At 42.1% G+C, this 72,089-nt stretch overlaps 2 protein-coding genes and 1 pseudogene across 2 annotated transcripts; 2 read left to right on the top strand and 1 right to left on the bottom strand.

The window, feature by feature from the left end:
* The first annotated feature begins 32,706 nt into the window (after positions 1-32,706).
* LOC143138920 (macrophage-expressed gene 1 protein-like) lies at positions 32,707-37,101 on the top strand. The gene is made up of 2 exons (XM_076299394.1): positions 32,707-33,214; positions 35,201-37,101. The coding sequence occupies exons 1-2, from the start codon at positions 32,771-32,773 to the stop codon at positions 36,830-36,832; spliced, it is 2,076 nt and encodes a 691-aa protein (XP_076155509.1). The 5' UTR covers positions 32,707-32,770; the 3' UTR covers positions 36,833-37,101.
* A 9,311-nt stretch (positions 37,102-46,412) lies between these two features.
* Positions 46,413-65,160, bottom strand: LOC143139182 (uncharacterized). The gene is made up of 3 exons (XM_076299788.1): positions 65,109-65,160; positions 47,785-47,889; positions 46,413-47,458 (listed from the first exon to the last, which is right to left on the bottom strand). Exon 3 carries the CDS (start codon positions 47,295-47,297, stop codon positions 46,413-46,415), a length of 885 nt encoding a protein of 294 aa, XP_076155903.1. The 5' UTR covers positions 47,298-47,458; positions 47,785-47,889; positions 65,109-65,160.
* On the top strand, positions 48,935-55,063 carry LOC143138919 (macrophage-expressed gene 1 protein-like; annotated as a pseudogene).
* Positions 65,161-72,089: the final 6,929 nt, after the last annotated feature.

Raw genomic sequence — 72,089 nt, 5'->3', positions numbered from 1 at the left:
ATCGACAAATTGCGTTCAGTATAATAGCCTATACTTCATGACCATTTTCTTCAAGTCAAAATGTTCACCTTTAGCTATGTCTGTGTTAACATGTATGTCTGTGTTGTTGATGTGACGGATAATAAAAGGCTTATTATGGCCAACGATTTATGTGCCTGCTATAATGTTATATATCATTCCCCCTCTTAAAGACATGTCAATGTATTATCCTACTACTAAATATACACCGACCTAAGTTACGTGTAAAGTAGGCTATTGCATGATTCCATGCACGTTAAAAGGGCCTCGCACCCGTCAAGTTCGCACAGGGCCTCGCCCCCCTCTTGCGACGGGCCTGCTGAGCACGCTTAGATTAGGCTTATGTTTGAAACAAAAATGCTGTGGCTAGAAGGATACATGGCTTTTAAGACCCCATATGGAAAATGCATATTATTTAATGAGGTATTTCTGAAAACTTTGGCTAAAGTTGAGATGTGGGAAAACTCGTGGTTTCACTTTCATCAAGGGAAAACAGTGCTGTTCCATTGCAACATGTTCCCTTGTTCTTTGAAATCTCTGATTGACTACCTGTTCGAGGGATTTGCGACAGCCTTTCCCAACTGTTTAACATGTTTGTAGCATATCAGTGTTCAACAGAATTATTTTTAAAAACGGAGGGGATATAGGCTATCAGTTTTTCCTAATAGCCTACCCTACTACGTATCTCTTAGATTTCGCTAATGAGTGTTGTAGGCTAGGAGTTATTGACGGCACTAACTTTTACAAAAGACCAGAAAACAATGTTAAGGCATTTGTGGAGAAGAAGGATGGTTCATGTGTTTTCTTCCTACACCTCACGGTAAGCTATTTCGTTGCTCCGATTGGTTAGGTCTATCCAATTGAGTGCAGAGGCATTCCCCCCCTGTATCGGTTGAAACACGCCCCATAATTATGTCCCAATGGAGCAGTATCAGACTCATATTCTGACTAGAATTGAGTATGACTACGTCAGGCTAAGTTCTTACATGACTGGTTGAAAAATAACCATTTGACCATCAATGTAAAGAAAACTGAATGTATGTATTTTCACTCACCCAGAAAAAGTTTTTCTTTCACTGATTCTATTACCTTTGCAAACTAAGACCTTGTTGTCACAAAGACTTACAAATATCTTGGTGTGCTACTTGATACACACCTTATATACCGCGAACACATCTCTAAACCAACAAAAAAGCTGAATCAGAAACTTGTGTATAACAAGAAGTGTATAACATTATTATGACCGCCGCTAGCGAAGCGGTCATATAGGGATTGTCAAAGTTTTTTTTTGTTTTTTTTCGTCATCTACTTCCTGAATTTTTGGTCAACGATACCCGGGACACCGAACCACCGGGGCACATGAATGTCTACCTGTAGCTTAGGGAAGCTAACAGCTTTCTATTAGGATCTAGTTTGTTAGTTACATTTTTGTCATAACTCCCTGATGCATTTTTGCATTTAGAATAGCCAGAGCGTGGATATCTCAATCGGAAAATTAAACAATATCGGGTGCCTATGGACTAGGCTGGGTGAACTCAGCCTGATCTGCCCGCTATTTATTATTTTTTGATTTCTTAAAAGATTGAGCTTGGTCTGGTGAAAGCCAGACTAGCCATGGACCTCAGTTACACAATGCAAGGGAACATGAATCAGCCTATATTTGCACGAACAATAACGGACAACAGCTCTTCAACTTGGCCTGTTAAAATGTGTATGAACAGTCTAGCGACGCATTTCATCAAGGCCCATTTGGACATGTCAGTTATTTGCACCACTGGTTAGATGTAAAACAGCATTTCGTTTCAGACTACTGTTACTTAATTTGTGCATTAACAATAACGTTTCAGACTACTGTTACTTAATTTGTGCATTGACAATAAAGTATTACATGAACTAAAGATGACTAAAATCTTATGTAGAAGAAGAAACATTCACAAAAAATCCATCCATCCAAAAAATGACCTTTGTTTTTGATAGCTGTTGAAAACGGCATGGAACTGACAGAGATGTTTTTGTTTATAAATAAATAAATAACATTATGCTGATACCTTTTGCTTTTCCCAAATACAATGTAGCCTACAGGTGTAAGTGACCTTTCATCAATCAAGTTGCAATGGATGAACTGTGATGAACTACTTGTGATTGTTTAGAGATTTTAAAGGTTTTATAACAATGCTACATCTTCTTTGGCTATTCTACAATCTATTCACCTTTTCAGCACCAGTAGGCTACTTTCTGTGCAGCCGCACACACACACTCAGGCATGCCAAACAAGCATACACAAAAGTTTCAAGAGTGGGGGATGGAGTAAAAGATGGAGACAAATTGAAGTGTGATTTATTTTCGCGTAACGGATGTACAGGACTGAGCGGCGGTCATATTTTGTACCGCTATGCGGTACATCTAGTTTAAAAAGGCATACAAACTGTTCCTTCTCAACAGTTTCACTTGCACTTGCATTTTTGTTCTTGTAAAATTCTGAATCTATTCTTATACATAATATACATATTCTGTTTTTATTATTTTTTTATTGGGGGCCAAGCAGCGAAGCTGCGAAGGCACCCATTGTGTTTCTACGTTTTCTTCTTCTTATTTCGCAATAGAAGTCTATGGCAGCCCATAGAACCGTCTCGTAAAAAGTTATAAAATTTGGCACACTAATTAGGCACAGTCCCATGATTAATTTCACAAAGTTTTAAGTCGGCACCTCGAGTACTCTAGCCCCACCAACAGGCCAAAGTTGGACGTGCGTTCATGCATGTAACTTTTGACCCGTTTCTCCGATTTTTAAAAATGAGATATCGTTGGAATCCTTGGACCAAGCCAAGTCCAACACACACGTGACGTCATTTTCTGCCATGATGGATTTTCCGCCATATTGGATTTTATCAAAAGTGAAACTAAAGCTGCACAGGTCACAAATTTTGACCTATTGTCACCAAACTTGACAAACATGATCTTCTGACCATGGCTCATACAGGTGGTGCTTTTTGTCTTTGGAACCAAAACTGTTTGCCCGTAACTGCCAATTGTAATTGACGGCGAAGCCGCCCAACAGGAAGTGAGCTCATATCTCCACAAACATTTCATGTATCACAACCAAACTTAGTAAGTAGACTCATGACCCCATCAGGAGGATGTTCAAAAATGTTGGTGACCTTTGACCTCTAGGGACGCTGCAATTAGGAAAAATGTGTTTTGCCAGTAGCTGCTGTTGTTTGGAATTAAAATGTACTTGGGGTGTCTGGTAATACTGTTGTAGGACCCAGGCCAAATTGAGATGTCATCATAATTGATTCCGCCGCCATATTGGATTTAATCAAAAACACTAAAAAGTTTTCAAAGGTCACAAATTTCATCTCATCTTCACCAAAATTAGCACAGTCCATCTTCTGACCATGCCTAACAAAAGTGCTTTCTGTAGCCGTATCTATAACCGTTCGCCAGTAACAGCCAATCGAAATCGACGGCGAAGCCCCCAAACAGGAAGTGAATTTATATCTCCGCAAGGTTTTCTCATATCAAGACTAAATTTAGTGCATGTGCTCAGGACTAAAGGGTGACAATTTTTCGGGACTCCTGCGGTACGGGAGTCAATTTCACTGTTGGTAACGTGATAGGGACGGGACGGGCAGAAATCAACGGGAGCGGGCGGGAGGGGAACGGAGCCGGAGATGAAATTAAAACATGCGGTGAGTGCACCCAAAGATTGCAAGGCATTGACCTCTCCAGAATAAGTCCCGCCTCCGTAACTTCCGTATCCATCCAACTTCCGGGCGTGGATTGTCTATGAGAAATAACATGGCGTTTCGAAATATCATACCGGTAAAACATCTGTAGGTGTTGAAAAAGCTGGTGGGCAGATTGGCCTACACACTTCTGCCATATAGTTTCCACTGGATTTTTTGATTGTCGGTGCCGTTTAAGTAGTATACTATAGACTATACTACCTAAACGGCACCGAAAATCAAAAAATCCAGTGGAAACTAGATGGCAGAAGTGTGTAGGCCAGCTTTTTCTACTTTGTCACCTACAGAGTGTGACAGGTACGATCTTTCAAAACGCCATGTTATTTCCCATAGACAATCCACGCCCGGAAGTTGGATGGATACGGAAGTTAGGAGGCGGGATATATTCTGGAGAGGTCTATTTCGAGAAAAGAGGAGAGGGAGTTAAGTCATTTTCCGACGAATGACCGTCGCAGGAAGTTGCATCATAACAAAGGGACGCCAGACCCTCTTGTAACAGCTGTACTCGGTGATACTGCAGACTCGTAAAAGTAGTTAGAAAATAAGGCAGAAAAACGGAGAGGGAGTTAAGTCATTTTCCGACGAATGACCGTCACAGGAAGTTGCGTCATAACAAAGGGACGCCAGACCCTCTTGTAACAGCTGTACTCGGTGATACTGCAGACTCGTAAAAGTAGTTAGAAAATAAGGCAGAAAAACGACAAGTTTCCTCATGCTGCTTCCTTATGTTGGAATATGCAAAAATGAACAAACAATCAAGAGGATGCTTTCTTGTATGTGATTTCTGCAACAGTGATACTGCAAACGTGTTGATAGCCTATTGTTGAGCCTATTTTTATGCTGTAGCCTAGTGTAAAGCATGTCACACTAGCCTAGCCTACAGAAAACACTTAATTGATGTGATATAATGATAACTTGTATGCCTACAATGGTTTATTAAACATCGTAGTCATTTATTTAGTCAGTCATCATGTTCATGTTAATGAATAGGAAGGACATCTAAACGATACCAACATTTAAATAATCCAACATTTCGCGCAATATCTGCCGTGAGTCCCTATGCGTGAGTCACAAGCTCCTCCCAGCTGACTGGCAGATCATGTGGACAGTCAGTCGCGATCGATTATTTAATAAATACGTGTGAATTACGAATAATAATAAAAAGATTCTACCTAATGTGACTATTTTTTCCATGAACTGTAAAAGAAAACACGTGTTTTCCCACTGTATTCTCCATAAAGAGTAAAGTAAATTATGTACTTATTTCTGGAATTGACGTCACTTCCTGGACTCGTCTGAGGCTGGTCTAATAGACCTCCCTAGAATATATCCCGCCTCCTAACTTCCGTATCCATCCAACTTCCGGGCGTGGATTGTCTATGGGAAATAACATGGCGTTTTGAAAGATCGTACCTGTCAAACTCTGTAGGTGACAAAGTAGAAAAAGCTGCTGGGCAGATTGGCCTACACACTTCTGCCATCTAGTTTCCACTGGATTTTTTGATTTTCGGTGCCGTTTAAGTAGTATAGTCTATAGTATACTACTTAAACAGCACCGACAATCAAAAAATCCAGTGGAATCTATATGGCAGAAGTGTGTAGGCCAATCTGCCCACCAGCTTTTTCAACTTCGCTACCTACCGATGTTTTACCGGTATAATATTTCGAAACGCCATGTTATTTCTCATAGACAATACACGCCCGGAAGTTGGTTGGATACGGAAGTTACGGAGGCGGGACTTATTCTGGAGAGGTCAATTAGGCTTATTCGATCTACGTAATAATCAGGTAATAACGTTCGCAGCGGCCATTTTGTTGATATAGAAAATGCATAGGTGGTTCTATTTAATGCAGCTGTCAATTGACAAGCGCGACAGCGCCGGTATGATCGCTGTAGGCTATTTATTTATTTGTACAAAATTTAACGTGATGGTAGGCCTATGTTGCAATAGGACTAGGCTACAGGGCAGGCCGTTCTAACAACAGCAATACAGGCCGTTCTAAAAACAGCAAATAGCCCTAGAGTCACCCACTGTCAGAAACATACCTGTCAACTTTTTTCCAGCTGTCTTCCTGTTTTAATATTTTCCCGTAAAATACAGGGCCGTAGTCACCATAGACATTGAGGGGGACGTGTCCCCCCCAATATTCAAATATGACCAAAATGTCCCCCCCAATATTCGGACATAGAAAAATAAAGAAAGAATAAAGCGCTATACTAGGCCTACAGGAAACCAACACGTATCTGAAATGTAATCAAACGTAAATAACGCACAAATTAGTGACCTATGGTTCCAGAGTAGCCTACACCCCTGGGTGGTTTGTCCTGGTGATTTTCCGTTTTTCGTTAGTGGCGTGCGCTATCAAAAGCTTCCATTTACTGCACCCTACTGCGGTGAGGTAGGGCTGTCAACAATATCGCAAAAGCTACCGGTACAATTTTCACAAAACTTCTTGGAAAGGTGTAGCACAGGCTAAGGAAATCCCATACATGTTTGGAGCCGATCAGACTGAAAGGGAACATTTTCCATATTGTAGCCTATTCTCGCAATGATAGCGAAAGTGAAACGTTTTATTTTAAATGATGAATTTGTGCAAGCCTGTGTCATTTCTTTCACATCTTTCAACATAAATAATGCATTCATATGCTAGTAGTAATGCCAGAAATTACCATGTATAGGCCTCTTAGAAATGATTGTTGCATCTTGCATATTATTTAAATGGGCAATCGCGCATCCATGCAGGCAAAACGTGATCAAATGTGGTGACGTTTACAATACGTGATGGCCTACAGTTAATGTGAATCGCGGACAATAACCAAAGAAAGGAATTTGCACCTCCATTCACCAATTAAAGGCTTTTGTAGGCCTAGTGTTTCTACATGTTGGCACAAAACGTCATTCTGTCAGAAGCCAGTCTATAATGCATACAGGGGTAACATGAGGTGAGTCAGACAGAAAAGGGGCCTGTCTTAGTAGCCTATTCCTGAATCCTGTCCCTTTCAAACTACGTTAAAATTGTGTGATTAGCCGCCAGCATAATAAAATCTAAATTAAAAGACAAAATCTTATTAGGCTCCAAACCTATGAGTCTAAGGCTTCAGGTGTAAGTAATAAGTCAAAGAACCACATTCTGTGTAATATAGAGGTTATCATAAGATATTTAAGATGGACCAGTGAAGTTGCTTCTTCTCCACCCTTCTCTTTTCACAAAAAAACTCACGGGGGGGGGGGGGGGGGTGGCATCTGTGTCCGTCAAAAGTTTGGAATAACCTAATTGACTGACCTAACTAACGACTTGTTTGTGATTTTTAATAATATTTTTGCATGGTAGGAAATGTATTGAAATTCTGTTTGGGGGTCCCTCAGACCCCACCACAGATTTGGTCCCCCCCAATGTTGACATCATGACTACGGCCTTGGTAAAATATCCCATATTTTATTACTTTCGTAACATTAGCCCCATCGGACTTGGCCGTCTCTGTACTGTTGTCCTGTACCCCCTGCCCTTCCAACGAAAATATGTTTTTAAAGCATCGTTTTGCTTGCCTGAAGGCGACCTACACAGAACAGTGTGGGAGAGAGCACGATTTGACGCCAATCTCATTAGATCTGGGCCCACTTCCCCGATAACGACGGAGACACGCTCTTAAGAGGGTGTTCTACGATTCATCTTACGATCGTTCGTTTGTTTTTTCCGACTGTTTCCCGAACATGCTCGTAGCGTGAACGCGCGTGCACTTCTCTTAAGACGCTCTTAAGGGGAGCTGTCCACGTTAATAGTTCTGAAATATCCTCTAATTTGACGTGATTTGACGGTGATGTCAGGTGACTGCACGTCACAGCTATAGGCCTACCATTTAAACTTCGGATCTACATTAATTCACATCAATACGAAAATAGAAACACTTTGACATCTGCATGTAAGCATCCCAAGTAGGTTATATACCACACAGGGACATAAATAATTGTAATTATTTTAAGATTAGATTGTTGCACCATGCAATAATTTTCGCGGTGTCACTTAAGAACACGTTTGAAGATAAGAAAGAAGTCGAGTAAGAAAGAGAGGAAATGTGTACAGTAGGCTTAGATTTTGATGCAGTAGGCTATAGCCTACAGACTAAACCACATGTAGCTTTCTCTGCTTTTTACCTCATAGGCCTAATAAAATATTCACTTAGCAAAGATAATGTCAAACTATTCTGGCAACGTCTCGTTTCATAACTTGATTGCATTTTTGTCCGCTTTTCATCACATTATTATGACCATTAAATGTAGGCTATTTTGCACGCTAAAATCTGATTCACAGGTAAACACAATAAAGAATGTAAGTTGGATTATGTATTCTAAATTGTAATTCCTTTGTATGTCCTGTTGGTGACCTCAGTGAGAAGTACTGTTAAGACGCTCTTAGCCGGTAACGAGTACTCTGGAGCACTCGTAGATCTACGAGTGTTTTCACGACGCTCTTAAGCTACGATGGTTTCGGGAAACAGTCGGCAAATCTTAAGACATTCGTAAGAGGGACTTTACGACGCTCTTAGGCTTAAGATGCTTTCGGGGAAGTGGGCCCTGGCTTAGCTTCACACCTCGTTTAATTAGTGCAGCAGTTTTGTAGTAGGCCTACGAATTCTTGCTCTCAGCAGAGGGATAGCAACAGAAAGACGAATGTTGAAATTTAACCCGGAAAATCTCCCTTATTTTCGTTGCTCAATGTTGACATGGTCAGAAAACGAGAAAATAGTGAGACTGAGAAGTAGTCAGCGCAGGAGAGACTTGTGGCATAGGATAAATAGCCTAGGCTAAACTTACAGCCAACTCCTCACATCGCCATTATTATTTGTATTATTAATACTATATTATATTGTCCTCTGTGGGCTTAAGTTAAATACGTTTTAGACAGCGCAGACAGCTGCCCCTATGCAATCCTATGCGACTACATCAGTAGCCTGATGTAGTCGCCTACCGTAGATTACCTTTGGACATATTGCATTTGCATAGATAGCATTGCTAGGTAGGCAACGTTAGCCAACGTTTACAGTAGCCTATAATATATTTATTCATGATGCGCCCTTTTCAGCTTGTCTTAGTGGCACGGCAAGTGGCAAATAGTAGGAACAAACTCAACGGAGAAAGATATCAGTAGATACTTCTGATTTGTATAGTGTTTTGTTCACTTGGATTTTGGAAATGTTACAGAGAAATATGTTAGCCTTTTCTGCCTCCAGACCATGTAGTTGCATCATAGACAGACAAAAACGATCACTGGCTAACCCACTTTAAACTACTTTAGCAAAGTCCTTGGCTGCAGGTTGTGAGCAACAGGCAAACGCAAGATACAATTGCATTCCAATGAGATGCAACTTTATTCTCTGCGATCATGGCAATGTTAGACGATGTCGTTGGTGTAACAAATACGCCGACCTTGACTCAGGCGACTTGTCCCCTTCAGCTGCGACGTGTGCCGATGTATGAACAAGACAGGCTATAAACAAATATCGGGGTAATTTACAGTTGACAATAATGACGGATCTTTACTTAATGCTATTAGATATGGGTCCATACGTTTATTTAGGCTACTTATATTGACGAGATGAAGCCGTTAGGCTATGTGCTCTGCTCAGCTCAAATCTACGCGCTACAGGCGATTGTCACATAGAATAGCCTATAGGGTCCGTGTAACGCTTTGCAGTGCTATGTTCTATTTGCAGAATTCACATGAAAAAATATAAAAATAGGCTTAAAAATCCGTTATCCATTCTTTAGGACGGCACAGTAAATGGGTTATTGTTGCATATTTTGATTTTCAATTAAGCACAGTTAGGGTTTTCTGTTCAGAAGTTAAAAATTGAAATGATGCGTCAATTTTCTAATTTTTCTTTTTTGAGCTTTTGGTTGGACTGAACCACGAGCACCTGGGGGAGAACACCATCTAGCTGGGCCAGGCTAGATGGTGGAAGAGAGCGCCGCCTAAGTTGTGCGTGATTTTGACTCATTACTTTAGTGATTAATAACTAAAACTTCGCCGATTTTTGGGAGATGGCACGTTAAACATAACTTTCAGCCTATGTTGAACATATCTACAGTATATTTGAATACCATGGCCATGCCATACCATAGCAAATAATTCCCCAAAGCAGAATTCTTTGCCATCGACGTCAGTCTAGGCTATAGAGGCTACCCCAAGCACTGTTTGACATGGGACATTTTTGCTATTTAACACTTTACGCTAGACTATGTTTCATTAGGCTAAACGAAGACACAACAGTGAGTATATGCCTAATTTATCAGTTTATCTATTTATTAATTTCAACAGCAAATAGCCTACATTGCTATAGGCTACGGCTCAAGTCCATTGGATCATGTAGGTCTCCAAAGCCTCCCAGAACATGAACATTCTACACACGTACTCATAGGTATCAGGATGCAGCAATGTCTCCCTCTGCATCTGAAGTTCTGATCTCGAACTGACATTATCAATTGCTTGGCACCTTGATGCAAGCTGAACTGTGTTTGATAGGCCTCCATCTCTACATCCGCTGATAAAATGTGATCACCAACACCGCGCGCCAATATGTATCAGGGCAACCCCCTACGCTTGTGGTTCACCCCAACAAAAACGGTAAAAAGGGCAAAAATCCAATATTAACTGAATTTTACTTTTGTTTCCAATCCAGTTTCTGTCTTTTTCTTTATCTTGACTAATGACACATTTAGAAAATAGCAGCAATTATCTATTTGCTGACCAGTTAAAAAAAATTGAGAATTGGATTATTGAACACATTTTTTATTTGGATCAGATGGATGGAGCAAATAGAACAAAGCACTGCAAAGCGTTACACGGACCCTATAGAACTGGAATGTCATATCAACAATATGGCCGCGGCGGTGTTTGCGAATAAGCCCTATAGGTCATTCGTCTCTAAAAGACTTAACTCCTACTGGAGAAGAGAACCACTTACAACTCACAATACGTTTGTTGATTGGCTACTGCTAGCCGCCGAGTAGCCTATCAGAGCAATACAAAGCAGCTGCCCTGTTCACAAGCCAATCAATCGTCAGCGTCAGCGACTACACCGAAAACTGAAGGTGTTTTCTATTGCCATATCAATGTGAGCTAATTACAGTGCATGAAAATGCACTGTACTGTTCTTCCTAGGCTTCTTCTTATTACAGTGCATGAAAATGCACTGTACTGTTATTCCAAGGCATTTTATTACAGTGCATGAAAATGCACTGTACTGTTCTTCCAAGGCATTTTATTATTATTACAGTGCATGAAAATGCACTGTACTGTTCTTCCTAGGCATTTTATTCTTATTACAGTGCATGAAAATGCACTGTACTGTTCTTCCTAGGCTTCTTCTTATTACAGTGCATGAAAATGCACTGTACTGTTCTTCCTAGGCTTCTTATTACAGTGCATGAAAATGCACTGTACTGTTATTCCAAGGCATTTACAGTGCATGAAAATGCACTGTACTGTTATTCCAAGGCATTTTATTATTATTCTTCTTCTAACGCACTTAATGCAGCTTCAACCGTTTAACGTAGAAACTTCATTCAAACTATGTTACGTAGGTCTTACTTAGGACATGGGTGCTATGTATTTTTCATCTTTGTAACTTTTATACTTTTTAAACTATTAATTAAAAACTAATCAAAATTTCCCCATAGACTTAACATGGGCTGATGACATCACAATAGAGCCGTTAAGCAATTAGAATCCTATGGCAGGTGTTCGGGCCACCTGCATCAACTGCCAGTCTCAGGCTTTAAAGCATACAAACTGGCCCTATTAAGACTACACATCCTGTTCAACTGCTTCCTCTGCCAAAAACTGTTTCAAAATAAAAGTCCTCACTACAATATTTCACTGTTAAACAATTTAACCCTTTAAACTACTGAACTTTTTAACTGTTCAGCCATTGTAACTGTTACTTGTCATCAACTATGACTCCTACTCACTGTAGCTAGTTAGCTAAGTTAGCTAAGTAACTTGTTTAGCATAGTTAGCATGCTAGCATGTAAGCATGCTAGTTAGCATGCTAGTTAGCATTTTTAGCAAAACTGCTAAAAATGATTAGCTAAGTTAGCTAAGTCACATGGTTAGCATAGTTAGCATGCTAGCATGTTAGCATGCTAGTTAGCATTTTTAGCAAAACTGCTAAAAATGATTAGCTAAGTTAGCTAAGTCACATGGTTAGCATGCTAGCATGTTAGCATGCTAGTTAGCACTTTTAGCAAAACTGCTAAAAATGATTAGCTAAGTTACCTAAGTCACATGGTTAGCATAGTTAGCATGCTAGCATGTTAGCATGCTAGATACCATGCTAGTTAGCATTTTTAGCAAAACTCCTAAAAATGATTAGCTAAGTTAGCTAAGTCACATGGTTAGCATAGTTAGCATGCTAGCATGCTAGTTAGCATGCTAGTTAGCATGCTAGTTAGCATTTTTAGCAAAACTATTAAAAACGATTAGCTAAGTTAGCTAAGTCACGTGGTTAGCATAGTTAGCATGCTAGCATGCTAGTTAGCATTTTTAGTAAAACTGCAAAAAATGATTAGCTAAGTTAGCTAAGTCACGTGGTTAGCATAGTTAGCATGCTAACATGCTAGTTAGCATTTTTTGCAAAACTGCTAAAAATGATTAGCTAAGTTAGCTAAGTCACATGGTTAGCATAGTTAGCATGCTAGCATGTTAGCATGCTAGTTAGCATTTTTAGTAAAACTGCAAAAAATGATTAGCTAAGTTAGCTAAGTCAGATGGTTAGCATAGTTAGCATGTTAATTAGCATAGTTATCATAACTAATAAAAATGATTAGCTAGGTTAGCTAAGTCATATGGTTAGCATAGTTAACATTTTAACATTGTTAGCATGCTAGTTAGCATAGTAACTTGGTTAACATTATTATCTTTATTAACATAGTTAGCATAACTACTAGCAAACATTGGAGCCATTCCAACTGTTAGTTATCGTCAACTATCTGCCTAAATAATTTAACCATTTCAATTATCAACCTATTTAACTGTTCAGTCATTCTAACTATATTAAACCTTATCTACCAAGCAAATAATTTAACCATATGAACGCATCATATTTTTGCATTTTCATGCACTGTATTTCCTTCAGGAAATGCTTTTCTAGTTATTATTACAGTGCATGAAAATGCACTGTACTGTTCTTCCTAGGCTTCTTATTCTTCTTCTTCTAACGCAATTAATGCAGCTTCAACCGCTTAACGTAGAAACTTCATTCAAACTATGTTACGTAGGTCTTACTTAGGACATGGGTGCTTTGTATTTTTCAGCTTTGTAACTTTTATACTTTTTAAACTATTAATTAAAAACTGTTCAAAATTTCCCCATAGACTTAACATGGGCTGATGACATCACAATAGAGCCGTTAAGCAATTAGAATCCTATGGCAGGTGTTCGGGCCAGCTGCATCAACTGCCAGTCTCAGGCTTTAAGCATACAAACTGGCCCTATTAAGACTACACATCCTGTTCAACTGCTTCCTCTGCCAAAAACTGTTTCAAAATAAAAGTCCTCACTACAATATTTCACTGTTAAACAATTTAACCCTTTAAACTACTGAACTTTTATCTGTTCAGCCATTGTAACTGTTACTTGTCATCAACTATGACTCCTACCCACTGTAGCTAGTTAGCTAAGATAGCTAAGTAACTTGGTTAGCATAGTTAGCATGCTAGCATGTTAGCATGCTAGTTAGCATGCTAGTTAGCATTTTTAGCAAAACTGTTAAAAACGATTAGCTAAGTTAGCTAAGTCACATGGTTAGCATAGTTAGCATGCTAACATGTTAGCATGCTAGTTAGCATTTTTTGCAAAACTGCTAAAAATGATTAGCTAAGTTAGCTAAGTCACATGGTTAGCATAGTTAGCATGCTAGTTAGCATTTTTTGCAAAACTGCTAAAAATGATTAGCTAAGTTAGCTAAGTCATATGGTTAGCATAGTTAGCATGCTAGCATGTTAGCATGCTAGTTAGCATTGTTTAGCATTACTGTTAAAAATGATAAGCGAAGTTAGCTAAGTCACATGGTTAACATAATTAGCATGTTAGCATGTTAATTAGCATAGTTATCATAACTAATAAAAATTATTAGCTAGGTTAGCTAAGTCATATGGTTAGCATAGTTAACATTTTAATATTGTTAGCATGCTAGTTAGCATAGTTACTTGGTTACCATTATTATCTTTAACATAGTTAGCATAACTACTAGCAAACATTGGAGCCATTCCAACTGTTAGTTATCGTCAACTATCTGCCTAAATAATTTAACCATTTCAATTATCAACCTATTTAACTGTTCAGTCATTCCAACTATAGTAAACCTTATCTACCAAGCAAATAATTTAACCATATGAACTCATCATATTTTTGCATTTTCATGCACTGTATTTCCTTCAGGAAATGCTTTTCTAGTTGCTAACGTTATCTGAGATGCTAGTTTTTGTAACGGCAAGAATAAACACACATGGTAACAAAATCAATCGAAACATGTGTAGGTTTACTCAACACATTAACACTATGATTCAGTGTAATTGTCAAGTTGTATGGCTCACTGTGTTCAACGTCGATCTTAATAACCCTTGTCACCTCGACCTCGGTGGTTGTTGTTATGGGAAACTAGCTAGTAAATGCAGCTTTACTGTAGTGAAGTTCGCGAGATTGGACAGAGGAAATAGCGTTTACATGTCGATTTAAATTATAGTCTAATCTAATGCACTTTTGTGCGTTTTCAATCCGACATAAGATGGAATGTGAGGAGACTGCTATTAACTTTAAAGAGGCCTATCTACAATAGATCTGCACAGTCCCGCCCACAGCCAAAATGCAGTTAGGTGCCGGATGTAAGATTCCCATTCATTTGTCCCATTGACGTTTGGAAGCCGTTAGAGCCGTTAAGCAATTAGAATCCTATGGCAGGTGTTCGGGCCACCTGCATCAACTGCCAGTCTCAGGCTTTAAGCATACAAACTGGCCCTATTAAGACTACACATCCTGTTCAACTGCTTCCTCTGCCAGAAACTGTTTCAAAATAAAAGTCCTCACTACAATATTTCACTGTTAAACCATGTAACCCTTTAAACTACTGAACTTTTTAACTGTTCAGCCATTGTAACTGTTACTTGTCATCAACTATGACTCCTACCCACTGTAGCTAGTTAGCTAAGTTAGCTAAGTAACTTGGTTAGCATAGTTAGCATGCTAGCATGTTAGTATGCTAGTTAGCATGCTAGTTAGCATTTTTAGCAAAACTGCTAAAAATGGTTAGCTAAGTCACATGGTTAGCATAGTTAGCATGCTAGCATGTTAGCATGCTAGTTAGCATTTTTAGCAAAACTACTAAAAATGATTAGCTAAGTTAGCTAAGTAACATGGTTAGCATAGTTAGCATGCTAGCGTGTTAGCATGCTAGTTAGCATGTTTAGCAAAACTGCTAAAAATGATTAGCTAAGTTAGCTAAGTAACGTGGTTAGCATAGTTAGCATGCTAATGTGTTAGCATGCTAATTAACATTTTTAGCAAAACTGCTAAAAATGATTAGCTAAGTTAGCTAAGTCACATGGTTAGCATAGTTAGCATGCTAGTTAGCATTTTTTGCAAAACTGCTAAAAATGATTAGCTATGTTAGCAAAGTCACATAGTTAGCATAGTTAGCATGCTAACATGTTAGCATGTTAGCATAACTGCTAAAAATGATTAGTGAAGTTAGCTAAGTCATATGGTTAGCATAGTTAACATTTTAACATTGTTAGCATGCTAGTTAGCATAGTAACTTGGTTAACATTATTATCTTTGTTAACATAGTTAGCATAACTGCTAGCAAAAATTGGAGCCATTCCAACTGTTAGTTATCGTCAACTATCTGCCTAAATAATTTAACCATTTCAATTATCAACCTATTTAACTGTTCAGTCATTCCAACTATAGTAAACCTTATCTACCAAGCAAATAATTTAACCATATGAACTCATCATATTTTTGCATTTTCATGCACTGTATTTCCTTCAGGAAATGCTTTTCTAGTTGCTAACGTTATCTGAGATGCTAGTTTTTGTAACGGCAAGAATAAACACACATGGTAACAAAATCAATCGAAACATGTGTAGGTTTACTCAACACATTAACACTATGATTCAGTGTAATTGTCAAGTTGTATGGCTCACTGTGTTCAACGTCGATCTTAATAACCCTTGTCACCTCGACCTCGGTGGTTGTTGTTATGGGAAACTAGCTAGTAAATGCAGCTTTACTGTAGTGAAGTTCGCGAGATTGGACAGAGGAAATAGCGTTTACATGTCGATTTAAATTATAGTCTAATCTAATGCACTTTTGTGCGTTTTCAATCCGACATAAGATGGAATGTGAGGAGACTGCTATTAACTTTAAAGAGGCCTATCTACAATAGATCTGCACAGTCCCGCCCACAGCCAAAATGCAGTTAGGTGCCGGATGTAAGATTCCCATTCATTTGTCCCATTGACGTTTGGAAAAATCCGTATCTAAAGAGTTTTACAGCATGTCTTAGGCTAACCAGCTACGGCATAACTCATAAGCATACAAAATAGTGTAGCGCCGAGGCTATTTGCCCCGTGTTGGACTTTCCCCTGTGTTCCCCTGTGTCTTGTTTTCCCGGCGTGTGCGCGTGTGTGTGTGTGTGTGCGTGCGAGAGTGTCTGTGTCTCCCTCTCCCTTCTGTGTCATAGAATGTGTCAATAAGTTCTGATGTGTTTTGATTGGGGGGAGGTGTCCGGGAGGGAATATTTAGGGGTTCGGATAGGTTAGCGATTGATAAGGGGAGGGAATAGAATAGGGGGTTCTAAGACGTCTAGTAAGTTTAGTCAGAGGAGAAGTAAATTACGTGCGAGTGGGTTGTGTTGCGTTGTGTTGTCTGCCGTTGAGAGTGAATCACGAGTGAATGAGAGCTATTTTATCAAGATCAGTTTGTTGTTTTGTAGTGGACACCTCCTGCTACCCGTACCTATAGTCTGTACATCCATTGAGAAATAAATAACCGGAGTTTGGAACGATATCCCAGCCTCCCCGTCTCCTAACTACTCTTCGGCATTACACTGGTGTCTGGAAGTGGGATCGTTACCTCTGCCGAAAATGGATGACATCGCTGGGCTGGTAAGGTCGTTCCCTTTACTTGGACAGACTAGGGACCCTGATAAGGATGTGCCCCGACATGGGCAGGACCACCGAGGTCCGGAGGGACAGAGAGCTATTGCTAGATGGTCTCACAATAACCCCTTTCTGCCATTACTACGAACCGAATGTTCATTAAGCCCTGACTCTAACGCTCGTGCCCCTGACAGTGACACTCACGTTCGTTTTCCTGTTGCTACTGGCAACGGCGAAGAGATCAACCGGAAAGTATTCAATAAAAACATCCGGTTCGCTAGTACGCCAATAGTGGCTAGCGGCGCTAGTGGTGGCTGCCCTGCGCTGTCGGAAGCTAACTGGCTAGCGGGAGAAGCTAGTCGCTACTCCGGTAGCAGCAATACTGTTTGCTTAATTGATTCACATCCCAATTGCCTTCTAAATAAAGTCGAGTCCTCTTCTACAGAAGCACTTTTTGCTCCTTCACTTCCCACACCACCCAGTTTTATGTGTCCAATACCAAACGCCTGCAACTCCCATCAGCTCCTTGATATTGAGCCCCTTAGCATGCATGCTAATTTCCCATCCGAACACACTAGCATTGCGGCAAACACTCTGCAAAAAGGCTCCGACGAGGCAACCCGTCTATTTTATACACATAGAGAGAACACCACACAGTTGCCAGACACTCGACCTTCACCCCATCAGTGTGCTCACTCCCCAGTGACTGGGCCTCACTGGGGGGTCAGTCATTCTACCGGCGGGCATGCTACAGCCACAGAGACTGGGCCGTCTGTCCCCCTGACCCCTCTGGTTGCACCTGAACCTGTGCGTAATAGAAGTTTCCTGAAGTTGGGCAGATACGATGGCCGTACCTCTTATGAAGCCTTTCGTGAAAAGTTTGAGCTAATGGCTAACTCTAATGGCTGGAGTGAAGAGGATAGAGTGGGGCAGTTGGCAGCTGCATTGGAGGGGGATGCGCTGCAGGTTTTTCTTGACGTCCGCGGCAGCCAGGTGACCCAGGCAGATGTTCTACACAGGGCATTGTCTCGTCGGTTCGGTGACACCACTCCCACTGTGTCACGCCGTCAGCAGTTCCAGGAACGTGTGCGGCAGGACAAGGAGACACTGGGTGTTTTCATGGCTGACCTACAGCACTTAGCTCAGTGCAGCTATCCATCTTTTAATGTGGAAGTGAGAGATGCCCTCACCTTGGATGCATTTATTCGTGGTCTGACACCCGAGAGGCTTAGGCAACAACTGCGGCTGCAGCAACCCACCACTCTAGAAGAGGCGCTTCAGCAGGCCCATGCCATTGAGGGGATTTTTTGACGAACAGCCAGCAAGAACCGCGAACAGCTGGGGTAGCCGTCCTAGGGCCTTTGCCGTTTATCCAGGTGATGGTAGCCATCCTCCATCTGCTCGTAGGCCTACCTCTTTTGACCATGACTCTGCCGTCTGCTGGCGCTGTGGCAAGAGAGGCCACCTGCGCCGGGACTGCACCACACTGGACTCAGCTGTTGGCTCTTTACAGCAGGGAAACGGGAAGGGACCGGAGTAATGGGAGTGTCTCCTGGTCCTGTGTGCAGTGTAGAGTCTCCCGTCAGTGTTGTTTCATCTGATTGTGGCCTAGTCGAGTGCTGTCATGTATCTGCTGTTGTAAATAGTCATCCAGTTAAAGCTTTAATAGACACTGGTTCCACCGTCACTCTAGTCCACCCCAGCTTGTTAGTGAACCATGCACTACAACCCCCCAGTGTCTCTTTAACTACCGTCACCGGCGAGCATGTGCCTATGGTCGGCCAGTGTGAGGCGGAGATCCAGGTGGCTGGACAATGCTTTTTCATACGCGTCTGGGTTGCTGAACTTCCTGAGCACTGTATCCTTGGCATTGACTTCCTTCATGCTGCAGCGGCTGTCATTGACCTAGGGGCAGCATGCCTCAGACTTGGAGAGTCAAACACTGCGCCCATCTGTTTCAGCCCCTCACCCCTTCGACCACTGTTAAACTGTGTTGGCGTGCTCCATGCGGCTGAGAATTCTGACCCGCCAGCACCTGAGACCATACCCACTACCCCAGATCTTCCTGTGCCGTTTTCAGCAGCCTGCTCTGGGTCCGAGACTCCACTTCCCCTACGCCCCTTTCCTGCTGTAGTGGAACCTGAGCCTCCAGCACTGGTCACTGATCCACCAACACAGAGACACACCATCCATCAGTTGTGGGAGGACAACAGCGTAGGCCTTGATGAGTCACAAAAACAGATGCTATGGGCTGTGCTGGACCATCATCGTGCTGTTTTTGCTGCAACCCCCGGTGATGTTGGTAGGACCCCGTTGATTCAGCACAGCATTGACACTGGTGATGCAACCCCTATCCGTCAACGTGCACGTCGCTTGCCCCATTCTCGACAGCTGGCTGCAGAACAGTGTCTGGAGGAAATGAAGGCTGCTGGAGTCATCGAGCCCTCTGACAGCCCCTGGGCTTCTCCGGTTGTATTGGTCCCAAAAAAGGATGGCAGCTGGCGGTTTTGTATCGACTTTCGGCGGCTCAACGAGGTGACTGTTAAGGACTCATATCCACTACCCCGGATTGACGAGTCCCTGGATCAGGTGGGTGGGTCGAAGTGGTTCTCGTCGTTGGACCTCCGGTCTGGTTACTGGCAGGTGCCCCTCGCTGCTGATGCCAGACCAAAGACAGCGTTCACTACGGGGACAGGGTTGTGGCAGTTTAACACCATGCCATTTGGGCTTTGTAATGCGCCCGCAACATTCGAGCGGCTGATGGAGCGTGTGCTGCAGGGAATTCCCAAAGAAAGGTGTCTTGTGTATCTTGATGACCTGCTCGTACATGGCAAAGACTTTGAGTCTGCATTGCGTCATCTAGATGCAGTCATCACAAGAATAGCCCAAGCCGGCCTGAAGCTACACCCAGAGAAATGCAGTCTGATGCAACGCGCTGTCACCTTCCTTGGACACCACGTGACTGGAGAGGGGGTTGCTACGGAACACCGGAAGACCGAAGCTGTTCGTGACTGGCCAGCCCCCTGCAACCTACGACAGTTAAGGTCTTTCTTGGGTCTGGCTTCATACTACCGCCGCTTCGTTCCAAGCTTTGCCACTGTGGCTGCCCCACTCCACCAGTTGTCTCGGAGGGAACAGAAATTTCATTGGGGGCCTGAGCAACAACGTGCTTTTGACAATCTGAAGCTGGCTCTTTGTAGTGCACCAATCCTTGTGGCGCCAGACCCGAAGCTCCCTTTCATCCTGGACACGGATGCCAGCAATGTAGGCCTCGGGGCCGTCCTATCCCAGGTGACTGCAGATGGAGAGAGGGTCATCGAGTATTACAGTCGGTCCTTCAACAGAGCTGAACGCAACTACTGTGTGACCCGGAGAGAACTGTTAGCCGTTGTCGAAGCTGTTCGTCATTTCAAGCATTACCTGTGTGGCCTTCCTTTCGTGGTCCGGACTGACCATGCCTCCCTGCGTTGGCTCCTCTCTTTCCGTGAGCCAGAGGGTCAGGTTGCCCGTTGGATAGAACAGCTACAGGAGTTTCAGTTTGAGATTCAGCACCGGAAGGGAGAAAACCACCAGAATGCTGATGGGCTGTCCAGGAGGAGCTGTTCAGCTGCGTGTCCACAGTGCAGTCGTCTACCTGGTAGCGCTGAGGGCACGTTGCCTGACGTATTAGAGGATGAACTGCTAGCCATTCAGTGCCGAGCCATACTACCGGCCTCCAACATGTCCTGGGCTACTGAACAACGTAAAGATCCAGAGCTCCAGGTTGTGATCAGCTGGGTGGAGGCTGGACAGCGCCCATCCTGGGAAGATGTAGCTGCTCATGGACTCACAGTGAGGGGCCTGTGGTCCATGAGGGATGGGTTGGCCCTACATGACGGGGTGCTGAAGAGACGCTGGGTGGAGCCTGCAACAGGTTTACCTAAATGGCAGACTGTTGTCCCGATGTTTAGCTGCGGATTGGTCCTCGCAGCCATGCATGGGCAACCTGGAGTGGGTCACTTTGGGGTGAAAAAGACACTGAAGCGTGTGCGGCAACAGTTCTATTGGAGCACGTGCAGGAGGGATGTAGAGTCCTACTGCCGCCGGTGTGACGCATGCACTGCCCGTAAGGGACCCGTGGGCCGTTCCCATGCTCCACTTCAGCAGAGGAGGGTAGGCTATCCGATGGACCGTATAGCTGTGGATGTGATGGGGCCCTTACCGTTGACACCCCGGGGAAACCGTTACATCATCGTGGCTGTGGATTATTTCACCAAGTGGCCCGAGGCGTACGCTGTGTCCAATCAAGACGCGTGTACTACAGCTGAGGTGCTCCTTGGAGGCATGTTTGCTCGGTTCGGAGTGCCTGCAGAACTCCATACGGATCAAGGGCGGAGATTGGGACCTGCAGATTCCTCTGGTCCTCATGGCAAGCCGCACTGCAGTCCAAGAGTCCACAGGTTGTACTCCAGCGCTGTTGATGCTTGGTAGAGAGCTGCGGACCCCACCCTCACTCCTCATGGGCCTACCCCCAGATGCTCCAGATGCCCCTGCAGGGCTTGAGTATGCACACCAACTGCAGGACCGACTCCAGCTAGCTCACGACTTTGCACGCCATCAAGCCATTCAAGCTGGAATTCGGCAGAAGAGAGCATATGACCACCATAGTGCAGGACGTGACTTTACTGTGGGTGAGTTGGTCTGGGTGTATGGGCCAAAACGGAAAAAAGGACGGTCGCCCAAGCTCGACTCAGCGTGGGACGGGCCTGCGTACGTGGTAGAGAGAGTTGGGGAGGTGACATATCGCATCCGTAAAAGACCTGGAGCGCGGTGTGTGGTCCTCCACCGTGATAGGCTGGCTCCGTACCGAGGGGATCGTAATCCCTTTGTCCGTGGAAGTCCGCGTCGTTCCCCTGGGGTGAACTGCCCTGAACCTGGAGGAGCTGGACACGCAGCGCCAGGGGATGGGTGGGGAACCTCAGAGGAGGGCGAGGTCTGTCATCCCGTTGCCCTGGTCCCTGGGAGTGTTCCAGGAACACCTGGAGGAGCTGAACACGCAGCGCCAGGTGGACCTGGAGGCAACCAGGTTCAACCAGGCTTGGGATTGTGCTGGCCAAACCCCGCTTCGCCTGCGCTTGACGACCACAGGGGGGAGAGGGCCCACAGGCGTCGGCCCCAGCGGAGACCAGCAGGTGAGGGCCGTCCAGCGGCAGCGTGCTCCTCCTCGCCTGTGCCTGACGACCACAGGGAGGAGAGGGCCCACGGGCGTCGGCCCCAGCGGAGACTAGCAGGTGAGGGCCGTCCATCGGCAGCATGCCCCTCCTCGCCTGTGCCTGACGACCACAGGGAGGAGAGGGCTCACGGGCGTCGGCCCCACCGGAGACCAGCAGGTGAGGGCCTTCCAGCGGCAGCGTGCTCCTTCTCGCCTGCGCCTGACAACCACAGGGAGGAGAGGGCTCGTAGGCGCTCAGCTCACCGGCTCGCGGACGTGGGATCGATCACGCGCCCACCGAAGACCGGCAGCACCGGACGACATTCCTGTGTCGCCCCTTGGTGCTGTGCTTCCGGGGACATCACCGCAGCGGCTCCAGCAACATCAGCCTGCGTATAGCCTGAGGCCCAGGAGAGGGCTTCGCCCGCCTCGACGCTTTGATGAGGCCATCTTTCCTCGAGGGCGAGGAACTTAAAGGGGGGGGCAGTGTAGCGCCGAGGCTATTTGCCCCGTGTTGGATTTTCCCCTGTGTTCCCCTGTGTCTTGTTTTCCCGGCGTGTGCGCGTGTGTGTGTGTGTGTGCGTGCGAGAGTGTCTGTGTCTCCCTCTCCCTTCTGTGTCATAGAATGTGTCAATAAGTTCTGATGTGTTTTGATTGGGGGGAGGTGTCCGGGAGGGAATATTTAGGGGTTCGGATAGGTTAGCGATTGATAAGGGGAGGGAATAGAATAGGGGGTTCTAAGACGTCTAGTAAGTTTAGTCAGAGGAGAAGTAAATTACGTGCGAGTGGGTTGTGTTGCGTTGTGTTGTCTGCCGTTGAGAGTGAATCACGAGTGAATGAGAGCTATTTTATCAAGATCAGTTTGTTGTTTTGTAGTGGACACCTCCTGCTACCCGTACCTATAGTCTGTACATCCATTGAGAAATAAATAACCGGAGTTTGGAACGATATCCCAGCCTCCCCGTCTCCTAACTACTCTTCGGCATTACAATATCATTTCGAGTGAAAAAACGAAGAGAAAATCCAAAAAAAGTCAAAGGTACAAGACTGTGTACCAGTGTTGCGCGGGTTTGGTCACAAGCGGCCCGCGGTCGCCCGATATTTTAATCAACCCGACCGCAACTCGGACCGCGAATATTAATTAGGACAAAATTATACCCGACCCGCGATCCGACCCGCTTATTTACAAAATGTGTGCTTTTGGTTATAGGCTGCATGCAGTGTGACAGTAGGCCATTTCTGTAAAAACAAACTAATTTATTTACGAAACTTGATGCAGTAGAACTACACGCAGTAAGCATGCAGGACATAATGTTTGCGCAGGAGAAAGAATGAGAATAAGAGCGCAAGCACGCACGCAACGCACAAAGGATAAGAACACTAGGATAAGATTTGAAGGCCATGGACATACATCTTTCTTTCGAAAACAGAAATGGTGAGGCGAGGTAGGCAAGAGAGATACATTGCTGGTCAAAACGTTAGCGTAAGAACTGGTTTATAATGCTGAATGAAACACAAAGCTTTACTAAAGCACATCCACTGTTTAAAGTCACAAACACAACGAACTAAGGTAACTTTTATGCATGCGCGAACCTATACATACCGGTAGATATGGCTGTGTAGTCTGTGCCATAACATTTATTCCTGCAGGCTGCCCGTTTTGGCTGTCATACTTTTAAATGGCTTCGCAAGAAGTAGGCCTAGACCATAACCATAGCCTATATCGCTTTTCCTGAAGGGGTGTCTTTATTATTTTAACTCGCGTCTTGCTTCTTTACTGTTGACTTTACTGTATTGATGCTTTACTGTATTGATGCTAGCTTTCTCGTGATATTTTAAGTAGGCCTATTTGTAGAAAATATATATTTAATTAATTTTAACTGACCCGCCCGCAAATGACCCGAATATCATTAAAATATTTTGTTTATGACTCATAACCGCGGGTGACCGCGGTCATCCGCGGGCGACCGCTTAATTTCGGGCAGACCGCGCAACACTGCTGTGTACATATTTTCATTTCCGAGCGCAGGAACTACTCATCCCATAAACCACCGCGCCTCACTGAATAATATAGGCAAAATCGGCGCGATTTATTTTGCCATTTCCAACCGGCGACAGCACGCGAACCCTTTCCTCCAAACAGTGATTTCTATATAGTGAATGTGCAGTTAATAGCAGTTATTTCAGGAGTAATCGTGTAAATAATAGTGTTTTGATATTGAATTTTATATTTATCGTGTATTTTATATCGTGTGTGTGAAAGCGGTTAACGTTAAGACAGTGCTTCGTAACAGTAGCGGCTCCTGGGTTGACAAATAGAGTGTGCAAGTGACGCCACTTCCACTTGCCTCCATGGGACCTATCTTTCAAAAAATTTTGAACGCCAGTCTATGGCGAAAAAGAAATTATTTTCTGGTCCCGGTTGACTTGTGCCTTGAATTACCCATATGATGTTTGTTAATTTTAAAGACAATTTTTCATGTAAAGACATTTGCAGTTTGTTTCGTAACTATTGAATCACATTGTGAAAGATCGTAATTCCAACGACTACAAACCCATCAGTCGCGCTAGTGACGTTAGCTCATTCACAGCCACACTAGATGTACAAGCATACCAGCAACAGGTCTTAATTGGGCTTTAGGATTAAACACATCAGGTAAGTTGTATTCGTCCATAGACTGTACATTACATACTGTTAAGTGACAGCAGGCAGCAAGATGCAACCGTTAACTAGCATAACAGCTATCAGCTAGCTTCTAATCTTATCGTTTCATTACGTTGGTGACGTACATCGTTCGAGACGAGAGATGTAGTCCACTGAGCGGATTCGTACAAAACCAACATAACTTTTGAAGTCTATCGAACAACAGTACTTTCTTGACGTGAAAAATTATCTTTTAAATTCACACACATCATATGTGAAATTCGTGGCACAATTCAAACTGGACCAAAAAATAATTGTTATCTCTCCATTAACTCCCGTTCATATTTTTTTTAAAGACAGGTCCCTTGTAGCGGAAGTAAAACGGAAGTCACTGGCACATAGGCCTGTCAAACTCGATTCCTTTTAAGGATCCGGGTTATTCTGAGTCACTCACTAAACTGATCCGGGTTGAACGAGTCACTTGAGTCACTTGAGTCAGTATTGCTAAATCGCAAAGAAATTCAGTCCTACGTTCAAGCAGTGCAGTGGGGTGCTTCATTTCGTTAAGTGCCTTCTCATGTTGGATGTGGATCCTCCATGATTTGAAACCAGGTTTTTGCAGTACTTGCATTTAGCCTAAGAGTTTTGCTCTCCTGGTCAAAGTGCATCCACACATTGTTCATCTTTTTGGTGCTCATGTTCAGAAACTTTGATCTTATTGACAGAGAGGGTAGCCTATATTATAATAATTAATTATTTGTTGTTGTTTTGTTAACAATAGAAAATTTGCCTAGGTCTAATGCCACTCTGCTACAATGTTTATTACCACTACTATATACTAATAGTAGGCTACTAGGAATCTATTCTAATAGGTATTATATGCAGCTAATACTAGGCAACTAATATTATTAGCCTATTAATCATAGCTATATATATATATATATATATATCATGTTAGGTAGCCTAATATAATATCATATAATATAATATAAAATAGCCTAATATAGCATCAAAACCTCCACCCACTCACGGGAAAGAAAGCAGTTTGAGCCAGACTGTTTATTTATTGTCTTAACCTAGCCTAAGCAATTGACTTTTAATGTAGACATAGAAACAGGAACGTAGAAATGCCCTGCAGTGAATAAATTATTATTATTGTTATTATTATTACTACTACTACTAGCCTACTATTCTCATTAGGCCTATATTATTATCACCTTGACACGAGTAGAAACTAGGCTACTTGCTCGTCTACAGATCCACTCATGAAAATGTAGCCGGCTGATTCGACTGACTCGCACTCATAACAACATAATGTAACCGGTCCGCTCGGCTGATCCAAATCACCCAGGTAGGCTAGCCTACTCAAGCAACTCCATACAGAGCTTGCAATGTTTCGGACTGTCTTCGCGACCTAATTGCATTTTAAAGTAGGCTATGCGTGCAGAATATATGTTATTTCAGAAGTGAAAGCATGGCTTTTGTTGTGGATTTTCTTTTAACCTTGACGAGGAGTTACTCGCTCCTCTACAGATCCACTCATGACAACGTAGCCGGCTGATTCGGCTGACTCGCACTCATAACAACAACGTAACCGGCCCGCTTGGCTTATCCGACTGGCTACTCTCCTAGCTTGCAATGTTTCGGACTATCTTCGCGACCTAATTGCATTTTAAAGTAGGCTATGCGTGCAGAATATATGTTATTTCATAAGTGAAAGCATGGCTTTTGTTGTGGATTTTCTTTTAACCTTGACGAGGAGTTACTCGCTCCTCTACAGATCCACTCATGACAACGTAGCCGGCTGATTCGGCTGACTCGCACTCATAACAACAACGTAACCGGCCCGCTTGGCTTATCCGACTGGCTACTCTCCTAGCTTGCAATGTTTCGGACTATCTTCGCGACCTAATTGCATTTTAAAGTAGGCTATGCGTGCAGAATATATGTTATTTCAGAAGTGAAAGCATGGCTTTTGTTGTGGATTTGTTTTTCACCTTGACGAGGAGTTACTCTAAAGATCACTCATGACAACGTAGCCGGCTGATTCGGCTGACTCGCACTCATAACAACCTAACCGGCCCGCCCAGCTGATTCGACTGACCCGGGTAGATAGGCTACTCAAGCAGCTCCATGAGCGTGCAGTGCACGACCTAATTGCATTTTAATATACTACATCTATACACCAAATCGAATTATGTCTAGGCTACATGCAGAACATTGAATGTTATTTCAGAAGTGAAAGAAATGGCTTTTGTTGTGGAATTGCTTTTCACCTCGAGGAGGAGCTACTCGCTCTCGCAGATCCACTCATGACAACGTAGCCGGCTGATTCGACTGACTCGTACTCAACGTAGCCTAACCAGCCGGCTGATCCGACTAACCCGGATTGCTACTCAGCCGCTCCAATCTGAGTCCCATGGTCTGTGAGTCTGCAATGTTTCCGGCTCTGCGGGAAGTTAACCAGTTATCTCGGACTGCCTGCTCACTCAGTTGCAGTTGATTTGTGGAGTTGTGGTTGCCTACGAAATTGTTACATTTTTGGCAGACGATGGCTAGGGCTAGGGTCAGGTTAGGCTAGGGCTAGGAGGCTAGCTAATGTTGCAAGAGGTTTGTGTGGCCCTGTTTATCGTTTTAGATTGAATTGTAGTAGGACTCAACTGATCCGAGTTAATGATACTAGAGACTCGCGACTCATGGGTTAATTTAAAGACACGGGTGAAAGATCCGAGTGAGTCACGACTCGAACACCTTTACTTTCCACTGCTGCTGCTTCAGCTTTCTCAACCGCGATTTCCACGAGTTTGAAAACGCTCCCTCCCCTTCCGCTATTTGGCCAAGATGGCGTCCATTAAAGGAACACGCCACCCAAAATCAGTAGTGATATATGTTCTTACCGTAACTTTCACGAGTTGAGTCGTACCTCTCCCGCGTCGGTAGGTGCACTCAAACGCTCTGTCGCGCGGCGCGAATGTGTTAGCATGTTGCTATGCTAGCGGGCTCTGCCGTGGCCGTAGAGAGAGGCACATAGCAGTATTCAAACACCTCCACGTTTTACCTACTTAAATACAGTTGCAGGAGTAGTTGATGAAAAATGTTAGGGCACACAACATGAAACGTGACGATTTTCCAAGCGAATAAACATGAGAACTACAATGTGTGGCGCAATAGCACTTGGGAGTACTTCGACCTAGCGTGGTAATATTATTAACACCTAATTGTAGATCGATCGACCCTCAGCCTCTCCCTCCCCTCTGAGCGAGAGAGGCACACACACTAGAGGTGGTGGCTGGTTGTTTTAATGTAGGCTATATGGGTGATGCAGCGCTGCTGACGTGAGGCTAGAAAGCCCTTGCCTGTTCTAGAAAGACTGATCTAATGCAGCAAATATATTAAAAGGCAAAAGTCGTACATTGGCTAGGCCTATCCCCAGAATATCAGCAGCAAACTCAGTCTCTGTCGCGCAAAACAGTCTCCAAATAAAACGCACATCGGCCTGTTGCCTATTCTGCCAGCTTGTGACAATATATCGTCCAAAATGCTTGATTGCATTGCATTCTCCACATTTTTAGCTACATTTTCATGTACCACATCAGCATTTTTGTTCAGTGAATCTTTTGTAAATTGCTTTACAATTACCGTCGGGCCTATAGGCCTATTGCCTGGCTTGCCTCAGCTTCGGTCACGTCCTTTTACAATTTTATCATTGTAATAAAAAACGCAATTTGCCACATAATTTCAGCATGCTCCTGGCCTACTAATTAATGCCTATTGTACTTTATTTTTTGCAAAAAGAAAGAAATCCTTGATAAAATAACAAGTCATTCACATTATAGGCTACTTTACACACTGTTATGTCAGGTTGACTGACAAGCCTGTTCTGAAGACTCCCATTCATTTTGACTGCACGAGCGCGTCTTTTTCAGACAGACATCGCAATTAATTTTATAGCAGGCCATCGGACAAATATGACGCCTCGATATTAAAGAAACTCCGACTCCATTCATTCTGAAAGTCCACCGCACAACAATGCAACGTGCATGTTCACATTTTTAGTAACAACCGCCAAACTTGCTTGCTTGCCTTACACATCTAAGTTTTCCGACTATTTTTCTTACCTTCTTTTTCCGCTGTGGATGTTAGTGAGTTTGTAGAAGTTTTAGCTCTTACGTTCTGAACATCTCGCACTGCCATCGCCCGATGTCATTTCTTAGTCATATCACTCTCTGTCTCTCTTTTAAATGCCTATTCCCTGAATGGTAGGCTACAATTATGTGTTTTATATATAGGCTAATATCTAAACAAAATAACCCAGGCAGTCTCATCTAGGATATAACACAGGTTGAAGTTGGTTCTATTTAGGGAGGTGAACATCTGTAGATGACTCAGAAATGACATCGGAAGACAAGGAGTGAATATGGCAAGAGGCAAGCCGAAGTCTGCTGACAAGGGCCCGACGGTAATTGTAAAGCAATTTACAAAAGATTCACTGAACAAAAATGCTGATGTGGTACATGAAAATGTAGCTAAAAATGTGGAGAATGCAATGCAATCAAGCATTTTGGACGATATATTGTCACAAGCTGGCAGAATAGGCAACAGGCCGATGTGCGTTTTATTTGGAGACTGTTTTGCGCGACAGAGACTGAGTTTGCTGCTGATATTCTGGGGATAGGCCTAGCCAATGTACGACTTTTGCCTTTTAATATATTTGCTGCATTAGATCAGTCTTTCTAGAACAGGCAAGGGCTTTCTAGCCTCACGTCAGCAGCGCTGCATCACCCATATAGCCTACATTAAAACAACCAGCCACCACCTCTAGTGTGTGTGCCTCTCTCGCTCAGAGGGGAGGGAGAGGCTGAGGGTCGATCCAGCATGGATTCTAAACTCTGTGGTGGATAGGATCTACAATTAGGTGTTAATAATATTACCACGCTAGGTCGAAGTACTGATGAAAACATTTTTCATCAACTACTTGTGCAACTGTATTTAAGTAGGTAAAACGTGGAGGTGTTTGAATACTGCTATGTGCCTCTCTCTACGGCCACGGCAGAGCCCGCTAGCATAGCAACATGCTAACACATTCGCGCCGCGCGACAGAGCGTTTGAGTGCACCTACCGACGCGGGAGAGGTACGACTCAACTCGTGAAAGTTACGGTAAGAACATATATCACTACTGATTTTGGGTGGCGTGTTCCTTTAAGGGCGAAAAGTGTCCAGCGTTGCACACTCAGCTTTTTGACCGTTATGAGTGCACCATCCGGGAACTTGCAGCGCCCTTCGTGTCGTTGGAATTGTCAGTGTGAACACCCTCATGCACTCAAATTAGGTATTGTAAGTGCAGAAGTACGCGATTTGAGACAGAGTCTTGGTGTCTATAGGAGCATATACAATCGCTTAGTACAGCCGTAGCTGGTTTTAAGTCTACCACGTGCAGTTAAGTTTTTATGGCTTATACCGCAATTGTCAATGGAGAAATTGCATTGAATTTTTACATCCGGCATCGGCTGTGGGCGGGACTGTGCAGCTCTATAGAAACTATCTGCAGCCTATGACGCAAATAAGCCTTATGTCCGGTCTATGGATGTCTGCTTTTATTTAGCCTACTGTTGACAGAAGGGTTTTTTTACAATTTAAAATTATACTTTCTAGATTTGAATGGGCCATGTTGAAGAGCTGATGTCCGTTATTGTTCGTGCAAATATAGACTGATTAATGTCCCTTGCATTTTGCAACTGTGAGGTCCATGGTAGGCGCCCGACAGAAATATTGTTTCATTTTGCGAGTGATATCCACGTTCTGGTGGTGTTCGCCCCCGTTTCAGAGATTCTAAATGCAAAAATGCACAGAGGGAGTTCCTAAGCTATATAGGCTAAGGTATAAGTAGGCCTATTACTCAACATAAATTGTCACTATGCTGGCGACACAAATAAAATCTCTTACGATCCACCCTTTGGGAACCAATGCTTTAGACAACATAGGGAACGAAACGGGAGCGGGATGGGATTCGGGAGCCTTTCTCTCGGGATTTTGCAGGACAGGATTTTTTTGGGGGGGCAGTCACGTGATCGGGATATGACGGGAGTATTTGTGTGGGCTAGGGATGGGACGGGAGCGACAATTGATTCCCGTGTCACCCTCTACTCAGGACCCGACTGTCTTACTGCTTCACTTATTAGCACATATGCATAACCCCTCCCTCCATCCCACAGCCGGATTGTGGCCACACTTATACCTATACTTAATACTTAATGCTTTATAATCAATACTTGTATAATGGCTGTAACCCTATTACGTCAACCCATTCTTGCACTGATATAGTTTTTCTATAGTATTTTTTTTTATTACCTTGTCTACTCTCTTATATGTCCATATTTATTTTATGCTCGTCTCTAGACTTTATTCTTGCACTGTTGCACTGTTGGACTTGCTCATTTGCACCATGACACTCACTCTCACAGAGCACCTTACCTTACTGTGCACAGAGAATCACAGGCTCAGTCCCTGCCTCAGTCATTGCAAGAGCCTCTTGCTTAATCACCCCTAAGCACACTATGTGGATACTGTTTTAGACTTGATCTAGATTTAGTGTTACTTACTGTAGTATAATTTGTATTTTAGTCTTTTGACCACTAGCGAGGCGCTATAATCACAGGAAGTAGGCTCATATCTCAGCAATGCTTTCACTTATAGAAACCAAACTTGGTATATAGACTTGGGACTCCATCCTGAGGACACACAATAAATTTGGTGACCTTTGACCTCTAGGGGGGCGCTAGAGAAACAGGAAATTAGCTCATATCGCCTTTACGTATTGAAACCAAACTTGGAGATTTGGTGTACTTTGACCACTAGGGGCGCTATAATCAGGAAGACTTTCTCGTACTGACACCAAATTTGGTACGTTGACTTAAACACATCGTAAACACATCTTAAGGACCCACAATAAATGTAGTGATGTTTGACCACTAGGGGCACTATAATTAGCAACACTTTCACCTAACGCAACCAAACTTGGTACGTGGACTTGGGACTACATCCTGAGGACATACTATTAATTTGGTGTGCTTTGACCACTAGGGGCGCTATATTTATTAACACTTTCACCGATTGAAACTAAACTTGGTATGTGGAGTCATGACCCCATATTAAGACTGTACAATTATTTTGGTGAACTTTGACCACTAGGGGTGATATAATTATCAACACTTTCACCTATTTAAACTAAACTTGGTATGTGGACTTAGGAGCACATCTTGAGGACACACAATAAATTTGTTGACCTTTGAATCCAGTCCAGTCCAATCCAATCAAGTCCAATCCAATCTAACACAACACAGTCCAGTCCAATCCTAATCCCAACTCCTGCTCAACTGCTTGGCCCCCTCATTGCTGCCCGCAGCTATATTTATTCTTTTAATCTTTTTATGTTTTTTATTCTTATATGTTAAGTGAGTGTTGTACTTTGAGAGCAAAGATTAACCGGAGCCAAATTCCTTGTTTGTTTACGCAAACCTGGCCAATAAAGCTAATTCTGAATTCTGAATGTTCTGAAATTCCGCACATAGGGGTGCTAAAACTGCCACATGGCAATAACTCATGAGGGATGAGTGGCGGTCAGATTGTTTACTGCCATGTGGTAGGCCTACACAGAATAAATTTCTTTCCCTGAAAGGCTGGGATGTTGTGTATCAATCACTAAAAGATGATTTTGTATACTTTCTTTTAAGAAACCTTACCAGGGGAGCCAATATTTGCAAAAGGTGCTGCATTTCCAGTGCCTTTACTTCACCCTGTTTCATTCAGCCAGTTCCAAACATAGATGTACTGCAAAACAGGATATGGGATGGTGCATTGGTGTCATTGGTGGTTGATGGCATAGATGCTGGCACCACCCCAGAGCAGAAAGACTTTATATATTACCAAATCATTGACAAGGAAGTTCTTCTAACATAGCACTTGAGAGGCTCACAATCACCTTGAGTTTAATGCCCCACTCTAACAGAGATGGACCCAACACTAGTCTGTCTAATTTTCCTTGCTGTCGTCTATAACAGTTCTGTTTGTGCCTTGCCACATCCTAACAATGGATTACGGGAATGCCACAAGAACCTGAGTCTGGCTCTGGAGGTCTTACCTGGTGGGGGCTGGGACAATCTTCGGAACAAGGATATGGGTCGAGTCATGAACTTCAGTTACTCCCAGTGCAGGACCACCGAAGATGGTGTCTATCTTATCCCAGACGAGGTGTTTGTCATCCCGCAGAAGACAACTGCCGTGGAGAGAAGCTCTGAGGTTTTTGAACACTGGATAAATCATACCAGCTCAACCTCAAAAACCATAAATGCTCATGCCTCTTTCTTGAAAGTGCTCAGTGGAAAGTTCTCCATTAGCAGTGAACGAACCAAAACCTATCAAGTGCGGGACAATGCTGTGACATCTCGTGTGCAGGTAAGGGGCATTCAGATGTTCTAAAAGCCTCTACGGCAGTGGTCCCCAAACTACGGCCCGCCACCTCATTTTGGGTGGCCCCCCAAGACATGTCCGTAGTATATAGCATCCGGCCCGCACGGGAGTACAACATCGTCAAACTAAAACCTCCGCAATTTCCCCCATTTATTCTTTATGGCGAGTCAAACAGTACACATGTAATACTCTTTTTGTCCACCGGTGGTTGTTTTGGCGCTGTTTTGCGTTTGCCATCGAAAACGGAATGAAATGTAGGCTACCTGCAAACAATGTGAGAGGCCTATGCTGACTGCATCAGTGCTCAAAGTATTTTAAAAGTTTATCAATTAATTGTTAATAACTAACTAACTTCTATTCAAGTCATATTTCTGGGACTTTCTGGGATAATTATTTCTATTTTTTATTCACTCGTTCAAATGTTCATACAAAGAGTTCACAAATCAGGTGACTGAAAGTTAGAATGGTGGTCATTTCAGACCACTTCAGCACTTCATAAAATTCTCATAGTTTGAGAACTTTAAATTATTTGTAGGATATTCACAACTTGAGCTGTGTATGCAAAGACACAGAATTCAGAGTTCACACATTTTTAATAAAATATACTTTTGGGACTCCCTGCTAATACTTTTGGGAATGGGAACGTTTTTTTTATTAGTATTATTTAATTTTACACTGATATGGCATGATGACAATATAAACACAGCTAACAATGGTAATAAATTGCAATAGCCTATGATTAAATGTAATAGAATATTCAACTAAGGTAGACTGCTGTTGTTCACAGCACTAAGCTATTTATGGTTACTGATATAGAACTACTCCGAGTCTCTGGCCCTCTCTTGGAGCCAGGCATAATGAGCTGGCCCTCGGAAGAAAAAGTTTGGGGACCACTGCTCTACGGTATGTCAGGGTTCTTGTCTATTGAAGGTGTTCACAAAATATATTTTAAAGAGGATATATTTTACCCCTTTTTCTAGCCTGGGTGAGCTCAGACAAACCTGATAGCTAGATTGAATTCTGTTTCATTTTGAATTTTATTTCTTTGGAATTGAGTAAACAACTGCATTTAAAACAATTTGTACAACAAAGATATGTATGCTGCAGTTCTGAAACGATTTGGTAAGACTTTGATGCTCAAATTTAAATTTCACTTCTGGTTACACCTGTGGAAGCAGTAAAATGGCAAGTTCGGAAACAGGCATCAATGGGGCTTTTCTCAGGCGGATCTGCAGAGCAAATTCAAATTTGCTAACAGTTAATCTGAGTTTACCCAAGCTACCTTGACTTTTCCCCACAATTGTAAATAATTTCTTGAGATCTTCAGATGTGAAACATCTGTGTCACACTTTAGTCAAAATACCAAATGGATGAAATACCACAGCATCATTGTCGACCACCCCCAGGGCGGTGGTAGTGTAGTGGTTAAGGAGCTGGGCTAGCATGCAGTAGCCTGAAAGTTGTGGGCTCAATTCCCAACTTCCACCATTGCGCCCTTGAGCAAGGCACTTAACCCCAAGTTGCTCCGGGGACAATGTAATCCCTTGTAATATAGTCTACATATGTAAGTCACTTTGGACAACAGTGTCTGCTAAATGTAATGTCTGAAGAGCCCTGTTTAGATCAGCCTGTTTCTGTGTTTGTTCCTTTACAACACAAGTGACTTGCTAACAAAGGTCCAAACATGCGGGTAAAAACAAATTGGCATACTTTACCACATAGGCATAAGACAGAGACAAAAACAGAGATCTATGTGAAAAATCACCGGAATTCTCCTTTAAGGACTGTTTCAAAGAAAGTTGTTGTATAAATCTCAAGATTGATATAATAATAAGTGGTCAGCACCTAAAGAACACTAGTCTTTGTACAAAGTCAAATGAGTGCAGTATTTTCAAAGTGTACATTTGTTGGGTATTTTTGAGAAATATTGTTGACTTTTTCTAAACATTTGCATCTTTTTGTGTTTGACAGATAAGAAACCATATATACACAGTGGACGTTTATCCTGACTTCATCCTGGACTCACGTTTTATTCAACAAGTGAAAGAAATAGCAGAAGCACTGCAAAATAACAACACTCGACATGCAACATTCCTCTCAGAGATGATGGTGGTTGATTATGGCACCCATGTGATCACCTCAGTGGATGCAGGTGCCATTCTGGAGCAGGAAGATCATGTTGAATCCACATATTATTTCCACAGTGAAAAAACGAAATTGTCTAGGTCGGCCGGCTTAAACTTTTTCAAAGTCATTAAGTTTGACGTACACACAAAAGAGAGTCAAGAGTCATCTGAAGCTGATTCTTACGAGACTCACCTCACACACTCACTAACACAAAGCCATGGGGGCCCCGTATTCTACCCAGGGATCACTTTGAAGACCTGGCAAGAGAGCACGCTAAACAATCTTGTTGCCATAGACCGAACAGGTCTTCCTCTGCACTATATTCTGAACAGTGCAACTCTGCCAGACCTTCCAGAAACCACCATAGAAAGTGTGGCCCAGTCTGTGCGCAAGGCCATACAGCTCTTCTACGATGTTAATAAACGACCAGGATGTGTAGACAGCAGTTCGACAAATTTTAATTTTCAAGCTAATGTCGATGACAACTCTTGTTTAGGGCCAGCGACCAACTTAAACTTTGGTGGTATTTTTCAAACATGTAATCCAATCACTATTCATGGAAATGAGATTTGTGCAGTTCAAGAAGTTAAGAATCCGGACACTGGGGCCTTCACATGTCGTGAGCCTTATTTACCCACACTTTTACAGTCTGTTGTGGTTGAAGAGGTTCACGGTAAGCCTAACTGTCGTGAAGTTTGCAAAGTATGGTGGTCGTCGTTTTGTTTTTCTGACTGTTGCGAAACAGTTTGTGATTATCCGTTTAATGTTAGGAAAGCAGAAGTCCACACATACTGGTGTGCCACAAATAACGTTACAAAACCTTACTCAGGGTACCTCTTTGGGGGTCTGTACAGCAAAAATGTCGAGAATCCATTAACCAGGTCTAATGGGTGTCCACTTCATTTTTTCCCTCTGCCATTTCTGTCCAAAGATTTTATGATCTGTCTAAGTAACGATTATGAACAGGCGTCTTCACTTTCTGTGCCTTTTGGAGGCTTTTTCAGCTGCAAGGCTGTAAATCCCCTGGCTTGGTCTAAAGAACGCTGCCCACCACAGTTCAGCCAACACCTCGCCACGATAGACGACGGGTGCCAAATTCTGTACTGTGTGAAGTCTGGAGCATTTACAGATGGGCAGCTGAAACCCATCAACTTGCCCCCGTTCACTAAACCAGAATTGATTAGAAAGCTTAACAACAACACACTGGTTATGGTAACTGAGGGAGATCATGTGTGGCTTCAAAGTGGAAATTCAAATTCATGGAAACGGGCCAAGTCAGGGGAGGTGGATAAGTATGTGAGACAGCTCCACACATCAGAAGGGGGGCAGATTGCTGCTGGATTTCTTGTAACGTTTTCAATCATCCTAGCTATTGGAGTAGCGTATGTAGTAAAGAGGAAATTTGGAAGCTGGTCTCTGAGTCGTAGAGAGGGCTATGAGACTCTTCCTGACACTCAGACAGATACAGGGGTGTAGAAAGAGGACAGATTACGTCCAGATTGCAAGGATCTCTAACTTTTTTTTTTTAGATTATGCATAAGGCATATAGGCTAGTCTTGAATAAGTATAATAAATGATTTCTTCTTTCAGGGTATAAGTACATTGTTTTTCTCTAATCATTGTTTTAGATTATGCAGAAGTGAAATGGCCTTGATTTATGATACTACTATATAATAAATTATTTCTACTTCTGTAATAATTATGTTTTTTTCTAATAAACACCTTATGAAAACATTGTACTTACATATGATTTGTGGAAATAGTTTTATTATTGGAAAACAAGAACACATGAGTTTCCAAATCCACCAATTTTGATATGATAAAGCCTACTTATGGGGGATGTCACAGCCAAATGACAATTTAGCTGTGTATGCAGCAGAATTAATTGCCATTCTTTTGGCACTTTCCTGGATTGAGAGAAACAGGTCAAAACGTTTACTACTGCTTCAGATTGGTCTTTGATAAGTATTCAAAATATACAGTCACAGTCTAGACAAAACACAAGCAAGACAATTAGAAATCTGCAATTAGTGGCAGTGATCAGTGCTGCTGCTGGCCATTTTTCTCTGTGGTGCCCCCCCCCCCCCCAAAAAAAAAAAAAAAAAAAAGAATCTTAAATTGTTAAAACATTTAAATGATAACTCAAACACTGAAATTAAAATAAAAGGCCAATAATTTACAGACCATTACTGTGTGTTTTAAACATTTATTTCTGAAGAAATGCTGTTTGGCTTAAAAATGGTACATTGTCACTTTAGCATTGTCTTTACATTCTTATAGTACCCTTTTGCCAGCTCTTATTTACAAGCCTTGTTTGTTTAAGCCACATTGATAGCACAATATTAACAATAATATGCAAAATATTAAGTTGTCATAAGTAGCCTCCATTGCTTTGGAAATGGATGACATGTTGCTTCATATTTCTGTTTGCAATTAAAAGTGAATTATGAGCCTGGTAGCCACCTAGCTATCTGAATGGAATGCGTTTCAGTTGCCTCGGCATATCATGTGATTTGTGTAAATGCTTGGAAAACGGAATTATTGAAGACTCACCAATTCCATTCTACAAAGGCAAAGTAGTAGATTAGTCTAGTCTATTCTTGTCCATGTTCCAAATCACATTGATGTTAAAGAGCCCTCTCACCAATCTTGAGTTTAAAAATGGTCAGTCGTGGGAAGATTGAACTGCTAGATTAAGAAGGTGGGAAAGTACAGGCAAAGATGGTTGATTACGAAGACACTTCATGAGAGGCCATTTCCTGTCCCTGGAAATTTATGCAAATAGGGTAGCAGTACACGCCCCCGCACATTTATGCAGTTATCGGGGTCTCTTTTTAACATTGAGGTCTATGGCAGAATCCAAGAATTTCGCAGAATTTGTCAAAGCCTTATTTTTCTGAGTAATGGATGCACATTTCGGACACGGTATCATGATCTCCAAACCCTCCTCCCTATTTCAGTAGAATGTCGTGATAGTATGACCTTCCAGTCGGGAGAAATCAACATTAATGAAGGTGTAAACCAAGTTTATTTTGTACTCCGGCATGTCTGGCGTGGAACCGAGGCGTTCAAACGTAAATCATTGACACGCCCCTGTGCAGGCGGGAACTGAACCAGAGCCCGTCTCGGACTGAACTCCACTTTGCCCTCATAGACATGAACTAGGACGACCCATCTTGCTACGCATTCATTATCTTTGGTACAGGACAGTATTGTTGATCCGACCGATGCGTGCAGCGTGATTATAGGGACTGACTATGTCGTCATCTGTGCGCCTGCATGCCTCGTTGGGGCAACGCACATGTGGCTGTGCTGCTTCGTCTGGGGAGGCATTAGACAGTAGGCATCTGATCCAGCCTGAACAGAGATATGTCAGCCATACTTCCCATGGCACGTGCAATGGATGTGGGTGAGAACGGGCAGCAGCTGTTTTAAATGCAGATTGGAATTCCTCCACCAAAGCATTTAATAATTACAGCATTGTGCCAGCGCTGAGTGAATAGTGGCCTGTAAGGAGTGAGAGCCACCTGTTCATCATTTCCCAATGAGGTGAACAGGAAATCGGTAGCTGTGGTAGAAACCGCATCATCCTCTTTATTAGCTTTTTGCTGGGGAAAGAGAAAGGCTGTGTGAGTACTTGGGTGTGGGGGTAATGACACCTGCTGGTGGTAAGCTACTCTGTGGGTAAGTCGGCTGTGCGGGGGTAGTGACACCTGCTGGTGGTAAGCTACACTGCAGGTAAGTCGGCTGGAGCTGTACCCTGATTGTGAAACTAGCCATGTGCTACTGGGAACTGTTGAATGTTCAATGACTCTCTTCATCAGAGGTCCTTCTCTATTTTGTTACACTCAAATGTCAGGAATGAGTTTGAGTTTGATACATGCAACGCCAATCTCTCTGATACTGGGTGATTCATGGACTTCATGAAGCTTTTGAGAACATTTAACTATAACTGTAACAAAGCGTTATGGTGTGTCTTGATTCTCAGGCCTGCCTCTGCATCTTTACCTCAATGCAGGAACATAGCTCAAGCTGATATTAGACTACAAGAGCCAATTCATTTTTACATAGACTATATTGAACATACAACCCCAAATCAGAAAAAGTTGGGACATTGTGTACAAGCATGTAAAAAAAAAAGGAAAAAAAGAAAAAGAAAAAAAAAACAGAATGTAATAATCTGCAAATCTCGTAAACTCATATTTAGTTGCAAAAAGAACACAGGCAACCTATCAAATGTTGAAAATGACGCATTTGACTATTTCATGGGAAATATATGTTAATTTTGAATTTGATACCAGTTATAAAAAAAGTTGACCGGGGGTAACAAAATGCTGGAAAAGTTCTGAAATGGTAAAGAAAGCAAAAGGAGGAATGTTTCACAACTAAATAGGGTAATTGATAACATGATTGGCTATGAAAAAGAGCATCCCAGAGAGGCAGTCTCTTAGAAGTAAAGATGTAGGGGTATTCATTACTCTGTGTAAACCTGTCTTCGTCTTCTTCAAGTCCGTTGCAATCTCAGATGTCTATCTTCCAGTATCTGGCGCAGCTCACATGATGGGGTTCAACCAGGTCCTGGGGGCTGCACTGGAGGGCATTTCACACTCCAGTAGGTGGGACATTGTCTGTACTGCTCCACAGCTGCATGTGTCTTCTGTCTGGTGGCCCCATGCTTTCATAAGTGCTTTGCACCTCCCCTATTCCACTCATAGTCTGTTGAGGGTCTTCCAGGTCAGCCATGGGGCAGCCGTGGCCTACTGGTTAGCACTTCGGACTTGTAACTGGAGGGTTGCCGGTTGGAACCCCGACCAGTAGGCACGGCTGAAGTGCCCTTGAGCAAGGCACCTAACCCCTCACTGCTCCCCGAGTGCCGATGTTGTTGCAGGCAGCTCACTGCGCCGGGATTAGTGTGTGCTTCACCTCACTGTGTGCTGAGTGTGTTTCACTAATTCACGGATTGGGATAAATGCAGAGACCAAATTTCCCTCACGGGATCAAAAGAGTATATATACTATATACTTATACCATGGGAGGTCGTGCCCGCTGGCGGGACATTCAGTCGGGGTGATTCCACTCTGCATCCAGTCCTGGGCTTGTGTATTTAGCTGGTTCCATTCATCTTTCCAGATGTTGGTCCTTGCTGTTTCTTTGGTTGTCTGGAGAGTCAGGAAACTGGCTCTGGATTTCAATCAGGGTTGAGTTGCTGTGTATCTGTGCAGGGGGTGCCTGGTGTCAATCTCCTGTGCTCTCCGCTCGTTTTGGGCAACGATGGATCGTCTGATGTTGAAGGGTGGCAATGCCAATTAGGGCGTAGAGGCACGGGACTGGTGTTGTCTTTATGCATCCCGTGGTGTCGTTGATGGCTGTGTGTGGTGGGAGCAGCTCCAGCTTAAGCATGTGTATTTGGCTGTGGAGAAGTGTAGAAGTGTATATGTTTGAATGTCTGTATTGCTGAAATGTATATTGAAATGTATATAAGTGGGTTACCATCTGGACTATTTATTTTCATAAATAAATGATAGCACAAAGAATAATACGCTGATGTTGAAGGGTTTTGGTGAGATTTCAACCTCCAAAATAAAATACAATATTAACCTAGTTACAATACACACGGACGGTTGATGGGTCAGCACCCCAGTTTGAGTTTACCAGTTTACGCAGGATGTTGTTGCCAAGGTCAATTCAGCATCATGTCTTCTAAAGTCCTGTAATGTTTCCTCATCTATGTCTACGAGACATCCATGGCGCATGACAATGTTATGCAACACACAACAAGCTACAAACAATGCTGCGACTTTCTGAGGACTGTACTGGACCTTCCAGACGCAGGTGTGTTTATATTACTATAGCACCAATTGGCTAGACCGCTGTTGATTTAGGTCAGTCACTTAAAGGGCGTGAGAATTTATGCAATCACTTATTTTGTATTACATATTTTCAATTACTTAACATTACTTTGTAGAAATTTGCTTTCACTTGAATACTTTTTAAGGCACTGTACACAGTTCTTTTCACAGCTTCACAAGGCTGGAATTTTGTTTTGTTTCATTCAGTAGTACAAAACAACTGCAAAACAGGATATGAGCTGCTGCAAAACAGCATTGATGGCATAGATGCTGGTACCACTACAAAGCAGAAAGATTTGCGGTTGATGTAGATCAGAGCAATGTTTTTCAACCTTTTTTGTGCCACGGCACACTTTTGACACTTAAAATGTCCCACGGCACACTAACATCCTGTGTGAAGAAAAAATAAACATACATAGCCTAAAATTTCAAATAATACACAGATATGGCCTTATTATGGCTTCTATGCAACACCTGCTCAATAAAACAAGCGCCCTCTGTTTCATTTGCAGGTGACTATATCTATGAACTGGATATGTGATGATTCTGTGAATACTGGATATGGGGCCCCCATTGTACAATGCCTGCATACCACAAATAGTGCAATCATACAATCAATGAGACCATGTGGTTATAAATTCTTTGATGCAACAGTTGCTTTTCTGGACCAGTGAGTGACATTTGGGTAATTTTCTGCGGCACACCTGATGATCTCTCACGGCACACTAGTGTGCCCCGGCACAGTGGTTGAAAAACACTGGATCAGGACATTCTCTGATGGGGCATGTAGTTGCAATCTATTGCACCCAGCACACCAGGAAACCCATTCTTCTAGCACGCTCCTGTTTGTCAGGGGTCATGGGAAACAATGTGTTCACTAGCATGTCGGACCAAACCTGATGTAACTGTATGTATAGCTGAACTTATGGCAGATTGTGATAAGCCTCCAATTGAGTTTAGGGGATGTTGAAATGATCCACTAGCATAGAACTGCAGCGCAGTCGTTACTTTAACAGCAACGGGGTTACAGGGAGGGCAGGGTGCATTAGTTTGCAGCTCATCAGCCACGAGATGGCAGATTTCAATCACAGCCTGGTGGGATAGGCGCAGCTTACGCCTACACTCATTTTCACTTAGGGACAGATACATTTCTCAGTTTCTTGGCCGGTGGACCCTTTGCCTTGTCCTCTTATCCTCTGCCCAATGAGATACTCCATTTGGCTACGCCAATCAACAATATCAGCAAACGCAACAATATTTAACAGAAGGGGTCAATAGAGATGTTTTAATGAACTTACATTATCTTGTACTGGTGTGGCCTAAGGCAGTCCGTCAGTGTTGATTCCTAAATTTCCTGGTTCTTGACAGACACCCCGGCTTGGAGAGTCTAAATAAATACCTGCGCCTCTTGCTTCTATTGGTGACGTGCCTACTCAGATTTATCTGTCATTACCAATTTGCAAGTGATGGTGAATAACTACTCATTGTGAGATGTATTTCTTAATATCTTTATTATAATTATGTTTCCCATTGTAATCGTGTAATTTGTAATGATTTGCATGGATGTGCGCTGGTGCGCGTTCCTGTGGATGAGAGAAGCAGGGTGCGTTGTGCACCCACCCACATCACTGTTGATAATGGGCTCTTAAAATAAACATAATCGCCACGGATTTCTCACCAGGTTTCTCTTGGTCAGTGGCGTAATGGTTTTTAGAGGGTGTAAGATAGCGATTTTTGGATCATGCGCCAGACCACACCTCCTGCCACACCCCTGGGCGCAAGGCTTAATAAAAGAGAAGCACGACACAAATTTCGCCACTGGGTGTAAGATAAGAATAAGCTTTGCAACGCGCTTTGGTGATATGGATGGTGCATTTTTGGTAATGTGCAGTGTTTGTGTCCGCCAAAACTGGCCTCTCTGAGGGCCAAAAAGCTCAATTTTGGTGTCAAACCAACAAACCTTCTTCCATTTTCCCTTGGAGTCTCCCACATGTCTTAGTTGAGATTTAATAAGAGCTTTGCAAATCACCCATCGAGCTTTTACTGGTGTAGAACTCGGGCAAAAGTTGTTGCATGCATAGTTTCTCCCATCTCAGCTACTGAAGCTTTTAACTTCTATGTCATATGTCTATGAGTTGTCATAGGTGCCTTGGTGGCCTCCCCAACCCATTATGCTTCTTGAAAGGTCACTCTGTTTGTGGCAATGGCCTGCTCTATAGGCAGATTTGCACATTTGCCATATTTCTTACATACCTGATGGATTTCACTGAACTCCAGGGGATGTTCAGTGACTTGAGTTTTATTTGTAACCATCCCCTCATTTTTCAATAACTTTTTTTATTTGAGTCGTTTGGAGTGTTATTTTGTCATGGTGGAATTATAGCCAGGAATACTGACTGACCAGTGACTGGACCTTCCAGATGCAGGTGTGTTTATATTACTAAAGCACCAATTGGCTGGACAGCTGTTGATTTAGGTCAGTCACTTTAAGGGGGGTGAGTGTTTATGCAATTGCTCATTTTGCATTACATCTTTTAAATTAATTAACATAACTTTGTAGAAATTTGCTTTCACCTGAATACTTTTTAAGGCACTGTACACAGTTCTTTTCACAGCTTCCCTGTAAGGCTGGATTTTTGTTTTGTTTCATTCAGTATGTAGCAGGTAGACCTTCTCTGCCTGCTATTTCCAATACACAAGTTCACGCGTGAAACCCCGGGTGCCGCCATAACGCTACCAAATGCAATTCATTTCCGCCGGAAGTGGTTTGCGCAGCGTCTGCCGGTGTAAACACAGCGATGTCCATGCTAGCTTGGGATCACGGTTCTACCACTTTGACTGGAGATGGCGTTATTCTCCCCCACCCGAATTCAGTGCAGAACTGGGAGGATAACATGACGACGTGGCCCAGCATAACGTACAGCAAGATTTGCTCCTACTTCGTGCAATCCTTAGCAATAGATGGAAAAGCAATGGACAATCTGAAAGCCTCCGAGGCATATCAATACCTGCACAGCAACAAAGTCGGTTGTGTCATGTCATACAAACATGATCGATCGTTTTGTTTATATGAAAGCAAATGTAGAGCCTAGCCAGTGTTTGAACAATGCGTGGCATAATGCTTGGGTGCTGGTAACTGAAGCTGGAGAAGTCAAAACTGCGGGATGTACGTGTGTTGCTGGACCAGGGAGATCTTGTTCCCACTCAGCTGCGATCCTGTGGAAGGTAACTAGATGATTTGACCATTGTAGCCTAGGCCTTGTCTTGTTTATTGTTGGTATCCGAACTACATCATAGGCTACTTGGCTAGAGTGCAAAGTGTGTTTGTGCCATGATGATAATAATAATGCATTTTCTTCATAAAGTGCATTTCTGCAAACCCAATGTTCTGTATATTCATTGTAGGCTATGTGTGCAATATATTATATCATATGACATGTTTGCAGTGAACTCATTACAATATCTATGCACTGTTTTGACTATATCTCTCTAGGTAGAAAATGCTGTGAGACAGGGGAAAACCGGGCTTATATATAATATCTATGCACTGTTTTTACTATATCTCTCTAGGTGGAAAATGCTGTGAGACAGGGGAAAACCGGGCTTGCCTGCACAGACGGACAGAACCAGTGGAATGCTGGGTCTAAAAGAAATGCTGGTCAGAGGAAGATGAAGTATGTGAGCTTCAAACGACACAACAGGAAGGATCTCTACCAGCCGCCAACAACTTCACAGCCATCCTCTACCACTCCAGAACCGGCACAGAAGGTGACACTCTTTAGGACTCATGAAGAGTGGAGGAAGAACGCACTTGCCTCACCAATGGCAGAACTTTTCAATTGCCCTGGGAGTAGCCTCCTGCAGCTCTGCTTTAATGCTAATACCTCCTCCATCACCGAGCCAACACCATGTCCACGCCTCCATCTCCTAACCCATGATGAGCACCACACACCACTGACTTGTGTAAAATGTAGAACCTTCTATGATGAATACATTAACATGTCCACAGCCCAGCTTGAGGAGATTGAGAAGGTTACAAAAGCACAGAGCAAAGAACAGGTCTGGCATGATGCGCTGAGTGCGCATCACAGCGAGCACGGCTAGAAAGGTGCCCATTCGCTCAACCACGGCGCCTGACAAGTATTTGTCAGAACACTTACACCCATCCTTCCGTGGCAATGCCGCAACCCGTCAAGGAGCGGAAGGGGAGGAACTTGCAAGGGACTATTTGGAAACTCTGGGCAACAGCATTGAAACCAAAGGCTTAGTGGTGTGCGAAAAGGAACCGTGGCTTGCAGCATCTCCCGATGGAGTGATAAACAAAGACATTCTGTTGGAGATCAAATCACCTGTGATGGGAAACAAGTCACTAGCAGAATTTTTGGCAACAAAGAACTGCGAAATCACAACTGTGGCAAACGGAGATAGGGTAGATTACCATATTGCCTGCAATGGTCCAAAAGGCTACTACATGCAGGTACAAATTGGGATGCACTGCACAGAGCTTCAGCACTCCAAGTTGGTGATCTGGAACAAAACTGAGCACCTAGAAATCGAAGTACCCTACGACCATGAATTTGTCCAGGGCCATATCATAAGGCTGCGCACATTCTACTTTGCCCACATGCTCCCGAAAATTGTTGATGATTTTGTTGAGGGAAGGTTACAGTTCTGCAGTAAATATCGCAGCATTTTAAAAATAATGTAAAACTGCCTTATTTAGGTCATGCCCACAGGAGCCAACAGATGTCCGTTATTTACATAATGCACAATTTACATGATCTCTTTGTGCTGTGCAATATATCAATGTGCCTGTACTGTTTGAGTAAAATAAAGTTTGATGTCATTTCATTTCATTTCATTATTGCACTGAACTACGATCATGATAGGCCTTATGTTCCTTAGAGGGCTACAATTTCTGTTAACACAGTTTATCATTCATAGTAAGCTCATACTGTACATAAATAACACTGGATTAATTAATTGTTTTGAGGAAACTAAAGAAATGGCTTCAACAAGAAAGATCACATGTTTAATTCTATCAGGTATTTAAAAAGTAAAATACAAAAGCCCACACAATTACATCACTATAAAAATATTCATATATAATATTAAAAAAATACAATGCATGCAGTATTTATTGTGTTTATCTGTATTTAATGAACAACATGGCTGGGTGTTGGTAGACTGGGACATAAGGCAAGATTCTAAACCTCACGAGGCACTCTAATCAGTGGACTCTTCAGGTTAACTAGGCCAGCACAGATGGTTAAGATGTTGTCCAGTTTCGGTGCCATGCTGATGGGAACGGTCTGGGATAAAATCTTAAAGACCTTCAGTCTCTGGATTGCTCTTTCCACGTGTATGCGGACATTGGCTACTCGCCTGGTGCGTGTCGTCTCCTCATTTGTCAACTGATTGCGCCTGTAGGTGAATGCAGGGATGTTCAAACTGACCCTTCTCTCATCAAGCAAATCTCGAATGGTGAACCCACGGTCCGCCATGACCTCAACACCAGCCCTCAGATAGTCTAGAAACCCACTGTCCATGGTGATAAACTTATCGCTGCTTCTGCCAGCATAGGCGTTAGATATAAACATGATAAGCCCATTAGGGGCCACAGCGACGAGATATTTCACAGTGTTGCGGGATTTGTATTGGCTGAAAGTGTCACTCCTTGAGTCATGGTTTGTGGCTCTCTGCATGGCACTTTCGGCACAGTCAATGATGCAGGTGGTTCGAGGGTAGTTCCTCTGAAACGACAAGGGCATGGTGGCACGAATGGTCTCTCTTGGAAGCCATGGGATCAGGACTTTGAACTGTTCACCCATCACGTCAATCCAGTGACTAATCACAATGCTTGCCATGGATGTAGACACATTGAAGCGGTGAGCAATATCTCCTAATATTAGGTTTAGTTTTAACTTAATCAAGGTCATTAGGATTTGGTCAACAACAGGAAGGGTAATTGATGGCTTACTGAAAGGCAACAACACCGTCACTAGGGTGAAAAATTGAACCATACGCACTCCTGTATACAGCCGGGACCTAGCATCATCAATGACCGTGGTGCTAGTCACAGTAGGACCCATTTCTGCCTCGCACTGTGTAGCCTTGTCTACTTTAACGGACGGTGTTGTTGAACAGTACGTGTGGTCAACATGTGACGGATCCTCCCATTGGGTCTGGGCATCTCGAAATTTTGGTGTAGCAGGCTCGGCCTCACAGGCAGGCTGACAGGTTCCAGGAGCATCTAATAAGGGGACCAGAAAACATGGATGGAGCCAAATTAATGCAGACATAGTCCTCTCACTAATAATCACAATGACAAAATTTGTACTACAACATTGCACTCACACGCACACACACAATCATCATCACAACAGCCTGCCACCTTGCATTGTATTTATGATGTAGACTAAGACATGCAGGCACACATATTACACACAATTAATGATGTATCGTGTGCATTGTTTGTCCCATCTCCAAAACAATCAACTGCCTTAGCAAAATACCGGTAGCAATGTTCTTCATAATTAACAGTATTTTCAGCTTCATAGCTAAAGTTGCTGAACTTACCCTCAGATTCAAGTCTGCGTTTCTTTATCTGGGGGGAGGCAGTTGTCCGCTGGGTGAGTTGACGCCTCTTTGGCTGGGTAGTGCGATTGTATCCCAACCACAACTCTGGGAAAGGATTATCCTTGGTTGGTTTTTTGTCCACAAAGTGATGGGAACAAACAAAAACGTTGCGGGGTGGTTTCTTTACATTCAATGCCTTCAGCCAGGTCCTTGATTCCAAGTCGCTATCAGGCTTGCGAAAAAATGTAAACAATGGAGCGCATGGACATTGCCTCTTCGTAGCCGGTTTGTGGTCGTAGCACTCTCAATCTAACCACTCGTTCAGGTGCTTTCTCGAGTTTTTACAACCAACTACCGCACACGTCGTTCCCGAACCACTTTTCTTCATGTTGTAGCAGCTAATGGTTATATCCTCTTTGTCACAGCGATATCAGTGCTTCGTCGGCACAACGGAGCAAGCTAGCAAAACAAACCCAGCCCGCCAGAACGGAAGTGGATTGCATTCGACGGAAGAAGTTCAGGATGTAGAGCGGAAACGGCTCAATAACTTGTGTATAGCACCTGCCAGTGCTAATGAAGGGGGTGGGGCAATTGGCAATTAATCAATCTGGCACCAGTGGAGGGCTACTTAAGAGGGGCAGCAGCCAGCAGCAATGTAGGCTCCACTGGTGTAGCCCCTGTCAGGTATGCTGTTTCCCTGTAGACATTTGTGGTTTTCGCTTATGTATGTTGTGGTGTTTTCAGTGTTTAATCTTCTTCTGTGTTCTGTTCTTTTAGGCAGCACAGTCATGCTGGTGGGGTAACATGGGTCGTGCTGCTGTCTTGGTTTCGCTTTGGTTATTTTTTAGGTTTGGTTTTTGTTTTGCTCGTCTTGTCTTTTTGTTTGTGTAACTTTTATGTTTATTTAGTAGGAAGGTGGGGAGGTTGCGTATTAATAAATATTTTGCTTTCCTGGAATTCATGTCTCCTCTGTGTAATATTCGAACCTGAAAGAGCTGTCTCTGTCTAGAGGTACGATCTCTTAAAGATTCCCTGATGCATTAGGCCTCAGGGTGGTGTAGTCAGGCTACTGTGATTGGCCTCTTGGCCCTTCCTATGCAGCACCCTGTCACAGGTAGTACAAAACAACTGCAAAACAGGATATGGAAATTATGCATTGGTGGTATTGGTGGTTGATGGTATAGATGCTGGCACCACTACAGAGCAGAAAGACCATAGTATTATACTACCAAAGCACTGACGAAGAAGTTCTGCTGGTTGTATTTGACATAGTAACCTGGCACTTGAGGCTCACAACTGAGTTTAATGTCCCACGAAAACAGATGGACCCAACTCTGGTCAGTCTAATTTTCCTTGCTGTTGTCCATAACAGTTCCGTTTGTGCCAGGCCACATCCTAGCAACGGATTATGGGAATGCCGCAAGAACCTCAGCCTTCTGACTCTAGAGGTCTTACCTGGTGGGGGCTGGGACAATCTTCGGAACAAAGATATGGGTCGAGTCATGAACTTTAGTTACTCCCAGTGCAAGACCACCGAAGATGGTGTCTATCTGATCCCAGACGAGGTGTTTGTCATCCCGCAGAAGACAACTGTCGTTGAAAGAAGCTCGGAGATTTTTGAACACTGGCTAAATCACACCAGCTCAACCTCACAAACCATCAATGCTGATGTTTCTTTCTTGCCAGTGCTCAGTGGAAAATTCTCCACAGACAGTCAATGAACCAAAACCTATCAAGTGCGGGACAATGCCGTCACATCTCTTGTGCAGGTAAATAGCATTCAGATGTTCAAAGAGCCTCTGTTGTATGGTTTATATCAGGTAAGGGTACATGAATTATCATGAATTCATACATTAATTAATTAATTAATTATTTCTGTATTACTTAATTCGTTAATATCTCATGAATCATCAGGAGTTATTAGTCTGTCATTTGTAACCTTATACATGAACAACACCACATCACCTAAAGCACTGGGCACCGTAGGCACAACATCATAAATTATTATTTTCAGCATGATCATGATTTTTTCTTTTTCTGCCAAAAATGTGGTCATCACTCCTCAAATTCTTATTTGAATACAACTTTGCAGTTCTCTAAAAATGTCATGATAACACTTTATAATAACTACACACAATTCATAATTTATTAATTATTTATTAATGAATGGACTGTTGTAATAACACTGGGCAGAGGTAGTGTAGTGGATAAGGAGCTGGGCTACCATGCAGTAGCCTAAAAAGTTGGGGATTCAAGCCCCAGTTTCCACCATTGTGCCCTTGGCTTCAATTTAATTGACGTGTAAGTCGCTTTGGATAAAAGTGTCTGCTAAATGAATAAATGCACATGTAACCTATGCAACTCATTTGTACATGTGTTGCAAGGCATACAAAGTCCTCACTTTAGATGAGCTCACCAAAAAAATCATTAACTAACCATTTATAACTCGAGTTAATCAAGGATTATAGTGTATTAGGAAGTGCTTTATAAAAGATGTCTCCGCACCCTAACTAATCATTAGCGCATGTGTATATAATATAGCAACTGTTATATAATGGAAAGATTACTTCATCAACAAATTATTATTGCATAATGTATTAAGTATTAAAAAAATATATAAACATATTTTAGATATAGGCTTATTTAGCTTGTAACTGGTTTATAATGGGAAACTTGCCATTTATACATGAAATATAAGTTGCATTATTAATTAAGTATAAAACATCTCTTTAGAAACATATGTTTTGAGATTGTTTATAGCAAATAAGCCTAACATTTTATAACTGTGTGTACAAATACTTTACTAATGAGAAGTAATGTATGAGCAATACTTTACAAATGATGAACAAACATTTACAAATATCTTAAAATTGTGTGTAGTTATTATAAAGTGTTACCCATGTGACTACACCACTTTAGTTGAGGAGCCACAGGCATTAACCCATGAGCAATTAACCTTAAATTCATGTCATCATGATGATCATGCTTAAGAAATCATAATGATGTACCCATGCTTTAGTTGATGCATGAATGACACACTATGAATCATGTCAATTCCTGATGATTCATAAGATATAAAGGAATGAAGTAATGCATTAATGATTAATTAAATAATTAATTAATTAATTAATTAATGCATGAATTCATGATAATTCATGTACCCTTACTGTAAAATGTTACCAAATATTCTTTGGTATCCCTTTGGTATTTTGACTAAAGTGTGATGTTTCACATCTGAAGATCTCAAGAAACAATTTAAAATTTTGGGGGAAAGGTAGCACAAACCTGTTAGCAAATCTGAATTGGCTCTGCATGTTTGGAAAAGAAGCACATGAAAGCAGTAAAATGCAAGTGAAAAGGCCTCTTTCAAGACGGATCTGAAGAGCAAATTCAAATTTGCCAGCAGGTTCATCTAGGTTCACCCAGGCTACCTTTCCCCAAAAATTCTAAATTGTTTCTTGAGATCTTCAGATGTGAAACATCTGTCACGCTTTAGTCAAAATACCAAAGGTCAACCCTGTCTGAAGAGCGCTGTTCTGAGCGCTGACGAGTGTCTGTTCCTTTACAAGTCTTGTACGATGGCTTTGCTTCAACATGTTGTTAACCGGTTCCAACCAAGCTCACGGGTAAAAGCAAATTGTCACACTTTAACAAATGACTAGCTTGTGTCATGATGCTTTTGCATTGGTAGCCACCCCAGATATTCAAATGCATTGAAAAAGTGAACATTTCATGTCACCTTTAATCACATTATGGGGTGAAGTAAATAGTTTCATTTGTATTTTTAAGTGTAACTTTTTTGGGTATGAGAATATTGTAAATATTATTGACAATATTTGCATCTTTTTTGTGTTTGGCAGGTGAGAAACCATATATACACAGTGGACACCTATCCTGACTTCACCCTGGACTCGCGTTTTATTGAACAAGTGAAAGAAATAGCAGACGCACTGCTAAAGAACAACACTCGACGTGCAACATTTCTCTCGGAGATGATGGTGGTTGATTATGGCACCCATGTGATCACCTCAGTGGATGCAGGTGCCATTCTGGAGCAGGAAGATCATGTTGAATCCACATATTATTTCCAAAGTGAAACTCAACTGTCTAGTACGGCCGGCTTAAACTTTTTCAAAAACATTAAGTTTGACATGGACACAAAAGAGAGTCAAGAGTCATCTGAGACTATTACTTACAAGACCCACCTCACACACTTACTAACACAAAGCCAAGGGGGCCCCGTATTCTACCCAGGGATCACTTTGAAGACCTGGCAAGAGAGCACGCTAAACAATCTTGTTGCCATAGACCGATCAGGTCTTCCTCTGCACTATATTCTGAACAGTGCAACTCTGCCAGACCTTCCAGACGGCATCATAGAAAGTGTGGCCCAGTCTGTGCGCAAGGCCATACAGCTCTACTACGATGTTAATAAACGACCAGGATGTGTAGACAGCAGTTCGACACATTTTAATTTCCAAGCTAATGTCGATGATGACTCTTGTTTAGGGCCAGCTACCAACCTAAGCTTTGGTGGTATTTATCAAACATGTACCCCACTCACCCAAGATGCAGCTCTGATTTGTGCAGTGCAAGAGCAGATGAATCCAGACACTGGGGCCTTCTCATGCCGTGAGCCTTATTTCCCCACACTTTTACAGTCTGTCGTGATTGAGGAGCATTACAGTTACACTGAGTGTCAGGACGATTGCGAATCCTTCTGTTTATTTGACTGTTGCGAAACAGTTTGTAATACTTGGGTTTTAGTTAGGAGAGCAGAAGTCAAGACGTACTGGTGTGCCACAGATAAGTTAACAAAACCTAACTCAGGGTACCTCTTTGGTGGTCTGTACAGTCCAAATGTCGAGAATCCATTAACCAGGTCTAAAAGTTGTCCACTTCATTTTTTCCCACTGAAATTTCTGTCCAGTGATTTAAAGATCTGTCTGAGTAACGATTATGAACAGGCTTCTTCACTTTCTGTGCCTTTTGGAGGCTTTTTCAGCTGCAGGGCTGTAAATCCCCTGGCTTGGTCTAAAGAACGCTGCCCACCACAATTCAGCCAACACCTCGCCACGATAGACGACGGGTGCCAAATTCTATACTGTGTGAAGTCTGGAGCATTTATTGGTGGGCAGCTGAAACCCATCAACTTGCCTCCGTTCACTCACCCAGAATTGATCAGAAAGGTTGACAACAAGACAATGATTATGGTAACTGAGGGAGATCAGGTGTGGCTTCGAAGAGGAAATTAAAATTCATGGACACAGGCCAAGTCAGGGGAGATAGGTAAGTATGTGAGACAGCTCCACACATCAGAAGGGGGGCAGATTGCTGCTGGATTTCTTGTCACGTTTTCAATCATCCTAGCTATTGGAGTAGCGTATGTAGTAAAGGGGAAATTCGGAAGCTGGTCTCTGAGTCGTAGAGATGGCTATGAGACTCTTCTTGACACTGGGGTGTAGAATGGGGACCATGTCCAGATTGCACTGATCTATTATAGCTTTAAAGGGATGTTCAGAGTAATTTCACCCTAGGGTCCTTTGCACCATGACCTCGAGTCAAACAACTCCTCAGAAGCTTTTTTCCCTTGGTCGAACATTGGTTAAGTTGGCGCTTAACAAATGGCTTAGTGCAGGCACTAATGGAACCAACGGTGTATCTCGTAAAGATCTTGAGGTCATGGTGCAAAGGACCTAGGGTGAAATTACTCTGAACCATCCCTTTAACAGGCATTGTTTTACATTATGCAGAAGGGAAATAGCCTTCACTTATGATTACTGCTGTATAATATATTATTTCTTCTTTCGGGGTATAAGTACAGTAGGGTGGTATGTTCATGATTGTTTTTTTCTCTAATCATAGCTTTAAAAGACATTGTTTTAGATTAGATTAGTGAGGTTCCCCCTTAAATCTGAAGCGCTTTGAGTGTTTGAGTGAAAAGCGCTATAGAAATGTAATGTGTTGTGTGTTATTATTATGCAGAAGGGAATAGCCTTGATTTAATATTATACTGATGTATAATAAATAATTTCTTCTTTCGGGGTATAAGTACAATAGGGTGGGAATGTGGTAATGTAATGTTCATAATTATGCCCCCCCCCCCTAAGAAACACCTTGTGAAAACTTATTTTTGGAAAACAACAATACATGAATAAAAATGTTGCCAAATCCACCAATTTTGACCAATGATAAAGCCTACTTTAGAGACCGACCGATCGAGATCGATCGGCCAGCCGATTTAATCGACCAGCCGATTTAATCGACTGATTTTTGCTATTTTTTAATCAATCGGCATCGGACGATTTTCTTATTTGGCCCCGCCGATTTTAAGTCAGGCACATCTGCGGGCAGCTACTTGGAACACAGCGCGATGTTTTAAAAGAGACGGTCTATTTAGAACTAAGAAAATGTTTGGTTTCAAGAAGGAGCAAGACTGTCTACAGGTAAGGCATCAATTTTTACATTCCAGTGTCCCAAAGTCGTATATTTTTTATCTTATGATTTCTCTTATGGTTGTAATCTGTGATGTTGCTTCATTTACCGAAAGTGCGTTGGGAATGCGCCGGCAAGCCCCCTCAATGCTGGACCCCGTTTCTCGAAAGCATTGTTGCTAACCAGTTAGCAACTTAGTAGGTTGCCTATGGGAAATTGCATTGCAACCAAGTAAGTTGCTAACTTAGTTAGCAACGACACTGTCGAGAAACACACCCCTGGTGACCAGCGTGATCTAAACTATAGTAACGGACAATCTAAGTGAAAATTTAACAAAAAGAGGACGCAAATCTAACATGTGAACGCTTTATAACACTGTCATCCCATGTCCATTCGTTTTCAACTGCATCGAAGTTGAAGAAGAAATTAAAGTTGCTTAGCGTTGTGGCTACGAACTGCGTTGGGAATGCGCCGACTATGCAAGCCCCCGCCCTCAACGCTGGTGACTGCTGAATGTTACGATCTAAACTTAAGTAACGGACAATCTAAGTGAAATGTTAACAAAAAGAGGACGCACAAATAACAAGTGGTTTTAGATTTTGTCCAATTAGCAAGAAAACTGCAATCAGTGGGGGTGATGCACCATTTGTTGCTGACCAACAGCCAGTAAATAATAATAATAATAACTACATGTACATCAAAGTGGTACAAAATATGACCGCCACTCAGTCCTGTACATCCTCTCTGCGAAAATAAATTACGCTTATCAATTTGTCTCTACCTCCTCCACACTCCATCCCCTACTCTTGCAACTTTTGTGTATGCTTGTACGAGTTTGATTTTTTTTTTTTTATGTTGTCCCCAGGAACATCACGTTGTTGGGCAGTGGACGCATGCAGGCTTAACTAGATTGTGGTGGATCAAGCTAACGTGATCACGTTCATCTTCATCTCGTTCGCGAATCAGCATTTCTCTTCATTCGTAGCTTGCTGCCTTCGTTTGTAGAAGTGGCTTGCTTGTGACTGTTGTTCTCATATTGTTCTCGTTAAAGGGGGTTGAAGCCTTTCTTTCTGTTAATCACATGCTTTTGCCATATTGTTATGTTTATATTGTTGTGTTCACCGTTGTGAATGTGACCGATAGTTTGAAAGTTCGTGACTCGCTGCCAAATAGCATTGTGCAGAACACGTGACTTAACAAACTGGTGAACGAATAAGAAGAACGAATCATCTTGGCGAACTGAACAACGCGAACTGTGTCATGACAACGAACAATAGAAATCCATTACTATCAGGAATCTATTTCTTTCAGCTTAACGTTGGATACAAAGAGCATTCATAGCCTAGAGAAAACGATGAATGTTTTTATCTGAAATGTTCCAGGAAGATAGGCTTACATATTTTTAGGCTGTCCCTGTTTGATCACAGGTTCAAGAAAACGCTTTAAGCCCTCCTTACACTGACAGACTATGGAAAGATTTGGAAAAGATTTTTGAAAGACTACATTCTCAGACCCTCTCACATCTAAAGACAAGTAATGGCGGCCTTACATTGTACGATTTTGGTCTGTTTTCAGTCAGCGACTAAATTTCCTAAGTCCGACAGAAATCATGGGAGTTGTACTGGAATCGCGGCACGCTCCCGTCAATTAGATTGTTAAGTGTAAAGTGCCAATCTTAGCGGTTTTAAGTCAGTCGGAGTCACTCCTTTTTTAGTTTTGCCGTTACGACAATATCAAACATGTTTGATATGATCACAAGTCTTTCTAGTCGTGGCTCATGCAAATAGTGACGTGAACTATAAAAACCAATAGTGACCTCTCTCCAACACCAAACAGGAAGGGGCAAAGTAGGCGACAGCTGTAGCCTATATGATTATTTGTTATTCTTATAATATTTGTAATTTCTTATACATATTTAGTCGGCTCTTCCACGTGACAGAACGACTCTATATCGGTTAGGGATGTCACGCATGAAACAATGCTGCAGAAACACGAAAATACGACTTTGAGTTTAGTATGCTATCATTTCAGTTCCTGTTTATCTATTGCACGATGGGTAATAATTTAAAGGAATCTAGTTGCAGTCTTGTAAATAGTGACCCTGCAAGATCTCTAGTCATTGCAAAATCATAGTCTGTGACTTAAAACTCTACTACTTGTCTTTAGATGTGAGAGGGTCTGAGACTGTAGTCTTTCAAAAATCTTTTCCAAATCTTTCCAAAGTCTGTCAGTGTAAGGAGGGCTTAAGGTGTTCTGTGCAATGGTTCTCCTTAACTTAACGTGACCAGACGTCCCGGTTTAACCGGGACAGTCCCGATTTTGAGATGCGTGTCCCGAGTCCCGACAAAAGCCTGTCGGGACGCTAAAATGTCCCGTTTTACACCAACCACTATTAAAGTGTCCCTGTTTTTCAGAGATTACATAGCCGGCATGGTCTTATTATAGCCCGATCATTAACTAAACCCATGTAGAAAGACTAGTGGCGTATGATTTCGATAATGTGTGCGTGCGTGCGTCAGTCTATCGTAGCAGTCTGCATAATCTTTGCAACCAACGTTACAATGTATCCGTAAACATTGCTGCATGCCTCTTCATATCTGCCTCGTTTTAACGGGTACGCTACGACAATGTTGAAGAGAAAGTCATCATTCTCAAAATTACTGTGAGTTAAATGTTTTCATACATGTCTGGCACTCGTTAGGCATACAGTACAGGACCTTTTTCTCTGACTTAAAGTGCGCAGAACTTGTGTGTCGCATACAATATTTCATAAATTATCTTGGGGGTGATACTACCGAACCCCCTATACCTTAAAGAAAAAAATGTCTGTGTCTACCCGAGCTGCCGCACATTAAACGCCGTCACGCACTAAGTGTCCCGGTTTTAGTTCCGACAAATCTGGTCACCCTACCTTAAGTAGACCAAGATAAGGAGAAAACTTAAGGGAAATCTTAAGAAAAATTTAGGAGAATACTTAGGTTTTGTGTAACCGACCTTAATTTAAAGGAACCTTAAATTGAACTTTAAGGGAAAATCTTAACTTAAGGCGTTTTGTGCAACCAGGCCCTGCCTTTCATTTCCTAAGTAGCCTAAGCTAACTGTATCTTGGGCTAATATAACAAACACCCTTTTTCTTCCCCATAAATTGCTCTTGGATTATATTTTGGGACGTTTCCGCTCTCGTTTGGAGCTTGCTCTTGAGCGTACACCTATCGACAGTGACTTCTTGGAGTTCATCTGCACACAGGAATTCATCTTTTTAAGTGCAATTTCAGAACAGACTCCGACTGATCCACGGATTGTATCTGAGCTTGGAGATGTTCTAACACATATTAGAGCGCAAAGGTCACATACAGAAGCCCCCACAGTTACAGTACAGCAGGTACAAAGAACTATGGGACGTTCACTTCTACTGGTTTCACCTGAGCACATAGGAAATTTGTTAGAGGGTACCAGTGTCAACCATTGCCGGTCTGCTTGGGGTGGGCAGAAGAACACTATTCAGACGCATGGCTGAGTTTGAACTGTCGGTTCGTGGCGGATACAGCCAATTGACTGATGAGGAGTTGGACGCTGCTGTAAGAGCGGTGAAAGCAAGTATGCCTCACTGGGGATATCGAAGTGTAAGATCAGCGTTAGTGACTGAGTGAATTCGAGTACAGTACGGCAGAGTCCGAGCGGCAATGCACCGAGTTGATACGGTAGGGCTGATTGCTCGCCTGTCACAGCTCGGCTGTGTGGTCAGAAGAACCTACTTCGTCCCTGGCCCAAGATCCCTAATGCATAAAGACACAAACCACAAACTGATACGGTAGGCTATGTATGCTATCCTTAATCATTGCTTATTATAATAGCCTAGTTAGTTTTGCTGTTATTTTAAATGTGTTAATACCTATTTTCAGATATAACATAGTCATCTTTGGATGCATTGATGGATTTTCAAGAAAGGTATCCAGACCTAAATACTCATAGACAAGTGACTTTTCATGAGAAATGTAGCCTACATCCTCTGCGTGTGGGACGCCAAATGTAACGTGCCTTATTCCGTGGACAGAAGGACCTTTGTGTGACGAAATAGGCTACATATATTTATTACGAAACCATGTTACATTGTAACGCCTTTTGTCCACGGAATACACAAATTGGTTTGCATTGTGTCCACGACACTTTCATTTTTTCATTTCAAACCTTTATTTTCCTTCTCGGGTGTACAATTGAGGGCAGCCCTCATTTTCAATATAGCCGAGATACAACATGAAACAATAATATAATAACAGCAACCACTGATATCACAGCCATAAAATAGATAAAATAAATAAGAATAGATAAAAAATACAATACAGACAATCAGGTAAAACAGCTACAGACTGGGACAGGGAGGTTTGTTACTAATGATTTGAATTGACCATAAGAAACTAAATGATTTAGTTTAAATGTGCGTTGAATTGAGTTCCAAGTGGTGGGGGCATCAAAACAAAAAGCTGACTTTCCCAACTCAGAACAAACACTGGGAACTTTAAGCTGAAGATAGTTTGAGCGAGTAAAATGATGACCTGAGTGCCAGCTTAACAGAGAAGATATGTAAGGTGGAAGTTCTCCAATAAGGGATTTGTAAATGAACAGTATCCAGTGTCTAGTCTGTCTTTCTGTTAGGGATGCCCAACCAATACTGTCATATAAGATACAGTGGTGTGTATTAAATTTGGCACCTGTCACAAACCTGATAGCAGAGTGATAGACTGTGTCTAGAGCTTTAAGGGAGGATGGGTAGCGTTCCTATAGATTACATCCCCATAATCCAGCATAGGCATAAAAATGGCTTCAACAATCCTTTTTCTGCATGACATGGGGAGGCTTGATTTGTTTCTGTACAGAAGACCAATCTTTTGCCTCAGCTTTTTGGTAAGATAGTTTATATGGAAAGAGAACTTTAGTTTTTCATCAAGCCAGATTCCCAGATACTTATATTCAGAGACCTGTTCAATATCATGACCTTTAAGAGTAAGAAGACGCAGGTCATTTGGGTCAGTGCTTCTGGCTCTAGAGCAGTGTTTTTCAACCTTTTTTGTGCCACGGCACACTTTTGACACTTAAAATGTCCCACGGCACACTAACATCCTGTGTGAAGAAAAAATAAACATACCATAGCATAACATTTCAAATAATACACAGATGGCCTTATTATGGCTTCTATGCAAGACCTGCTCAATAAAACAAGCGCCCTCTGTCATTTGTAGGTGACTATATCTAATTTAATTGTTGTTTTGAACTGGATATGTGATGATTCTGTGAATTCTGGATATGGGGCCCCGTTGTAAAATGCCTGCATACCACAAATAGTGCAATCATACAATCAATGAGAGCATGTGGTTATAAATTCTTTGATGCAACAGTTGCTTTTCTGGACCAGTGAGTGCAAGGGCGTAGGTTTGGTCTGAGCTTTGGTGGGGACACTACCCACTAATTCCCCCGGGAAAAAAAAAGGAAAAGCCACTCAACTCTTTCACCAGCCACTATAGATATATAAAATGATTAAAATGTGCTACTGTCCAACTACCCATGATTAAAATGTGCTACTGTCCAACTTGATCTATACTGTGTAGCACATAATCTGATTTTAATATGTATACATATGTAGGCTATATTTAACATTTATTTTCTATTTGGTCTGTTATGAAATCATGCATTGACCCATTTAAGCACAGCTCAGTTTTAAGAAACTTAAATACATGCATGCTTAGCATTTTGTGAAAAGAATCATTAAGGCTACATTGACAACTCTTAACCATAAGCTGCCTGTATTCTAATAGGCCTATTTACAGATATCTAGGCGATGTAAGCACAGCTCAGTTTTAAGAAATGCTTAAAGCCGAAAGACCATGTTGAATTTTTCTACAATTTATTTCAAAACCGGATTACTCTGGAACAGCTAACTATACACGGGAATGCTTTACACCTTTGTGTTCGGTAAGGTCTGCTGTTTATTCTGATATATGGGTTGTCATGTGTTCCGTGAAGAGTGTGTAGGCCTACGATATTCCACCGAGACGAATGGATGTGGAGATGGGCACAGAGAATAATTATTAAATCTCTTGAAGTAAATTTTTCTCGCGAACTGTTTATCACAGCAAATAGTGGCTATAGCACCGTTTAAAAGCTAAGAAAAGGCTCTTTCATGTGACACATATGTGATGAGTAGCCTACTCGAAGAGTTCAACAGAGAATAATGGATGAATTTGGACGCACTTCATATGCCTTGTAGTGAAGTGAAGCTGAAGCGCAGCGTCTCCTGCGGCTCACTGGTAGTTATTATAGGTAACTTCAAATCAGCGCGATTTACCGTGAGAAAGTATTTAACTCTTTGTAGCGCATGTGAGCGCTTTCCCCCCCACTTCAACCTGAATATTGGTGGGGACATTTCAGTCGTAATCTGACATTGGTGTGGACACGTCCTTCGGTCCCCACGCAAATCTACGCCCCTGAGTGAGAGATCATCAGGTGTGCCGCAGAAAATTACCCAAATGTCACTCACGGCACACTGATTTCTTAGAGGAATTTTCTGATTTCCTTTCTACTTTAACTATCCAAACAGAAAAAATACTTATATTGGGTGATTTTAATATTCATATGGATAATGTGCACGATTGTCTCACAATTGCATTTCAATCCCTAATTGACCATGTCGGGTTCTGCCAAAATGTTAATTCGCCCACGCACCGACATAACCATACTATTGATCTAGTCTTATCATACGGCATAAACATAGAGCAGTTAACAATCTTGCCACAACACCCGACCTTAACTGACCACCATCTAATTACTTTTACAATGACATTACAACATGCAGTACCCAATTTAGCTGAATACTACAGCCGCGGCTTATCTGAAAAAACTAATGCAGACTTTCTAGAAAAAATTTCGCTTACGCTTGCCCCATTCCGGACTCATGTAGTAGGCCTATCAGAAGGCCCATTCCTTAATCCAGCCGAGGTCGACTTGTTAACTGATAATGTGATGAACTCATTACGCTCAACCCTTGATTCAGTAGCACCACTCAAAAAGAGAATGAGAAAACAAGTAAGGCGTGCTCCATGGTATACCACACAGACAAAAACACTCAAACGAACAGCGCGTAAACTTGAACAAAAATGGCGTACCACTAAATTGGAAGTTTTTCGCCAAGCATGGAAAGATAGCCTTATCACCTACAAAAAAGCACTCAACGAAGCCAAGTCAACTTACTACTCCTCGCTGATCGAAGAAAACAAAAACAATACAAAATTTCTCTTTACCACAATCTCCCGCCTGACGAAGAACCACACCGAAGTAACCGAATCTATCCCTATTTGCCTAAACAGTAATGACTTCATGAACTTTTTCAATGACAAAATTGAAACAATTAGAGATAAGATTAATATCCAGTCAGTCTCACCAAATATTTATACTCCATTGCTGAACGGTAGCGAAAACATAATTGAATCACAGATGAGACGAACAACGTTGAATTCATTTACACCTATTGACATATTAGACCTCACTTCCACAATCTCTTCATCAAAATCTACAACTAGTCTACTAGATCCTATTCCTACTCATCTTCTGAAGACTGCTCTTCCTTTGTTGGATAATGCTTTGCTCCAGATTATAAATAACTCACTGCTATCAGGCCATGTACCACAGTCGTTTAAGTTATCTGTCATTAAGCCATCCCTCAAAAAGCCTACCCTTGACCCTAACAACCTGGCCAACTATAGGCCTATATCTAATCTCCCTTTTTTGATTTGTTTAGTGTCGAAACAAATTGGTACCTTCTTGCATATGAATAAAATCCAAGAATTATATCAGTCTGGTTTCAGAGCTCACCACAGTACTGAATCAGCCTTAGTTAAAGTTTTTAATGACCTCCTCATCGCTGCCGATAATGGACATATATCAATATTGGTCCTCCTGGACCTCAGTGCTGCCTTTGACACCATAGACCACAACATACTACTCCACAGGCTTGAACATTCGATAGGCATTAAAGACTCAGCACTCGCTTGGTTTAGATCATACCTTTCCAACCGCAGACAATTTGTACAGGTTCACAATGAACCATCTACCCAGACTATGGTAAAATATGGGGTGCCTCAAGGCTCAGTACTAGGGCCCCTGTTATTTTCTCTCTATATGCTTCCTCTAGGCTCAGAAATTAGGAAACACGGCATTAAATTTCATTCTTATGCAGACGATACACAACTATACCTTTCCATAAAACCTGACGAATTGACTCCGTTAGCCAAACTTGACACATGTATACGAGACATAAAGACATGGATGACAAACAATTTCCTGCTTTTGAACTCAGATAAAACAGAAGTCATGGTTTTAGGTCCTAAAAAGATGAGGGATATCCTATCCTCATCACAGGCTACATTTACTGATCTCCGACTATCCTCATCCACATGTGTTAAAAATCTAGGAGTTACAATTGACCAAGACCTATCACTAAGTAATCACATAAAACAGATTACCAAAGTTTCATTCTATCATTTAAGGAACATTTCAAAGATAAGGAAGTCTTTATCCCTACCAGACGCTGAGAAATTAATCCATGCTTTTGTCACCTCAAGGATTGATTATTGCAATGCTCTATACGCTGGCTGCAATAACACCTGTCTAAAGAGCTTACAGCTTATACAAAATGCAGCTGCTCGCACACTCACTAGAACTAAAAAATATGAACATATTTCCCCTATCCTGGCATCTCTACACTGGCTGCCTGTTAGAAGTCGCATTGACTTCAAAATATTACTTCTAACATACAAAGCCATTAATGGCCAGGCACCAGAATATATTAAAGATCTCCTAGTTCCATATAACCCACCCAGACCGCTACGATCACAGAATACTGGCCTTCTTGTAATTCCAAGAATCTCAAAAACTACAGTAGGAGGCAGAGCTTTCAGCTATCGCGCACCCCTCCTCTGGAATAATCTTCCTACCTCAATTCGACTAGCAGACACCCTCCCTATTTTTAAGTCTAGACTTAAAACATACCTCTTTACTGCCTCCCATAGTTAGGTATGGTGCGTGGAAATTCACCCACCTCAGGGTTTTTTGGAATGGACCACCCTGCTGAGTCCTCGTGTGACTGGCACCCCAGTCGCACGTGCGATGGTGGTCACTGACCATACCTGCGCTGGTGTCGACTACCCCTCACCATGCCTTAGTTATGCTGCTATAGCATAGTGCTGTCATGGACTTTTCATGTGTCACGCCGTACAACCCCCCCCCTCTCCTCTCCCCCCTTCTCTCTCTCTCTCTCAACTCTCCCTCTCTTGCCTATTCCCACCATGGTATACTGTAACAATATATAGTACTACTGATTACTTATTGACATTAACCATTCTGATTTTCAGTAATACTAACCCACTCTACATCTCTCTTTCTTCCCCCTTACTGTACCTCACTTGTGAGGTATATCATCACCAGCCATCAACCATCCGTGTGTTGGCCCTCCTCTCACCCATCTCACCTGAAGTCCCATCCTCGACTGCCCTATTACTGCCCCCTATCTGGACTCCTGGCCCGTACAGCCTAGCGACCCACCACCAGCCTATGACAACTCTGCCTGGATTACTGGCCCATCCACCAACCCACCACATGCCCCTCGGAAACTCCCTTCCCCTGGACAATCCCAATGCTGGACTATTGAACTTTCTGTCACTAAATCAGGAATAACGAATTACCATAACGGATACGTAATCATCCCACCTCTTGTAACTTTCAGCTCAAGTGCTTAACACCATGTCTTATTCTATACACCCGACTATCATATGCATTTGTCATGTATACAGACCTTACTGTCATGTACTGACCCTAGGCAGATGGGTCAGGCCCTTGAGTCGTGGATCTGCTCGAGGTTTCTTCCTATATATATCTCCAATTCTAGGGAGTTTTTCCTCGCCCCTGTTACCCATGGGCCTCTCTCTTGCTTTCCTTTTCTTCCTTTCTTTCCTTCTTTCTCTGATTGCCTACATTCTGTAAAGCGCCATGATACATGTGTTATGTTTTGGCGCTCTATAAGCACAATAAATTGAAATTGAATTGAAAAACACTGCTCTAGAGAACAACATAAATTTTGTTTTGTCCACATTTAAAACCAATTTAAGATCAGTCAGGGCTTCCTGTAGAGCAGTAAAGGATTGTTGCAGATTTGTCATGGCAAGTTTGATAGAGTCAGCAATACAGTATATTATGGTATCATCGGCATAGAGATGGACATGACAGTTTTTCAGAGAGGAAGCTATTTCATTAATGTAAATGGTAAAAAGGACCGGACCTAAAACAGAGCCTTGAGAGACACCCTTTCTTATTTGTAGAAAGTCAGACTGTACATTACCTGATTTAACACATTGAAATGTATCTGAGAAATAGTTTTGAAACCAGTTACTAGTAGCAGATTTAAAACCTATGTCTTTTAATTTTTGTAGGAGTAGAGTATGATCGACGGTATCGAATGCTTTTGACAAATCTACAAAGAGGGCAGTACAATGTTTTCTACTGTCAAGGGCAGACACACTGAAGAGAGCACATCGTTTCGTGGACCAAATTGACTGGTGGCCTTTTCCTTTAGTCTATATAGAAATCAAATCTACATTTTAAAAATCCCATTTCAAACTTACCACTAGATATGAGTTGTCTAAAATAAGAGCAGATCCAGATCTTTGTTTCAGGCGAACATTCATCCTCATCGTCACTGTCATCATCATCTTGACCATCTTGTGGCCATATGATACACTTAAGGATCAACTGGAGTTTTACAAAAAGGGAGGCTGACACATTCAGCTGATAGGACATTGATAATGATTAGTTGTGCAAAAAAATGAAAAAAGATTATAACTTACCTCTGGACTCAGGTTTACTGCCGCCTCTTTCGGAAACAGCAAGGGCACCGCGTCCGGCCGTTGAGTTAATATTTTTAATTCAACATGTAATTTTGTTTTGAAAACTTATGGCATCTTTGTCCCTCCATATGGAATCGCGGCGCGCTCCCGTCAACTAGATCGTTAAGTGTAAGGTGCCAATCTTAGCGGTTTTAAGTCAGTCGGAGTCAGTCTTTTTCTAGTTTTGCCGTTACGACAATATCAAACATGTTTGATATTATCGCAAGTCTTTCTAGTCGTGGCTCATGCAAATAGTGACGTGAATAATATAAAACCAATAGTGACTTCTCTCCAACACCTACAGAGCCATAATCACTCTTCTAGCCAAGAACGAGTGACTGACTTAACGAGAACGACAGACCGAAGTGAAACAGGTGGGGGGTCTTGGCGTGAGAACGAACGAACGAGACAGATTGAAGAGACATTTTTTAACCTGGCATGACACAGAAAATATAAAGACACAGGGCTCTACAGTGTGCCCATTTCACTCGCGAGTAAAAATGATGACGTGCGAGTGCAAAAAAATATTTAGGCGCACTGGTGCGAATGACTTCTAACCATGTCAATGTTTGTCTACAAAATACACCGCAACATCGAGAAACAGTACTGGTGCAAACCATAGAATCACGTCGCGAATGCAGCATAAAACTACACCTCCCATCAACGTTAGCAGTTTCGCGTTGGGACTCGCTTCTATGAAATCCATGAGCGCGCAGAGAAAGCGGAAAGTTAGACTAGCCAGCCAAGATGAAAAGATTGAAGAAATTAGTTCTTCCGCCTTCTATCCACCGAATTAATCGGATATAGGAGGAACAGGATAAGATTCTGAGAATGCAGTGAGAGAAGGAAAGGTAACCTAACATGCTTTTTAGCCCAGTTGACGTATTGGCTGCAATATGCAAAATATAGCTGTAGCGAACAGGCATAAAAGTAGCTTCCCGTAATACTCCCATTTTATTCAAAGGTAGAACGCTACTGACAACTCCAGGCTTCCACGCATGCTTGTTTGTTTACACCGAATACAAGCTTAAGTGCAAAACGAGTGTAGGCCTAACGTTTCCCTTATCAAAAAATCCTTTAGGATTTTCATTTTTTCCAATAGGATTCTACAGGATTGTAAGAATCCTTTAGGATTTCTTGATATTCCAATAGGATTTGTATGTTCATTGTTACAGTCCTATAGGATTACAAACTTGTCCAATAGGATTGTAAAATTCCAATAGGATTTTTAAATAAGATCAACATTTCTTATAGGATTTTTACCCTGTTAAGTCCTGTAAACTTCAGGTTGTCCTAAAGCTAATTCAATGCAATTAAAAAAAAACTTATGCAAAAGGGGTCCTCTTTATTTATTTATTTTTCTTTCTTTCTTTTTTTCTCTATTCTACACTGCTAGTTCTGTTCTACGTTTTATGTCATATGCCCATTTTCCTAAATTAATAATATCTTGGAAAGTTCAGAAAGGATTTTAATTTTCAGACGGCCAACCCAGGCCGAACAGATTTTTGTGGTGATCTGAACACCTGGAATTTATTGCATCAGTGACCCTTGGGCAGAGCTAAGTCTGCACGCTCTGAGTGCTTTTCTAGTTTATTTATTATTAAAACAGTAGACTATTTCAAAGAATATCATGTTAAAACCTGATGCCTTTGGTTATAATGATTAAATGCTGCACGTGATTAGACCTAAGACAGTGGTTGAATTGAGATTAATTGTTCTCTGAATACAAACAGGCAGGTAAGTCATTTATATAGGACTACAGTATATTAAAAAAATTAGAATATCCTTAAACTTTATAGAGGTGGGGGTCTGAGGGTAGCAGCATGTGGCTCGGGGAGGGGGAGCAGGAACAGGTGGTCCCTGATTTATTTATTTATTTATTGGACTTTATTTATTGGATTTAAAGGGCTCCTTGGTCTGAAAAAGTTTGAGAAACACTGAGCTAGAACACAGACATAAAGACATAAAGACTTACACATGGTATGTCAAATGTATTCTATTTTTAAAAAGTTTCAATTATTGTATTTTACATTACAGTTTTTTGTATTTTACAGTTGTGAGGAAAGAGATATGGCACTGCATCAAATGCAGTTAGATCATACAATTTAGTTGAAGTGATACCTTTAACAAACAAACAATCACACATATCCAAACATATCTATAAAGACTTATACACGTACAGCCTACATTTACTTAGACATACATACATACATACATACATACATATAGGTCATATTATATTATGTGTAAAACAATAATCTATCTTAATCTATCTCTGTACCATTCGGTTGAAGTGATACATATACCTTTTTCTCAATTTTCATGAATACCACCTTACGGATTATGTCACTGTACTTTACAGCTACTCTCACTTGGGTTGGGCAGACTAATTTAAGATGGTTCACTCTTTCTGATACAAAATGGGCTGTTTCTGATCTAAAAAGCTGTATGAGAAAGACAGGTATGTTTTTATGTATGTTAATGATTGAAGTTATCACTCCAAGGTCTCCATTTCTCAACTCGACAGTACAGCTATTATGTTTATGCCCTTTTCCATATTCCTCTGTTGTAAATATTTTTCCCCTCAAAACTGCACGATGGTAGTAATCACCAATTAGGTCGACATCTTGGGGTCCCCATATTGGAACTAACAAAGAGTGTTCTACTTCACCTATTTTTTTGTGTTGTGGACAACCCAACAAAACTATATCCTGCAACCTTACTGCTTTGGACCTCAAAGGATAGCCATCTATCCAATCATTGACTGTCTTATGTACTATATGGGTGATGTAGTCTGAACTGTTTGACTGCTCAAGTAAACTTGGCAAAGACTGAAGTAGGTTGAAGCGATACGCTATTTGATTTGGTATCGACTGTGTTCCATGGCATAACCTAGTTAGCTTTTGATTATGTCCTTCAAACACAAATGCTGAAGATGACCATAGTGGTCCATGAACAAATAAGATGAGTTAATTGATGGACATTGTAGGACATATGGCACATTCCATAAGTTTCTGGGATCTGGTGAACACATTTTTTAATATAACTTGAAGCACTGGCCAAATCTATTTCTGTGACTTTGTCTTTCAGAAGGAGAAATATTGTGTTAACTAACATTGACCAGTGTTTTAGATATTTGTTTGGCAAAATCATATGTAGAACTGGTAGGCTGTAAAAAAGCAACCAACTCCTGCATTCAGCGGCTTTCCATTTGTGTGCTACATGCACAGTGCGTGGCACTCTGGGCACATCAGAGGGTGGTGTAATGGGCAACAGTCTTTGATCAATCCTGTTTTTTGTTGTACCGATGTACCATGGTTCACTATGATATTTGCTGTTAAACCAAAGATCTAAAAACTGTTTTGTGACTCCAAGTAGCACACAGTGCATGTAATCGACTGTGAAGCTTTTGATCATATCAAAGCCGGTAGAAGTACTGTATGCAATAAGATTAAAGGTGACACAGACTTGACCCCCAGGACATGGTTCACACCTTCATTAACTACCTTCGCCCCACATTCAACAATATGCTTGTGACTTCTCATGTCAGCCTCAACATCAGGATATACCCTTGTATAACCCCTCCCTTTGGCCACAACCATTCCCTCATTCAGACAGTACCCACATCCATATGAGCCATTAAACTGATGGATACCTTGAACTGCACATTTTGCCACTGCATCGCAGGAACAAGTAATAGGGAAAACCTTGGAAATTTGAGAGATGCCAGTTTCAGGATGGACCCATTTAATGCCGTTTGCATTGGTGTCTTTTATGTCCTGGACAAACTGGTGCAAAAAGGTGGCCATATCAGGTTTGCCCTGTCCAAACCAGACTCCTGCCAGCAAAACATTCTTATAACGCACCTCAGGGGGCAGTTCATTGATAATACACCGAATGGGCCAGAGAGAATTGGATGAGGAGTTAAAAAGTGGAACACCGTCACAGTTCCACAATAAGGACACATCTCCTGGTTTGTAATCAGTTTTGCCCAGTATAGCATTTGTACAGTCACTAAGACCTTCTCTCTGTATGATGTCACGAATCTGATTGGCTAGTGAAAGACTTATAAAAAAAGTTACCCTCTTTGAGATTGCCATTATTTGTTTCCTCACCACAGGTCAAGCAATTTGTGTTCTGTGTTGATAAACGTGCCCCACAACCTTGGCAAAAGAAATGTAATTTGATGGTGTCAGATGGGTCTTTAAGGAGCTGTTTGAATACATGCAGAGAATGTGGCAATATGTTATTTGCTGGTAAAAGGATGCTTAATAATTTCTGATGATCTTCAATTGCTGTTGCAGATAAACTGTGTCTTAGGGAAAAGGCTAGGATTAAGACAATAAATTGTGCCAATGTCACATCCGACCCTGGGTATAAAGGGGAATCCATAGACTTGTCTGTGTTGGAAAATCTGGGCAAATCACTTGCTAATTGATGATTTTCAAAAGTAGGAATGTCCAAAAGTATCTCTGAATTGTCTCTCTCTCCATTGTCCTCCGAATTGTCTATTTCTCCATTGTCCTCATCTGCATGCTCTGAACCCTCAACACACTCCTGGTTACAATGTCTCCATTTGGATGTCCTTGGAACCTCATCAAGCAAATCAGGGTCTAAAAATCTAAATATATGAATGGCACATGATACCATTTGATAACTGTAACTTTTATTTTGGAATGAGGAAACGTAAACAACAATGCCACCAGCTTTTCATAATTACCTTTTATATCTGCCTTTTTTTCGTGTAGGCATATTCATTTCTGTCTCCATTGGAAAACTACCAGGAGAAGAAATATTGTTGATTGTTTGTCATTCTTAATATTCGCAATTGGTGCACTGGCATGTTTAACTGTTAGCTGCAGTGTAATGTTAGATTATGTGTAAGTTAAGTACAGAACTGACTGTGCTCCCAAATTTTTGTCTGTACTCCTACATTTTTTTACTTGGGGGCACAAGTGCTCCTGGAAAAATTTTTTAGTGTAGAGCCCTGAGACAGCATGCATTTACCATTTGACAGATATTTAAATGTAAATGCCAATATTGAAATGCAAAATGGAATTGTTAATGTAAACCATTATCGTTATTTTTTATCGTATGCTCTCCCACTAGTCTCATTAGCCCATTTTTTTTCTTCATGGAAACGGTTGCTATGCGTTCATGCCCCTCATTGGCTAATTCGATGAGAACGTTTTAGAAACAATACAGACAACAGCATACGATTGGTTTGGCTCTCGCCTTAGGAAGCTGGGCCATAGTTATTCACAGCAGCACTAGGTCAGTGTGATTCAGTGACAAACGACAGAACGAACAAGAACTGGAAAGGCGAACCAGTTCAGGTCGTTCATTTTAAAGACCCGTTTGAAAGAACTAGTTTGTTCGCGACCGACCCACCTCTAACTGACATGAAAAGAAAACTGCTTGAGGATTGTCACTTGTGCTCCAAAAATCGGACTCATGCTGGATGAAGCCACAGGCTTAAATAAAAAGAATGCATTAACTCATTGAGTGCCAAAAACGTAATATTACGTTTTTAGCTTTTTTTTAAAAAAAAATTACGAAACTACACACTCTAACACACCTTATATGTGATTTTGGGAACTCTGTGATTAATGGAAATGAAATATATGACGATCGAAAACTCATGAAAACGCACAATCTGGACATTTTATCATAACTCGGTTGCCGCTTTGGGTCGAATCAGTGATGCATGCACGTCAGGTCAAAACCAGGCCATTTTCGTGGGTCTATCACTAGGTGGCAGTCTCGCCAGGTCTCGCTGATCACTTCCCGGAAAGTTTACACAAGTAAGTAACAGGCAACACTTCATATTTTATGAAAGACGTTATATCTCCATTTCTAGAAAAAAACAGCGATTTTGATGAAAACTAGCCACTGTTTAGCTTGGGATTTCTCAGGAACAGAGGCGTGTAGAAATACTTAAAGTCTCACCTTTTAAATGAGCCATTGTATGTGTTTATAGCTATAACACAGAATATGCTGTGGCTGTACAAAAATCATAAACAATGGTCTAGATTGCTGGCACTCTAGGACAAAGCTCCCGAAAACAGCTTGGCATTCAATGAGTTAATAGTCTATTTACGAATGCAGTTGCCAGAGATGGAATCACCCGAGAACATATTTTTTGATCTCGTGAAGTTGGATGATTTTAGAGCAGAAGGCATTGTCCGCAAACTGTTGAATGCATTGGATCACGCCAACTTAGACGAGGCCTTCCTCTCAAAAACACTCGTCGGCCTCACATGTGACGGTGCGTCAGTGATGCTCGGACTCAAGAGTGGTGTGGCAACTCGTCTTAAAACCCGCTTCCAAGCATCGACTTGAGCTTGCAGTCGGCAATGTGATGAAAGAAATGGGGGCTGTAAATCATTTAAAAATTCGAATGGATAAACTTACGCGCTGTACAGCACATCAAACAAAAACCGAGTTGAGCTCAAAGAGTGTGCTGATGGCTTGAACATTCAATTGTGCAAAATTGGTAGGGTGTTAGACAACAGATGGGTGGCATCTAGTCTCAGAACAGTCGAAGCTGTGTGGAGAAGTTATCCTACCCTCCATAGACATTTTACACACGCAGCAGAGGATTCTGCTCGCGAGGGCGCAACTCGGGAAAGCTACAACGGCTTGGCAAAGCGCCTTTCATCCCATGCCTTTGTGTACAATTTAGGACTCATGTGTGACACACTGCAAGAACTGTCAGAGCTGTCTCTCGAGCTCCAAAAACGAGATTGCAACATCATAATGGCGCATAAAGCCATTTGCCGACAGATCAGGGTGTTCGAGACTATGTCTGAGAGGCCCAGTCGATACAGCCTGTTGAGCCAGCGCGGGGTCGAGGAAAACTCCTTCCAGGCTGTACCCCTGCATGCAGAACGGCTCACTGACAGAACCCTGGACCAGAGGACGTTTTTTGGGAGCCTGGCA

This window comes from Alosa pseudoharengus, unplaced genomic scaffold (assembly GCF_046254945.1).
Source record: "Alosa pseudoharengus isolate Yale_2024_CS ecotype anadromous, Long Island Sound unplaced genomic scaffold, YU_APseudo_1.1 YU_APseudo_1.1_scf_22, whole genome shotgun sequence".
NCBI classification, from domain to species: Eukaryota; Metazoa; Chordata; class Actinopteri; order Clupeiformes; family Clupeidae; genus Alosa; species Alosa pseudoharengus.
Note: the sequence above shows the minus strand (reverse complement) of the source record. Positions and strands in the feature narration are given on the sequence as shown.

Coding starts and splice junctions, on each gene's coding strand:
- LOC143138920 (XM_076299394.1), top strand. CDS start 32,771: ATGGACCCAACACTAGTCTGTCTAATTTTCCTTGCTGTCGTCTATAAC. Junction 33,215..35,200: donor CTGTGACATCTCGTGTGCAG/GTAAGGGGCATT, acceptor TGTGTTTGACAG/ATAAGAAACCATATATACAC.
- LOC143139182 (XM_076299788.1), bottom strand. CDS start 47,297: ATGGGTCCTACTGTGACTAGCACCACGGTCATTGATGATGCTAGGTCC.